The sequence below is a fragment of the Theropithecus gelada genome, chromosome 9 (genome assembly GCF_003255815.1).
Source record: "Theropithecus gelada isolate Dixy chromosome 9, Tgel_1.0, whole genome shotgun sequence".
Classification (NCBI taxonomy): Eukaryota; Metazoa; Chordata; class Mammalia; order Primates; family Cercopithecidae; genus Theropithecus; species Theropithecus gelada.
In genome coordinates, this window is record NC_037677.1 from 85,209,497 (window position 1) to 85,275,827 (window position 66,331).

Below are 66,331 nucleotides of genomic sequence, written 5' to 3' on the forward strand. Positions count from 1 at the left end.
CTTGTAAATTTGTTTGAGTTCTTTGTAGGTTCTGGATATTAGCCCTTTGTCAGATGAGTAGATTGCATTCTCTATAACAACTCCCTAACACCTGGAACACAAGCAGCTGGGTAAATATCCTGGCCATGTGGTATGGGCAGCATGAGTCAGTTAGAGGGCAAGGTTCTTTCTCTTGCTTTGCCCAAATACCTTGGGGGTGTTAGACACCTTGATGGAAGTAGGAGATGAAGTGTTTCATGGAAAAACACCTACCCCTTCTGCATGATAAGGCCGGGAGAGGGAGTGAAAGAGAAGATGGGCCCCACCCTTCTGCAGGGCCCTAAAGCCACTACCAAGACCAGAGAAGGGAAAGCCCCTTTGCCCTTTTATTTTGTGTTCTAGGGTTGGAGAAATAATTTTTTTAGGACCCTAAAATCATAAATACTGCTATACAAGTATACATGTAAACAGAGATGGATTTCTGTTCAACTAATTGAATCATAAATGAAAAGAGAAATGGCTAGGTGTGGTGGCTCACGCATGTAATCCCAGCACTTTGGGAGGCTGAGGTTGGTGGATCACTTGAGGTTAGGAGTTTGAGACCGGCGAAACCTCGTCTCTACCAAACACAGAAAAATAAGCCGGGCGTGGTGGCACACACCTGTAGTCCCACCTACTCAGGAGGCTGAGGCAGGAAAGTCGCTTGAGTCTGGGAGGTGGAGGTTACAGTGAGCCAAGATTGCACCACTGCACTCCAGTGGCTCTGGGCCACAGAGCGAAACTACATTTTTTTTTAAAAAAAAAGGAAAAAGTAAAGAGAAATGACAGATTGACAGAAACAGACTAGCAAACTGAGTGGGAAATGAATACTCAGCACTGTTGATGGAAGTGCAAAGCCTATTTCTGGAATAATCTGGAAATATATAGTAAAACTGATGAACTATATGACCTATGACCAAAAAATTCTCATTCCTAGATGTATGGCATGCACACTATTCCATCGTGGAGCATATAAATGCTGACATTTTTAATGGTGCAGAATTTAAGCAAATGAAATTATTGGTCATTGGGGAATAGGATAGTTTAAAGGAGGAGGTTTCACAGTAAGAAGTAACAAACAATATATGCTTAATGCAACATGTTGGATTCTCACAAGTCAAACCTGCTTTATAGACGTGTGAAATATGCAACTCCAGAGGGTTAGAAGGTGTGGTTAGAAGGCCCTCACACTTAGCCACTTTGCTGTCACCATCTTTAAATTATTATTAATAAGAAGTCCCATATTTACAATTTTGCACTGGGCCCCACAAATTATGCAGCCAATCCAGTTCACAGGCATAGTGTACAGTAAGAAAAGTAGGAAACAATGAGGTTTATAACAAAATAATATATGAAAATCTCATATATGCTATATACTTTACAATAATATGGTCATTCTTTAGGATAAACTGGAGATTGAATGAAAGTGGGATCAGGGACAAAGGTCAAAATAAATTAAATAAAATAAGAGTAAACAAAGCAATAAAGGACCCTTATATGGATGAATAATCCATTCAGTGTAAAAGTGCCCCAAAGTACAATGATTTGGATTTCCTGTGGGTAGGAATGCATTGCAGAGAATGTTTGGCAAAATAGTTCAAGATCAACTATGTAATAGTTGAAAATTCCATCTTTTTTTCTTTTTTTGCCCCCACGAATATCTGTGTTTTCTAGTATGGAAATGTCTGTATTTGCTAGCATAGACTAGATTCCAGCAGTCTGTATATTGCCAAAACATGAACTATCTTTCCAGTTGTTACGTTTTATTTCAGAGACACAAATGGCATGCCAGTAGAATGTACTGCACTGTAAGTGGAATTATACATTAAAAATATAGGAATATCAAACTTTTCTAATAAATCAAGTAAATCTGTAAATAATTTTAATTAAGTGGTTGAAACTATTATAGTAATGGAAGCAAAGCCAACTCCAACTACAATTTCCAATCAAACTGACTCTAATGGAATCTAATTAGCAACTGACAACAATCCAAAGAAACTTGAAGGTATTTAAACTAACCTCATGCCACTAAGTCCTGCCTGACTAAAATTCATGTTCTGATACAAGTGTGTTTGCAATTCTTTCCTATGCTCTGAGTGTACATAGACATGTCTGAACCAATGATGAACTTTCAAGAACTAATTCAGGAATACTCTTACTGTTCAAAGTCATATTTTACATGACTTTGAAGCATGTAAAATATTAGTTTTGAGATCATTTTAGGAATTTGGTTGTTGTAATTTACTCAAACTGAACTTGTAATTACCCTTGTAATTTTCCATAATATAAAGGCCCTCTACTGAAAATAGAACTGTATGCAGTTCTGAAATTCTAGATTATCTGATTTCAAACTTTCATAGAGTGCAGACACAAGACTGCTTACATGGCAAGAAAGAGATTGGTTTGAGAGTAGAAAAAAAAATAAAAGCCTGTTTTGTTTGTGTTTATTTGCCTTTAGCTAGCTAGAGATCTTGAAAGAATTGGATATACTATTTCCTGCCAATTCTAATGCCCAATTTACATACCAAGGTAAAAGAAATTTAGAAAAGCCAAAGCAATCATTGGGAATGTGGTAGCATTAGAAGTGTTGCAGCTGGATGAGGCAAGAGGATGTGGCATTTTATAGAGATGCTCATATGACTGGGGTCACTTCATCCACCCTTGGTGGAAATTATTTTCTAAGTAGAGAGTCTAAGTAGAGAGTCTATTATTTTCTAAGTAGAGAGTCTCAGATTCGGCTGAGAATCTTCCAATTCATCTGACCCTTGAGGCATAGAACACGAGGATTGGCTTGGCAGGAGTAAGAATTTTAGTCTCAATCACACTCTTTTTCATCACTGGCTAAGAACTCACCTGACAAGGTTAACTTAGTAGCATCTGCCATATTTGAAACCATGATTAATCTGCTTCCAGTTGAGAAATTTCTAGTTGCGACATCTTCTGAGCTGTTTAGAACACAGCATGTTCCACTGACAGTTGCCTCTGGAAGAATCTGGAATGCACCTGAAGCTCCCAGGACTTGAAGACAGACCTCCAAAGACTTGGATCAGGTAATGGCTTTTCATCTATTTGCAGAGCCTGGATCATAGTATATTAGTGAGACACGGGAAACCTTCAGAGGGACAGAACTTTACATGTTGATGATGAATATTGGATTTTGATTCTATCAGGTTAAGCAAGACACAGCAAGAGTATAATGTGACAACTTCAGATGGAAAGTCTTCTAGGCATGTTATGACAAGTTTTCCCTTTCAGAAAGCTATAGCATTTAGAAAGCAGGCATCACCATATTTGAATCTCAGTGAGAGGAGGTATCACAAGCCTACACCTGGAAAAGTCTAGCAATAGATACTTTTCATGAACCTCTCTTTTGAGTCTTGCATCTAGGGGGTTGGGAAATAATGTTTGGATAATGTTTTCAAAACCATTTATTATTTTTCAGAAAGCTCTTAATGTTCTCATTCCAATGGCCTTGAGTATGAATATTCTTTTTTATGATCACAGTCATCTGCAGGGGAATATGAAGCAAAGTGACTGTCAAGAGTGACACTACTGCTTATGAACTTAATCATTTGTGGAAGACACACCATTCTGTTTTTCTGCTGCTTTGTAATAAATAGCTTTACTGGGTTAGGAGTGAAAATGTGGTTCACATTAATATAGATGATATTTAAGAGTAACATGCTCCTGTCACCCTCTTAATTGCAGACCTGATTGGAAGCTAGAAAGATGAAGAGGAGTCAATTGGATGGACTAATATCCCCTCTAGACATAGAGAGATTAAATCATTATTCTTTAATTCTATGTGTCAAAGCCAAACTGTTATTAGTTTTTGTTTGTTATCCTTTTTCTAGAAATAAGTTACCCTTTTTCTAGAAATAAGAAAGCAGGTTTTACCAGGCTTTCTTCATGTCTGAAAACAGAAACCAACTCAAAAATATAGCACCTTGGCACACTTAGCACTTCAGACTGTAAATATGAGAGTATGGAGCTGAATTTTGGAATAACAATGTGAAGTTAAAGTGCCATTTTACTCTAATATGACTTGATTTCATATTCCTTTGTTGGCCTATCCTGTCTCTCCTTTATTTTGTAAGGACATTGAGGGAAAAATTATTTCCTTCACTGCTCTTCCTTTGTGGTTTATTTTATTTAATTGCTACCTTCAATTTGAAGCAACAATCGTTCAGAGCCTATTGTGCCAGGCAGGACAAGTGCTTTGTCCTTCATATTACAGAAGACATGTGAAATACAATGTTCTTTAAATATGTTTGTTATTCATTTTTTTTCTGCCTTGGCATTTTATTTCCCATTCTTCCTAAGACTCTTGTTCTTTTCTGCTTGCCTCTAGGCTTAGAGCACGGAGCTACTGGCATCTTAACCTATTTGAAAATTCCATCAAAGTTGCCTAGTCCTTTTTCCTGATTCAAATGTGCTAGGTGTTTAATTCTCAAATCTACAATTTTTAGGACTGGATATCCTGTTGTGTAAAGATTTCCTTTCATTCACTTGTTAATAGTCTCCTCACTCTTCCTGATTCATTGTCTTTCACCCTGTGGGTGGGGGAAAACAGGGAAGCAATTTAAATCTAGTTTCTGACAAACCTGACCACTAATAGTTGTGAGTTACTGTGTTTTGGTAAGAGGTTAAAAGTATTAGAGCTTTATGAAGGACGCTGAGGTAGGAGCAAGACAGATCCTAAATCTTTGTGAACACCCATTGGGTTTTTAGATTTAAAATGTTAGATAAAACGGAAAAATGTGGCCGATGACAAAACATTCTAATTGATAAACAACAGTTTTCTGGCAAACCCGGTCATTTGTATGGCTGCCAAGAATCTTTTAATAAACAAAAACTATGGGATACTGCTGAAATGATTATTACAAGATGTAAGTACTAAAACTTCTGAACTTTGCCCCTAAGAATACATCTAGGACATTTACTTAGAGGTCATTGAGTTTAAATTTATACCTAATTATTTATAAATGTCATAACCTTTGCTATTATTATAAGGATAATTCAAGCTAATAAATTCATCAAGGAAAATATATAACCTATAAGCAAATTAGTGGAAGAAGGAAAATGTTTATTCCCATTGATCAAATGTAAATATTTTCATTTTGGGGTAATTTTTCTAGTCTTTTGAAGACCCTTTTTTTTTTAAATTTGTTTCAGAAGTTTAAAAGCAATACAAATTTAAAAATATGTAACAGTTCCTTAAATATTATTTTTGCTTCTATAGCCCCAAAGTTTGCAAAACTCTGTAAGTGACTGCACATTTTTTGGTTGGCATATAAAATTTCTGTCATATTTTTAAATTGTTGCTAAGGATGCACTTTATAGCACATTGTAAATATTAATAGTTTAAAATTAAATTGTTACACAATTTTCAAAACACATCCAATAGAATAATGATTTGATGCCTAATATCAACCGTTTAAAAATTCCCTTATTTAATGAATTTGAAGTTTTACTTCTTTTGTTTTTCTCCTTCTATTCATATTCTCATTCCAGTCATTTCTACAGATGTTTTACATATTCTTACAAATATATTTTAATATAACATATTTGTGTTATTATTTCTTTTATTGATCAGTAGATTATTCTCTGCAACTAAAAGGCCCATATACATTAAAACTTAAATTGTTTTCATTTCCTGTGATCATAAGGTTGCATTTTTTAAAAAGTTTTTAATGATGTGTTGTTTTAATTTTTATTTGTATATAATTGTCCAAAGGATCATAACACATTAAAAGTTTAATGAAAAATGATTAAGCATCGGGAGTAAAACTGGATTGGCAATGCTTTTCTTAATGACATAAATATATCTTTTCCTTTCAATTTCTGCATCCATTGATGATTATTATTTATTGACAGAATGAAACAAAATTCATCAATTTTTTCATTTTTTGAATAGATGTGAGTAGTGCTGAGAAACCATGTTTACATAATGCCACAATTTTTTGAGCTCTTTATGAAGCTCTGTGTCACAAATCACATAGTGATGCATCAACAAAAATTATTTTTTTTTTATTGTACTTTAAGTTCTGGGACACATATGCAGAACGTGCAGGTTTGTTACATAGGTATACATGTGCCATGGTGGTTTGCTGCACCCATCAACCCGTAATCTACGTTAGATATTTCTCCTAATGCTATCCCTCTCCTTGTCCCCCAGCCCCCGACAGGCCCCGGTGTGTGATGTTCCCCTCCCTGTGTTCTCATTGTTCAACTCTCACCTATGACTGAGAACATGCAGTGTTTGGATTTTGGTTCCTGTGTTAGTCTGCTGAGAATTATGGTTTCCAGCCAAGACACAAAAATTATTTTTTATGATCTATCTACTAACCACTCAAGTGCATCCTTTTTCTACCTTTTTTTTCAAAGCAAGATATTGGAAACTGACTTGCAGAGGTTAAATGCCCTTGGAAAGGGATTGCTATTTTATTAAAGTCGTTCCTTTCCCAATACTAATGTCAATATTGTCAATTATTCCCTTGTTATGGAGTCTCAGTCTGGAACATTTCACATTGTAAGATTCAGGAAAGGAGAGGGTTGGGCTTTTCCTTTGCAAAGTTAGAAAAGGAGAATCTGCTTCAAACCAGAAATTCTCAGGCCAAATTAGTATTACAAAAGAGTATAGGTGAGAGTCAAAGGTCTAGAATTTCATTCTTTTAAAACTACATATGTGCCTGTGTATTTCTTGAAAATTATTGTATACTTTATAGACTATTGGTATATACAATTCTTTTGCCCAACAACTTTTTCCTCAATTTAAAATCATGTTATGAGTATGTTTTCATGTTATTATATAGTCTTTAAAAATAATTTAATGGATTTATCTACAAGATTAAATTAATACATCATAGTTTATTTTAAAATCCTCTTGTAACTGAAAACATGTTTTTAATTTGTATTACAAATAACAAGAATTAAAGCAACCTTATACAGAAAGATCCCTCTCCTGAAGAAAAAGATCCTTCAGTTTCAAAAAACTGAATTTGGCTCTTTCAGTTTTTTGTTTAGCCTGCTTAAGATCATAATATTGATTCATTGTAAACATGGACCTTTTATTCTTTTGTCCAAATAATGATCTATTATATAATCATTTTCTTCCTCCCATACATTCTCCATTCCCACATTTCTTTTCCATATCTTTCTAAGCTCATTAATCAAGAAAAGATGAAATAAAAAATGTATGCCATAACTGATGACAGGCAAGATATGGTTTCATGTCTTTCACTAATATTATTCTTGGTTTCCTTCTATACATATACATACATATTATTTAGAAAATTATATATATATAGATGTATATATATGTGTATATATAGAGGGAAGCCAAATATAATATAGGATGAAAATTTTATATATATATACACTTTAGAAAATTCTATATGTATGTAAATTTTAATCCCATTTGTCACATCTTCCTTGGGCTGTGAGGATGTCACACATTTTGCTTGCATTTTATTGTGCATGTTGACATCAGCTTTGTTTTGTGTCTTTTATTTGTTTACCAGGTAACCTACATATACAAGATATTTTCTATTTTCACTTTTCTGGGCCCTATCCTATTTTTTACTTTGTCACTCAAATTTGTTAAGACAAAATTGTTCCTCTCTTGTAATCTTCCAATGAGTTACACTGTTCCCAAACCTTCTAACCTCTATTAATACTTTGAAAATATTTTCATAAGGGGAGTAAGACTCAGTGAAAAGAAATTGAATAAAACAGATATTGTTCAAATTCTAAACTGACATTTACATTTGCTAGCGGTGGAAAAATAATGATTAAGCATATAGATGCTCAGTCCATGGTATATAAATTATAGATTAAATAGGCAAAGTACTCTATACAGTCAAGAATGAAAATTATTAGTAGAATTAACAAGTAAACAGAAATTCTTGACTGCTCTTATTCTATTTGAGAAGTGTTGGTACAAAATATGTTGTTATTTTTCATAAGTCAATTGAAATAATTGTGCCATATTCAGTATAAACAAAACTACAGACACAAAAGATTTAAAAAGTTATAAATATGAAGCATTTGTATTTATAACATAAAGTATAATATGTGGTTCTTGCCCATAAGAAGCTTATGAACTAGTTGGAGAACCAACACATACAACTGAAATAATCACAGAAATAGAAGACATGTGATAACAATAGCTACCATTTACTAAGAGTCAAGCATTGTTAGATGTTTTATAGACATTATTTATCATCTTATTTATCACATCTTTATCATCTTAAGTCAACCCTACATGTAGGTGTTGTTATACATGTAGGTGTTGTTATATCACTATACAGATAAGAAAATTAAGTTTCGGAGACGTTTAATTGCCTAGCAATCACACAACTAATAATAAAACAGTGATAGCCAATAGTTAGGAAATGTCTACAATGTGTGGCTTCATTGGGAAGCTAGTGATGGAGTTGAGACACAGGAGCTGTGGCTCATAGCCAGTTTTGCTACCCACAGTTGAAGCTCTGATAGCTGCAATCTCATGGTGCCATATCTTCTGAAGGACAGAGTTAGAATTTTAACTCAGAATTCTCCACAAAGCTTTCAGGGATTCATCATTAGCTTTATTTTACCATTGATCAAACTGAAATTCATCTGTAGAAACTGACCTCTCTGCATTTTCTAAACTTAAGAGTTTTCCAAACTTAGAGCTTAGAGTTTTCTGTGGGGTCTTTGTACCTGAACACTCTGGCCAATTCTCACCTCCATTTACGAATATAGTGAAGAATTAGGGTGGGGACTGGTTAAGAATGGTCTCCAACCATTGCCATAAGTTGTTGTTAAGTGTTTGCTTGATGAGCCTGATAGTTCCTATTACGGGGCAATAAGAAAAATGGAATTAAGGTCTCTATTACTTCTGATATTCTTTTGTTGAGAAATTGCTATACTTGATTTCACCATCAAGGTATTTGTCAGTGCAAAATGCATTACTTATGAGAACTGCCTACATATAATCAACATGCATTTGATGTACAATATATGAACCCAATATAAAATCAAACATGCGTCAAGGCAACATTCTTTTGAAAGTCTCATATTTCCTACTGACTGCAGTAGCTAGAGGGATTGGGGGCAGGGAGCGGACAAAAAGCAACTATTGGAGAAGCAAGATTTTTGAGCATGGGAAGAGGGTCTTGCAAGTAATGTACCTTTTCCCAACCAAATTCCAACCAAATTTGAGTAAAACTAGCAGCTGTCTACACAGTCATGTAGAGCATCTGCCTGAAGAAACTTTTGAAGGAGAAATTTCCAATTTTTGCCCACTTATTTTAGCCTTTCCTTCATTATATAAATTTTTTTGGTATAGTAAAGAAAGAAAGAAATATTAAATCAGCATTTAATAACTCATGAACACAAAGAGAGGAACAACAGACCTTGGGGCCTACTTGAGAGTGGAGGGTGGGAGGAGGAAGAGGATCAGAAAAAATAACTATTTGGTACTAGGCTTTGTACCTGGGTGATGAAATAATCTGTGCAAAAACCTCCATGACACAAGTTTATGTATATAACAAACCTTCACATCTATCCCTGAATCCAAAATAAAAGTTTAAGAAAAGACTGCAGAAAAGTAGGTTAAATAAAGTTAAATAGAGTCTTGATTGCAGGACTATAGCAAACCTTAATTATAAACTAAGGCTCTCCGAATAAGTGATGTTTATAGCATTTATATAAGTCTATCTGCATACATGTGCCTGTATGTGTGTGTGTAGTCTGAATATCCAAGCAAGTTTTATGCACACACACACACACACACACATACAGAGTCTATGAGTCTCCAAGGAAGTCATATATATAATATGTACACACACATATATAGTTTAACATATATTTACCCATGGCCTCTTTATACAAATAGCATTTTATGGGAGTCATGTTTTGTAAGACAGCAATGTGAAAAGTGGATTTAGAGTGATAAATCAATATAATCTATTATGGATTACATTTATAATAAAATATACAATAAATATAATCTATTGTGATTTAATCTGAGTACTTGCAACCAAGGGTCTCATCTTTACAAACTGAGAATCCCCTGGAATTTATCATGTCTGCTTTTTTCTTACTCTAAAATCCTTATATGCATTAGCATATCCTTAGTCTAATATCCTTATATTTCTTAGTCTAATATCTTTATATTTCTTAGTCTAATATCTTTATATTTCTTAGTCTAGTATGCTAATGCATATAAGGATATGTGAACCAGGATATAAGGATATATGATATTATATAGAATATAAGGATATATGAACCAGCAGAATGTCGATGTGGGACACATAAGAAGGCAATACTCATCAGGGAGCTGTCACAGAAACAGGTCAAATAAATTAAAAAACTCAGAGTATTATTAAGAGAGGTTCCTGAATCAAGCACCCTTACCCAACAATTATAGTTACTACTATAAGGCTTGGATAGGCAAAGCAGGTCAGAACACCCCTCATAAGAGGTGCTGGAAGACAGGCTGTTTAGATTCGACTTGACACTCCATCCTAAATGGAACACGTAGAGACTCCTCTTGCTGGGGTGTGTCATCCTTCTATATCCAGATCCATATAACACAGGGGAGCGAAACAAAGGCAGCTGATGGGCTGTATGTCATGGTTACAAAAGGCAATCTGTCATGGCTAGTATATCCTTGTGCCATCCCTTGGGGCTGGATCCCAGCTCTTTCTATAAGGAGCACATTGTGCTAGCTCACAGCCCTCTTCCCCTGCAACATGAGAACACCCACAGGTTTAGCCATTTTGGAAGAGAGCTGGATCTGCTCCAGCACAAGGGCCCCAGGTTTTTTTTTAACCAGTGATTGTGATTCAGAGGCCTCAAAATGCCAACCACTCAGCAGAAATGAGAGCATGTAAACTGTCAAAGCCTTGAGAGAGAAGACCAAATTTTACACATTTCGCTACTACTTTGCCATAAAATATAATCCCAAGGTAAGGACCTGATCAACATTCAAAGCTTACTCTCGGTGAGGAATGATGAAGTGGAATAAAATCAAACCAGTGAAGCAATATGTAATATAAAATAGTGAGTCAATTTGGCGTAGTCATTAAAATTAAATAACATGGCCAGGTGCGGTGGCCCACTCCTGTAATCCCAGCACTTTGGGAAGCCGAGGCGAGTGGAACACCAGGAGTAAGGAGTGCGAGACCAGCCTGACCACAATGGTGAAACCCCGTCTCTACTAAAAATACAAAAAATTAGGTGTGGCGGCTTGCGCCTGTAACCCCAGCTATTCCAGAGACTGGGGCAGGAGAATCCCTTGAACCCAGGAGGTGGATGTTGCAATGAGTCAAGGTCGCGCCATTATACTCCAGTCTGGGCAACAAGAGTGAAACTCAGTCTCAGGGGAAAAAAAAAAAAATTAAATAACGTATTCATTTACTCCTTCATCCATCCATTTTATTGGCATTTATAAAAACCTCCATGCCAGGTCTCAGAGAAACAGAAATAAAAATGAGAAAGTTTCTCTTTTGAAAGAATCCAACCAGTCTGGCTGTTTTTTAAACTTTAGAATGTGTATGAACCACTCATAATGATGGTTTAAAATGCAGATTCCCGGGCCACGCACTCCACAATAGATTCTTCTTCAGCTGGGCAGTGGTGAGGTCTAAGAGTTTTCAGTGTGAGGTCTAAGAGTCTTCAGTGTTTTTCATGGTGATTATGACGCCTGTGGTCTATGGGCCATACTTAGAAAAACACTAATTAGACACATAGAAGCCAGAGGACCCCCATAAAACCAGCCTGAATGGACTGAGTGGTTAAGAGCATAGTCTTCGTATGCATTTCTGAGAGTCAGGCACCCTGAGTTCAGATTCTGCCTCCATGACCATCTGTTTGATATTGGGTAAATTACTTGACTTCTGTAAGACCCAGTTTTATTTTAAATAAAATGGGGACAATATTTCCCATCCTTTTCTTTCTTTTCTTTTCTTTTCTTTCTTTCTTTCTTTTCTTTCTTTCTTTCTTTCTCTTTCTCTCTCTCTCTCTTCTCTTTCTCAATCTCTCTCTTCTTTCTTTTCTTCTTTTCTTTTCTTTTCTTTCTCTCTTTCTCTTTCTGTCTTCCTTTCTTTCTGACAGGGTTTCACTCTGTCGCCCAGGCTGGCATGCAGTGGTGGTGCTATCACAGCTCACTGGAGCCTCAACCTCCTGGGCCCAGGTGATCCTCTTACCTCAGCCCCATGAGTAGCGGGGACTACAGGTGCATGTCACCATGCCTGGCTAATTTTTTGTATTTTTTTAGAAACAGGTTTTCCATATTTCCCAGGCTGGTCTCATACTCCTGGACTGAAGTGATCAGCCCGCCTCAGCCTTCCAAAGTGCTGGGATTACAGGCATGAGCCACCATGCCCAGTCCAACATTTCCTATCTTTTAGAATTATTTTGAGAATAAAATGAAATAATGATGTCTGGCACATTATCTGGTACAGAATAGATGCTCAATACATAGTTGCAATAGCAATAATTATTGCTTCTGAAGGTGATATTATTATTGCTGCCATAGAGTTGCACCAGAATTAAGCTATATTAATCTATATTAATTTAGATGTCAATATATTATATTACTATACAGTAACAAAACAGATTAGCAGGGAGGGTGTATTTTCTAAAATAATTTGAAGATCTGTATTTTATAAGTCACTGTAAAAGGAAGCCCTCCTGAATAATGTTCCCCTTGGTTGTTTTTGCAAAGTTGTTTTTTGCTTTAAACTTAAGTAGTTTCAAAGACAAATAAGAAATACTCATAATCTTTTTCTCTCTACAATGTTCACAATTTTTTAAAAAGTTTAAATGATCATATCTGTCTTATGATAAGGTAATACTGGATATAGAAAATTTAGAAAGTGTGAAAAACACTTTAAAAATGAGAAAATAATCATCTAACTATAATTAAAATTTGATGTTTAGGCTTTTTTTTCTATTATGGTTCGTGTCATCATTGAACTCAAAATATATGCACAATTTGAATTCTGTTTTTCCGTATGTATTATGTAGCAGGAATTTTCACATATCACACATAAGCATAATATTAATGACTGAATAATTCCATTTTTCTCACCCATAATTTAGGTCACCAGTCTCTTACTTTGGGAAATTTTACTGTCTTAATATATACAATAAGAAATAATTTTATACCGAGTGTTTATATATACATCATTTTTCTTTTAGATAGATTCCTGAAAACAAAATTACTGAGTGAAGGTTATGAATACTTTTAAATTTATAAGACATGTTAACAAATTTTTTTCATAAAGGTTTTGCCAATGACAAACTCCACCATCAGAAAAAAGTACCAATCTATCTAATAACTAGAGATACTAAATGTGCTTTGATTAATTTATTGGCCATTATATTTCTTTTCTACAAATTATCTATTCCCTCTTTCGTCCAGTTATCTACTGGAAACTTGATTGATTGTTTTCTCTGTTCCTTTCCATTCATTCCCTCCTTTCTTCTTTCCTTCTATCTTTTCTTTTCTTACTAAAAAGTCATTTTAGATTTTTCATGGAATGAATGTTGTATAATTCAGTATTCTACCAGTTAAAGCACAGCCTAGAAGTATGTTTCTGCTCTCTCTCACAGCAGTGTTATAAAAAGATTACACCAAATTTCACTTCATAGAATTTATCTTTGATGACAAATATATTAAATTTCCTTTCCCAGGCAGATCCCAAATGTGGCAGCTTTTACTGGCAGCATGCTGGATGCTTCCTCTTGGATCTATGTATGGTTATGATAAGAAAGGAAACAACGCAAACCCTGAAGCTAATATGAATATTGTAAGTCATTTGTTAAGAAAAAATGCTAAAATGAGGAATTATTCATATTTCAGCATTTGAAATACAACTGGGGTGCCTTCTCAGTTTTCAGCAATTCCTCCAGTGACTAAATCTATGCTTCCTCTCCTGTTTCTTTATATGGCTAACTAATCTAAGAATTCAAATATCTGACCCAAGTTGGGGCAGTAATATTCCATCTCCTAGTTTGAACTACTATCCAGTGGTGGCTTCCTAAAGAGAAGGTTCATGACTCAATACAGTGATCTCTATAGAGTATCTTTGAGTTTTCCCTGCGGTTTTTCATAGAGAAGTTTCTTTGATTTTGTGAACTATCCCAATGCACTTTTTTGGTTTAATAAGCCAGTGTTGGTTTCTTTTGTTTATTACCAAAGTGTTTAACATTCAGGAATTCATATCAGAAGTAGAATGGAATAGTGTTAGGCAAAGAAAAAAAGGCCAAATGACAAATATCTACTACAGAATTCATTCTGATAATATACTCCATTTTCCTATATAAACGGTGCACAATTGATTTCCTGTACCATACGCAAGTTGTATTAGAACCATAAAAATAATGAAACTGCCAAAGTTTTTTTTCATTAGTATCTCTTCTTGTTTCTCTCTCTAAAGTATCAAGCAAGTACCCTTGATCTCGTACCACACTGCTGAACTCACATAATTTTTCTCTCTCTAGTATAAGTGATTTTTAGCTTTTAATCCTTCTATAATGATAATAAGAACAATCATCTATAAAGCACTTATGTTAGGCATTGTTCTACACATATTACATATAATCCTCACAATGTCACAGTCTGTCTCCAGAGCCTGGGCTCTTCGCCGCTGCTCTATGTAGCCCATAATTTATACATGCATCTCTGTGTCTGACTTGGGAAAATGCATAATCCTTTGATAAAGGCATAAGCTTTGGAGTTAAACTTACTTTAGCATTAATCTGATTTTTATCTCTTCCTAGTATATAATCTTGGACAAATTGTTAATCTACCTGAATGTCAGTTTTCTCAACTGTAAATGGTATAATTCTATCTCAAAGGCCTCTTATAAGGTTAATGAGACAAGGAATGTAAACCTCTACGCAGAGGATAACCAATAATCACTAGTTCTCCTCTTCTTTGTACATCTGTGGGTGGGGTATCTTCTCTGACCCCTCTAGGCTCACTCTTTGCTCTTTAACACCTTTCTGTCTGCCAAGAGGCTGAACTGTAAGGACAGGTCAACAAGCAACCTTGCCTTTTGGTTTTCAGTTCAATTCAGTCAATGGACATTGTGAGCAGAAGATGGAAAGAAATAGGCCAGTAACGTTTGATTTTTTATTGTCCTGGCTTCCTCCCTGTGAAGTCAACTTAGACAAGCTGTCTTCCTCAATTTGGTTATCTCAGCTTGACTTTCTCCTTTCGGCCTCCGGTAACTGCTTCCTCCCCTCTTCTTTTAAGTCTGTTTGGTAATAGTTCACTTGTTATTAGCCACAGGGTACTCCACAATTCCCTGTGGTTTCCCTCATTAGATAACCATATAATTTTTCATCAAAACAAACTAGGGTGCTTTAATAATACCAGGCCAACAGGCAAAACCAGAAAGTGTCCTGAGCAAACAAGAATGTAGGGTCACCCCACCCAGACTTACCTATGCCTCTTTATGTATCTCCTAGAAATCCCTTTTAAATTATGCTCATAGGAATATTACATGCCGTCACAGCACATAGAGTGATAAGCAGTAGGTGCAATTTAAAGTACTACATTGTGGCCAGGCATGGAGGCTCACACCTACAATCCTAGCACTTTGGGAGGCCAAGGCAGGGGAATGAATGCCTTGAATTTAGGAGTTCAAGACCAGCCTGGGCAACATGGTGAAACCCCGTCTCTATAAAAACATACAAAAAATTTAGCTGGGCATTGGGGCAGGTGCCTGTACTTCCAGGTACTTGGAAGACTGAGGTGGGAGGATCACTTGAGCCCAGGAGGTGAAGGCTGCAGTAAGCCGAGATCACACCACTGCACTCCAGCCTGGGGAACAGAGTGAGACCCATCTCAAACAAATAAACAAACAAAGTACTATATTGTAATGCATGTGTAAAAATTAAGAGATTATAAAATGAAGGTATATATTTCCTTTCCTCTTTTTAGAGCCAGATTATTTCTTACTGGGGATATCCTTATGAAGAGTATGATGTTACAACAAAAGATGGTTATATCCTTGGAATTTATAGGATTCCACATGGAAGAGGATGCCCAGGGAGGACAGGTATTATTTATTTTGTTATAAAAGGAAAAATACTTAAAGCAGAGGTACTTAAATGTCCTGGGAGAAGTCAAGCAGTTTCTGTTCTGAAATCCTTAGCTGTCCTTTCCATTAGAGGAGGAAAATCATCACCCTCCACCTCTCTGTTTAATTAGTATAACTTTGAAGTTTTAAGTCACTTTTACATACACTGTTTATTTGGTCACTCCTTTTCTTCATGACTTCATCTTCCTACCAAGCAAACACCAAAACACATCGTGTTCTTACCCTAGTGATACCACTGTCCCGTTTTGAAAATCAGAAAACTAGGGGTTATTCTTGATACCACCTTCTCCCTCACCTTCTACATGCAACCTAACATTGCCATCTATCAATTTTGCCTTCTAAATTTCTCTCTAGTCTGAAAACTTTTAGCTTCAATAATCATTCAAACCCAGGTTTGGACATAATGTCTTCAACTACTACGATGCCTTCTCACTGGTATTAAACTATTTGTAGTCAGTTCTGGACCCAAGTCTGTGTGATTTCATGGTTTAAAGTAAATATTACCCTATTAGCTCCCACCTAGCAACAGCTTCCCAGCTTGTCAAATCACCATCTAGTTGAGCCTACCTTCCTTCACTCCAGCCTCCACCATGTCCATCAGGGTGACCTAGAAGTCTGCCTTCAGCAGCTGTTGGTACAGGAGTATACCCAGTGCTTGTATCAGTTCCTCGAGCTTCTTTCAGGTGGGCAGCAGCTTTCTGGGTGGCCTGGGCACCAGTATGGGTCTGGGTGAGGTCTATGCTGGGGCTGGTGGTATGGGAGGCATCACAGTTATCACTGTGACTCGGAGTCTGCTGAGTTCCCTAAAACTGGTGGTGGATCCCAACATCCATGCTGTGAACATCCAGGAGAAGAAGCAGATCAAGACCCTGAACAACTTTGCCTCCTTCATTGACAAAGTGTGGTTCCTGGAGCAGCAGATCAAGATGCTGGAGACCATGTGGAGCCTGCAGCAGCAGAAGACAGCTGGGATCAACGTGGACAACATGGAGAGCTGCATCAACCACCTTCTGCGGCAGCTGGACACATGGGACCAGAAGCTGAAGCTGGACGTGGAGCTTGGCAACATGCAGAGGCTGGTGGAGGACTTCAAAAGTACCAGGATGAGATCAACAAGCATACAGAGATGGAGAATGAATTTTCCTCATCAAGAAGGATGTGGATAAAGCTTACATGAACAACGCAGAACAAGTAGTCTCGCCTAGAAGGGCTGCCCCAGGAGAATAGAAGATCCGTGAACTGCAGTCCCAGATCTCGGTCACATCTGTGGGCCTGTCCATGGACAATAGCCGAGTCCTGGACATGGACGGCATCATCTCGAAGTATCCGCCCAGTACCAGGAGATCGCCAGCCGCAGCTGGGCCAAGTCTGACAGCATGCACCACCAGATCGAGTATGAGGAACTGCAGGCCCTGGCTGGGAAGGCTGAGAATGAGCTGTATCGCAAGAAGAGGATCTTCCAGATGAACCGAAACATCAGCCGATTCCAGGATGAGACTGAAGGCCTCAAAGGCCAGAGAATGCGGAGCAGCGTGGGGAGTTTGCCCTTAAGGACTCAACGCTGAGCCTGCAGAGCTGGAGGCCGCTCTGCAGCGGATCAAACAGGACGGGGCGCCGTAGCTTCACCAGAACTTGGAGCTGATGAATGTCAAGCTGGCCTTGAGCATCGAGAGCGCCACCTACAGGAAGCTGCTGGAGGGCAAGGAGAGCCCGCTGGAGTCTGGGACGCAGAGCAGGTGTATCCATAGGAGTACCAGCAGTGGCTAACCCGGTGGACTGGGCTCGGCCTCACAAGCTCTGGCCTCAGCTATGGCCTGGACTCCTTTCAGTCCAGCTTTGGCTTTGGCGGGGGCTCCGGCTCTTTCAGCCGCACCAGCTCCTGCAGGGCCATAGTTGTGAAGAAGACTGAGACCTGTATTGGGAAGCTGGTATCTGAGTCCTCTGATGTCCTGCCCAAGTGAATGTCCACGGCAGCACTTCTCAGCTTACCCTTCCTGTGGCTGCCCCACATCCTGCTGGGGAGGCAGCTGTGCAGGGGAGCATGGGCAACTGGAGACCCACCTGACGCTCAGCCCTAGCTCTCAGCCTAGAGGGATAGTTTACTGCCTAGAGTACACCACTTGCCCTTGCCTCCAATTAAAAAACCAATTCTATTTTTTTGTTGTTTTTTTCTAAAATAGAGCCTCAGGTATCCTTAGGAATCTCTGCAAAAAAGACCCTATTCATTCCTATCAGTTCTGTGCTTAAACTTCATTAAAGCGTCAATTCTAGCTCCCTACAATGCAGGTGGCTATCCATAGGTGGAAAAAAGTGAGCATTTCATTCTCTAGAAACGATTTGCTTTTGTTTTCTTCTCTCTCTTCTTAGTTCATTTTATACTTTGGCAGGTCGAATAACAAAACTTCTCAATATCAGAAAGACTACTTATTTAAAGAAAAACTAGATTTTTAAAGAGTGGAAGATATAATGGTGTTGCTGGCTTTACAGAGCCAATCATTTCCCAAAATAACTCCATAATTACAAATAACTTTGTAAATACTCGAGAGAACTTTTAAGTCTCTCCAAGCTTTTCTCTTGTCATTTCTATCACAGTTCCCAAAATGCATGAGACAAAAAGCTGTACAATGAGAAACTCTCTCTCTAATCTGAGATCCCTGGATCTGTCTCAGACTCAGATCACAGAGGCCTGATGATACTTAACTATTTAATGGTACTTAACTTTGGCAAAGTCAGTAACACCTCTTCTTTCCCTCTATTCCAAAAGGTGGAAAAATGGACATAGACTCTTAGTTCCTTGGTCCCGGTGGCTGAAGGCTCTCTGAGAGTACAACTTACTCTCAGGAAGCCACTCTAGCTCCAAAAGTGACCTGAGGTAGGGTCCTGAGATACCAACACAGCATCACAAACCATTTATAAAGCAGAGGAAAAGCCTAATCACTTCTTCCCTCTCTTCTCTCTTTTTCAACACTTTCTCACTTCCTTCTTTTTCCTTTCTCTTTCTTAGTTAAAATGTCCCTATTTGACATTGGGAATAGGATTTTTGTATCATATTAACAATTTTAAACTATAAAGTTCTACTTATATCCTTGTTTTTTGCAATTCAAATGAAATGAAGCAGTGCCTATAAAAATTAGCATAGTGCTTGACATTCAGTGAGCATTCAACAAATGACATTTTTATTATTTTTTGTTATTTTGAAAAAAATTTAAATTTTTAATCAGATGAGTCTTGAAAAATATAATGCTATTAATATAAATAACAGTAATAGAGCTAATATTTACTGTGCCAGATGGCCTTTTATATGTTTAAGTTCTCAATGAATTCTTATAAATACACGAGGAGATAGCATTTGTTATTATTTCCCATTATACAGATAGGTTAACTGAGGCACAAAGGAGTTCCTGCATATCAGAAGGGATTCTGAACTAGGGCAATCTAACTTCCACATGTAAATAATACAATACATTATATATAACCCTTTACAAATGAGAAAATAAGACCGAGAGAACTTAAATAACTTACCCAAGTAAGTAGCTCAGAAGGGACTAGGTCCCAGATTTGCCTGGCATCAAATTTTACCTCTTAACCTCTCTTCTATACTACAGAAATTCAGGAATGAGATTTTTCTTGTAGGCACTGAGGAAGTTCAGACATGAAATTCTTGTTGCCTGTGTTTTGCAGCTCCAAAGCCTGCTGTGTATTTGCAGCATGGCTTAATTGCATCTGCCAGTAACTGGATTTGCAACCTGCCCAACAACAGCCTGGCTTTCCTTCTGGCAGATAGTGGCTATGACGTGTGGTTGGGGAACAGCCGAGGAAACACTTGGTCCAGAAAACACCTTAAATTGTCGCCCGAATCACCAGAATACTGGGCCTTCAGGTAAGGAGAAACCTATTAACGAATACAGTGTGTACTCTGCTCATGTGTATGTATGAACACCTAGTGATTTTTGCCCTTTTTGGGTCCAAATGCACGCAGTGGAATCCACAAGAAGGAAACAAATCTTTCTTTCTACCCAGACTTTCTTCACAGGCTCTAAAGAACTGTCATTATTATTGCATGACTGTTTTAGAATTCCTGCCTCCTTCCTGGTATCTGTGTGTGGGTGAATGTGTGTATGTATGTTCTAAGGGAAGTAAGAAGAAAGCCTGATTACAGAATGGCTAAGCAACAGCGTTGCCAGCAGCAGCGCCAGGGGTTGCTGTCTGCTTCAGAAGCTACGCCTACCTGGTTACAGGAGCAAACCCATGCACTGGCATAGGAGCTAAGAACCATGCCTTGGAGGTCATGAAAACCCTGTGTTCCTTGGCTTCATTGCCAGACTTCTTTCTGGAAAGCACTGGCATTTCCTAATTCTATAACCATAATCCATTGCACCCTTGCAAATGACTAGAAAATTCCCTAGGTAAGTATTTATTAAACTATATACAGTATCAGAAGTAACTGAGGTCATTGTTAAATATGCGGATTACTGGATCTCTTCCCAGGAAATTGTGATTCAGTCAGTTGGCTGAGGTCTGCAAATCTGTTTGCTTTATTATTCTTTTAGATAAGCATTCCAGGTAATTGCTCTTTTCAGAGGAGCTTGGTAAACCTGTTATAGAATTAAGTGAATATGACTAGCCTTGCAAGAAAAGCATCAGTAGGCCTTGACAAATCAAATTTTTCTGATTTCAGTTTCTTAAAAATGTTGACTTGCAATCAAGGTGTTGTGCCCTTTAAAGTTGCATAGATGCCTAATATCATATATTGACACTAGTCTATATTTAACAAAATCAAAGTATTTATGTTTTCACTGAATGTGTTTAAATGTTCTAGGCCTAACAATGAGATGACTTTTCTAATTTGTTATTCTTTCTTTTTGATAGTTTGGATGAGATGGCTAAATATGACCTTCCAGCCACAATCAGTTTTATCATAGAGAAAACAGGACAGAAGCGACTCTACTACGTGGGTCACTCACAAGGCACCACCATAGGTGTGTTTGGGGCAGATGAGATCAGAGAATGTCAGGGGCTCTTCTTGCATATTCATGGAAGGGGGTCAGTATTTCTTCTGTCTGTGCAATCTCTAGCTTGGGGGCTTGACTTAGGAAACCATTTCCTCTGGCTAATTTCTGAAGAGTAAATAAAATAAGAATGACAATAGGGAATTTTCCCTCAACACTAAATTTGGAGGTTGATAGATAAGCCTGAAAGAGGGAGAATTATTCATATATTCATTTGTGCGACCAACAAACATTTGTCAGACACTGTTATATGCTGAGGAAGCAGAGATAAATATGGTATTCATTCTTTCCTTGAAGATCTCACAGTCTAGTGAGGGACACTAGAAAGAAAGCAGAGATTACAAAACTCAGCAATTATATGCTACAATCAGTATGACTTTTAGTTGCCAGGGAGGCATTGGAGTAGGCCAGATGTGGGTAGGGCTATGTTGGCAGTGTTTTGAGGCCTATTTGTCCCCTTACTGTTCTCACTTTGGCTAGAGGCCTTAACACTACCAACAGGATTTCCATCAGTCCGTTTTCTATATCTTAATTATAATCAGGATTCTGGTGTAAAGCAGGTCTGTACATACTTGTACTGTATCACACATCTCACATACATTCTCTTATTGGAAACTGCAAACATCTGAAACCACTATCATCCATGCTCCACAAATGGTTGAATTGAGGAATCTGTTCTAATGGTGATATTCCCAAGTAACATCTTACATTTCATATCTTTAATAAAGATTACAGACACAAAGGTTATAAAGGTCAAATGCACATAACTTACATACATTTGACTTTTATAAAAATCATCCTATAAGGATTTTACCATTCACGCTTACAGACTGAGAAAACCGAGACTCACACAGGGAAGTAAATAGGAAGTAGGAAATAGGAAGTAAATAGGAAGCCAAATTTACAGCCCAGTTTTGTCTGATACAAGGACTATCGTCAAGCTGGAATGGGCTTTGGAGTTTACCTAGACATGCCCCACAGTAGATATTTGAACCCTCTCTCCCTGCACTCCCCAGGGACAGGAAACACTTTATTCTGAATTAGCCAATTCCACCCTTGAGAAATTGAGAAATTCTTCTCTACAAATGGTAATAATTCTATGTTGTTTTTTGTTTTGTTTTTAATATGGCTACATTTACTACAACTTACAATGAACAAATAATTATGTGAAAACTATGAACTAGTGTCTTCTTCCATTTCAGCTTTTATAGCATTTTCTACAAACCCAGAACTGGCTAAAAGGATTAAGATATTTTTTGCACTGGCTCCAGTTGTCACACTGAAATACACCCGAAGTCCTATGAAAAAACTAACAACTCTTTCCAGGCAAGTAGTCAAGGTATGTGACTTCCCAAGTTTTAATCTGAAATAACTAAAAGTAGCTTTATTTCCACTGATTTCAACAGAAAACCAATGACATTTTACAAACTTCTGAGAAAATAATAGGTATTCAAGATAATCCATATAAGTTCACTGATGATGTACGCAATCTTATTAGCAGAGTTCAGGGAACTCCCCCTGTTGTTAATCTACCCTACTTTCTTCAACTATGTCTAGAAACATGTCTCCTGTATCATTCCTCAACCACAGATAGAGAGAGCTTATTTGATTGATTGGTTTGTTGAATTTAGCGGATTAAATTTTTCTGGTGATCCCTAATTTTTTAGGGGCAGTAGTGGTTGAGTTCACAGCATGGAATCAGATGGTGTGGGTTTGAATCTCATTTGTATGATTTGCGAGCTGGGTAAATCTGGTCAAGACCTTAAGTGCTCTTCATCTGTAACGTGGGGATAATAATACTTCTCACTCATAGGGCTACCATGAGGACGACGTGAATTAATACAGTATATCCTTTAAAACAATGTCTTGCATACTGTAAACCTTTAATAAATGTTAACAATTGTTTTGGCTATCATTAGTTTTATAGGACGTACCCTCCTCCATCACTAAATGCCCAACCTTGTTTCATTTCCTGACACTTTACAGGCTGTCATTTTGACAATTCCGAAAACCCAGGCAAAACTCTGGGCCCCCTGATCTCCTCTAGTTGACGGCTAACTAATCTGATCGTTTATCTAGTCCAGGTGAATTGCATTGCATGGGTTGGTGTGTTTTCTTCTTGTATTTTAACATGGGCTTCTCCCACGGTAATAACTCCCATGGTGGTGATTGTACAGTTCAGTGATTTCAATGAAAGCAGATGAAAGTGAAACAATTCTGATAGAAGCCCAAAGATTTACAGAAGATTCCTGTTGAGAGCTAAACAAATTAGTCTATGGTGATTGAAGTTCCTATCTATACATCCCAGAAAGATGGGTAGCAGAAAAACCACCTGAAAATAACAAAACATGCTTACATTGCCTGTTGGTACCTGGGCCTCTTATACCATTGAGACTTCACTCTGGCCTGCTCCTGCTATTAAGTAAACAATGTCAGACTGTTCGCTAAATTATTTCAGTATTCCCACACAATTAAGAGATATTTTAGGACAGTGGGATCTTTCCATTCCTCTTCATTTGCACAGCTGTCTTTAAACTTCCTGCATTCCCTGACGTGTGTAGGATATGGTGTACAAGCTAATTCAGCCAAAAGATATCTAGGAGCTACTATTTCAAGGCCTTGGCATTAGGAAACAGCTATGTCTACAAGGAACCTTTTCAGCTCATTGGTATGAGTAAAAACTAGGGTGTATGTGAGAGTAGAATGGGATTCAACTAAGGAGGTATTAGGAGACAATGGAAGAAAGCAGTGTCATGTCTAGGAGTTTAGACTTTGTTCTGTTAATGATGGGAGGCCATTGAAGAATATTAAATAGAAAAGTGGCTTGATCAAATTTGTAATTTTAGAAAGATTGCCCTTTCAAAATTATTGTTTTATTTATTTATTTTGTATTATACTTTAAGTTCTAGGGTACATATGCACAAAGTGCAGGTTTGTTACATATGTATACATGTGCCATGTTGGTGTGCTGCACCCATTAACTCATCATTTACATTAGTTATGTCTCCTAATGCTATCCCTCCCCGCTCCCCAAACCCTACAACAGGCCCTGGTGTGTGATGTTCCCCTTCCTCTGTCCAATTGTTTTCATTGTTCAATTCCCACCTATGAGTGAGAACATGTGGTGTTTGGTTTTCTGTAGGGACATGGATGCAGCTGGAAAACGTCATTCTCAGCCCTTTCTAAATTATAACTCCAATAGAGTAACTATAGTACCAACAGAAGAACTGCCACATATGACCTACTAATTCCTAGTAGAAATTCCAGTATTATAATGATAGAGCAAAAACTTTGCTAGGTAAACTCAGAGAAAAGCAAAAATACTTCTAGCTGTTGGAATCACAACAGACTTTTTGGATAAGATGGCATTTTAGTTTGCACTTAAGGATAACATTTCAATATAGAGTGTGGTATAGAAAGGCTTTCCAAAGCAAGAGGGAAGCATGAGCAACATTGAAGTGGTGAAGCTCAGGTCATGGAAAACCACACATAACTCACTTTACTGGAGTTTTATATTAGTATTAGTAAAGGAGAGTATGAGAAATCATGTTGGAAATGTAGAGGCAGATTATAAAGGGATTTGAGTGCAAAATTAATGAGTTTGGAATGTATTCTATAGGTAATTGGGGAGCATGGAAATATTTGCACAGAGGAATGACATGCATAATGTCCCTTTTTAGAAAGATTTCCCTGGGAACCAAATGTAAGCAGATGGGGGTAAAGGACATCAAGAAGGGTGAAAGATTAGGAGAATAATGATGGAGTTATTGTTAACACATCAGTTGATAGATACTGGGGATTGGAACAAGAGTTGTGCAACAAAAAATAATCTATAAGATATGACAATGAAATGATAGACAACGTTTAGGTATGTTTTTGACTTTTTGAGGAAGGGGCTTTCTTTCTCCTCTCCTCTCCCATCAGCCAGATGCTCGCAGGCATGCTTGGTGAAAGGGTTCCTTTTATATGGGAGCTTCTGGACTGAGACAACCTTTTTTCTCTCTCTGATTAGCACTTCCTTTTTCATTGATGCTGCCAGTATTTTCAATTGCTCCATTTCTATTACATTCAACTCAATTCATGAGAGTTGAATTGAATTGAGTATAGAGGATAAAGATTTAAGTCAGACAAAACTGGGTTCACATTCTGCCTCTGCCTCTTGCCAACTGTAACCTTGGACAAGTTATTTAACCATGCTAAGCCTCAATTTTCACATTGATAGAATGAGTAGAGTTTGTCAAGTTGAGAAATTCATTCATCCATTTCCCCTTCCTCACATCCCATTTTGCCCCTGGACATTTATGCCTTTGTGTTCTTGTCATTCTACTTTCTTTCTGACTTATAGATTGCTTTGATCCTTTGCTTTTGACATGTCTCTACGACATTAAAGATTGTTAGTACTGTCTCCATTTCTTAAAAGAAGAACTTGAGGCTCAGAGAGGCTAAGCAGCCTGTCCCAAGTCACCCAGCTAATGGATGGCAGAACCAGAATTTGAACCCAGATGTGACCAGGCAACCCAACCAATGGTCTTTTTTATATGTGGTGGTTTTTCTATTTTTTCAGTGCCAACCTGAAGAAGCTAGTGAACAAGGGTGACCAGCTCAGTGGGCTGTTGAGGGCTGAATCCAGTCCATGTTCTGTTTAGCAAGCCATGTGCCCTGGCATGGGGCCATGTTGTCATAAAGAGAGGTGCCTTTTCTAATTCTCACACATACCAAAAGAGCTACTAGAAGGAGACTAGCTCCCTGCTGTTATGTGACAAACATGCCTCCTCCAGAGCCAACTTGGAATTACATCTACAAGTTGGCATGTTTGCTACTCTGTACATGGGTGCTCTCCTACTGGTTGGCCTCATTAATATCCTCTCATTTAGGTTAGGGTAAAGGAGAAATTATTCACCTTTGGGTAAATGCATAGTCATTTTACTGAGTCACGGGATATTGAGGTACAGTGGAGTCAGAGAATGTCCTGCTAATTTACTCCGTATTTGGGAAAGCCAACTCCAGGTTTCAGAACAGAGGACCAAGAATCCATGACGGTAGATGTCACCTGTTTCTTAACACTGCATTTTCACTGTTGATTACTTTTATGAACTGGCTATTTTCTTTCACATGGATTTGTTTTGCCAAGCATGGATGACTAAGTTATTGATAAATAAAAATAAATTTGTTTACTAGTTAAAGTCAGATCCTGCCTTTTACTTTATTTATTCATTTGACAATATATTTAAATTGTCACACTTGAAAACATGAAGTAAATGTCAACATTATTTTAAAAGATACGCTCCTTTTATGAGTGTATGATGCTACTATTATTAAATTATTATGGGGACATTTACACAGGAAGAATTACAATTTGGCAAGTTAAATTAATTATCCAGGGTATTATCTAAGTGTCCTAGTGATTGTGATAAAATGAAGAAGAAGATCAATTAGATAATATGTATAAGGCTTATTATTACTTTTCAGACCTAAAGAATTGAGAAGTGTGGTTTGAAGTAGTTTAACATATTGTTGTCCTTCCTTTCCCTTCCCTTTTTCTTCTTCCTCCTCTTCTTCTTCCTCCTCCATCTTCTCTCCCTCTCCCTCCTTCCCTTCCTCTTTCCCTGCCTCTATCCGTCTCTTCCTCTCCTGCGCATGAAGCGGAGTATGAAATCTTGGTACTTCGTATATTCCATTAATATTCCATGGAATATCAAATATTCCATTAAATAAAGATTATATCTGCCTATATAAGACAATCATTTTTAAACTCAGAATTTAATAAGCTATGATCAGTAGGAATTTATTTGATCTAGTTTTCTAGATATAGTATAAGATCTTAAAGTGAATTAGATTTTAAGTGAATAAATGCTAGTTATTACTGTTCTTTAGTTGTAATATCTGGTTAATAAAGAATTCCAGAAGAAATGTGTGTTTATTTTTACTGTAAATGGGTGTTTCCAAAGTTTTAAGAACTAAAAAAACCTTTTTAACTTTATATCTAGTTTATTATGCTAAGACTATAAAACTGGTAGCTGTGAAGCAAAGGAACTCGCTGGCAATACTGCCTGAAATTCCACTAGTAAAGATTCATTTATGTGGGTTAAGCTTTTGTCTATAGAAAGAATTCATTAAAGGATTCCAGAAGAAATGGCTCAAGTCTGTATGAGTCACTAATTATGACAGTAATAATAATTACATTAATTTATATTTTAATTAAATAATATTTTCATGTGTACTAGATGCTAGGAACTGCACTAATTGTCTTTTAAACATGACCTACTAACTTTACAAGAGCCCTGCCTATAAGAACATTTTTCCACTTTATAGATGAGAAAATTTATAATAATAGAAATTTAAAACTCTCCTAAGGTATAGAATGTGTTTGAATCCAGAATGAAACACATGTATGCCTCACTCCAAAGCCTTACAAATTTCCTGTGGGAACTAGTTTCTCAAGGGGCATTCTAAAAAACACCCCAATTAAGGGTTTTTGGGAAAAGCCATTAAGAGGTGCATTGGAAGGATTACAAACCTAATAACAAGCCTCATGATTTCACTAAGGACCAACACTGAGCAGATATCACCTAATACTGTGCAGTCCTTCTTTGAACTACCTATTTCTCCACTTTTGATATCCACGTCTATAAGATTTGATGGTGTTTTAAATTATCTTGTAGGTGTTGTTTGGTGACAAAATGTTCCACCCTCATACATTGTTTGACAAATTCATTGCCACCAAAGTGTGCAGTCGGAAGCTATTCCGTCGTATTTGCAGCAACTTCCTATTTACTCTGAGTGGATTTGATCCGCAAAACTTAAATATGGTAAGTGTAAGTAATTGGGTCTGGGAAAACATTTGTTTTGTTGCACAGAGGTGATAAAAGTTCATTCTGGAGTATATGGCAACTGCAATTCGAGGTTTCCTTTTTGCTTTTGGAATGTCATCAGTACATTCATGGCTTCCAGTGAGGGTTGAGAGTCCACTTGCTTTCACAGGAGGATTTGAGAAGAAAGCTTTACTGCCAACAATTCTCATCTCTTCTTACCTGAAACGTCCTTCACTTAGATAAAGGCTATGGGTTTGACATTTATCTTGCTGTGCTTGAGCCTTATGTCATATTCACTGAAGCAGAATATCAGGGGATGAGTCCAGACATTTGTATTTTTATTTTTACCAATTTTCCACTTTCACAGTTGATTTGGAAAGTTATTTTATGAACCACTTACTTCCTTAACCCAAAGGGATAAAAGGAGGGATGGTTCTTCAACAACAGCTACAAATTTATTGTTCAAGGGGTACTGAGAGGGATCAGTGTCAGGGTTCTTATCAAGTAATGTATAACTTAACTGAGATATTTTCCATGATGACCCAAGGAGTTGGGGGAGGGAGGAGGGAAAGAGAGGAGATGTGTTTGAAACCAGAGGTAGGATCAGGCTGAAGTTGGTCTCCACCTCTCTCACAGACTTCTGCCCAGAGCCTAATCTTCCAGTCAGTGGAAAGCACTGCTTAAAATTTTTCTTTCTTTCAGGAAAGATTTATAAAAGACGTTTTATGCAAAACATGTCTTAGCCACTGCCTTTCTACATTCCTCTCTCACTTTCTCAGTGTACAGTGGAAACTATGCTTGCCTATCACTTAGATGCAAGGATATATATAGGTGAAAGCATATCATGTAGATAGAGCTGAGTAAAAAGACCTTGAAACAAACACAAAAGAGTGTATTTTAAAAGCACCCTCTCAGCATATCCTAAGAGTTTGGTAAAGAAAGACATCACAAAATAACACCCTTGACTATTCATTGGCCCTTGCTGTCCATATGGACACCTTTTTAAAGATCACCTTTTGTCTTTCTGCCAAAAAGCAAGGCTTACAGAATATTACAGCACCTTCACGGACATTTGTTTCAAAGAACCATAACCAGGGGTGCATAAGTAATATTGGTGGAACTTTGGAAAAATACACATGTCCAGAACTCAACCTTTGAGATTTTGATTTGTATTCAGTACATTTGGATAGCTTAATAAGTAGGTTAAAATATTTTTAAAGCCCTAAGATGTTTCTGATGCCTACCTTTGGTTGAAAATAACTCTTTTTATTTTAAAAACAATGCAGTTGAAAATATGAGAGAATCAAGAGTTTGTGTGTGTGTTTTGTTTTTGTTCTTGTGTGTGTGTGTGGTTGTTTATCCATAAGATATCTAAATAAACCGACTGAATTAATTCTGCCACACAAACTTTCAGAGTCCTGTAGAATATTTACCACATTTTAAAATTCAGAAAACAAAAGGTAACATTCAGATCTATTATTAGCGCCTTAGGGTCAACAGCTCTCTTTGAATGTCCTTTGGGACTTAACATGGGGTGAAGGAGAAGATCACTGGGGTTTTTATCCTTTAATCTCCTATACCCTTGAACTTCTGGGAGTTGAGTCTGGAAAAAGATTTCCTTTTGTCTTTGCCCAGTGGGATTCCCCCTGTAGGTTTGAGGACAGGACAGAGTCAGTGGAGGAAAAAGTTCTTCTAAGACGGGCTTCTTTGGTTAATATGTCTTCAGATTATATGGTACATGTTTTTTCCTTAAAGAAAGGGAAAAGAGGCTGGGCGTGGTGGCTCACGCCTGTAATCCCAGCACTTTGGGGAGGCCAAAAGGAGATCAAGACTATCCTGGCTGACATGGTGAAACCCCGTCTCCACTAAAAATACAAAAACAAAATTAGCTGGGCGTGGTGGTGCACGCCTGTAGTCCCAGCTACTCAGGAGGTTGAGGCAGGAGAATGGAACCCAGGAGGTGGAGCCTGCAGTGAGCCAAGATCGCACCACTGCACTCCAGCCTGGGCAACAGAGCGAGACCCCAACTCAAAAATAAAAATAAAAAAAGAAATAAAGAAAGGGAAAAGAGGAAAAGAAGAAACTTTTTAAATTTCTCTCAAATGTTTACTTGTGGTATGATGATATGATTAGCCTTTAAATGAGAAGTAATCTCTTTGCAGAGTCGCTTGGATGTTTACTTGTCACACAACCCTGCGGGAACATCTGTTCAGAATATGCTGCACTGGGCCCAGGTACGTGCTTCTTATTCCTGCTTGATGCACACATACCTCTGTCTTATTCCTGTGTGATGCACACATACCTCTGCAAGACCCTCAAGGAGTGCTCTCAGAGAGCTCACTGCAGGGTTCTGCAGGCACCTGCCACTGTCACATTGATGTTTTTGGAATCAGCATCAACTCTTCATTTTTATTTACTTCATTCCCACTTCTTCTCCTTGTCCTTAGTGTCTGGGTTTTGAGCATGGTTCTCAGATATTCTGACTGAGTTCTGATCCTTAGATTATTCCAAACTGCATTTCAAGGGAAGGCTTTTATTTCCTCTTTCAGAAAGTCATCAGCTCTAATAGAACTTTATATAAAATGATGCATCTTATTCCAGAAAGAGCTGTTCATCCTCCAATCAATATATGGGGCATTTGAGAATGTGGAAACGATGCTTTATTCAGAGCAAACTGAAAGCTAGGGAAGAACTAAAATGGATTTATGGCTTATGTTTTTACCCTCAGTTAAAGTTTTATTTGTTTTATTTTGTTACTCAATATACAGAAAGCTCAGAGATAAGTCTAATTCAATTGGTTTGACTTTCTGAGCCTTGTGTGTGTGTGTCTTTGTGTATGCATGCACACACATGTGCACACACATTCATTTGTTTACTATGTAATATTTGCCTATATTCTTGGCTGATGGCAGTCACAACGCCTTTTGAAAAGTGAACAAAATATAAATAATTCTATGACTGGGAGAGGGTTGGTGTCTTCTTAAAGGTTTAATATATCTGAGCCCCCCCCCCAGGAATTTGTATTTTAATATATACCCTAACAAATTTGCTCCCTGTTTTAGACAATCAGTACTATAGATAGCCTGAAATACTAGGTGAGAATTTCTGAAATACTTGGAAGAGTTTGACCTCCAGGATATAAGGCTTCAAGTTCCTTTAAGAAGAAAGATGTTCAGAATATAGGGCTTCCTACTGATGAGGAGACAGATAAGTCCTCTTATGAGCATGACCTTCCAGGTAGTACACGTTTAATTTCACAGTTATTGAGCACTTAATATATGCTCTTCTTGCTGCTCATACATGTGATTTTATTCATTCTCACTGAATTATTATGACAACTTTTTAGTAAAGGCATTGATATCCCCCCACTCTACAAATGTCATAGCATGTTATTTATTTATTTTTTGAGACAGGGTCTCAAAAAAAGCATGCAGTGGTACTATCATTGTACCCAGGCTGGAGTACAGTGGTACAATCATGGCTCACTGTAGCCTGGACATGCTGGGTTTAAGCAATCCTCCCATCTCAGCTTCCTGAGTAGCTGGCACCATAGGCATGCACCACCATGCCCGGATAACTTTTGATTCTTTGTACAAAGATGAGGTCTTGTTTTGTTGCTTAGGCTGGTCTTGGACTGCTGGACTCAAATAGTCCTCCCACCTCAGCCTCCCAGAGTGCTGGGATTATAGGCGTGAGCACTGCGTATGGCTGCCTATTCCTTATACATTTTACAATTGACTTCACTTAAGAAAAACTTTTCCCCTTTGACAGAAAATCCTCTTCAGGATAGAAATAAGTGGGGATGGTGGGGGCATGGTAAATATTTGGTTATAAGTTACATAGGCAGCTAAGGCAAAAGTGATGATCATGATGATGGTAGTAATCCCAGTGAAAAAAAGCTGTTTGTTGGGTATTACTAGGTGCTACATGCTTTATAGATGTTACCATAATCTTCACAATCCTAAGAAATAGTGTTACTATCATTCTCATTTCACAAATATCTTGCTTTGAATCACAGATTCAGTAGTCTATTAAGCCTGGATACAAACAAGGTGTATTAGTGTCTTTCACACTACTATAAAGAACTACCTGAGACTGGGTAATTTATGAAGACAAGAGGTTTGATAGACTCACAGCTCCACAGGTTGTACAGGAAGCATGGCTAGGAGGCCTCAGGAAACTTACTATCACGGCGGAAAGTGAAGGGGAAGCAAGCACGTCTTACCATGGCGGCGCAGGAGACAGACAGCACAAAGCGGGAGGTGCCACACACTTTCAAACAACCAGATCTTGTGAGAACTCACTCACTATCACGAGAACAACAAAGGGGAATCCCGCCCCCGTGATTTAGTCACCTCCCACTAGGCCCCTCCCCTGACACGTGGGGGTTACAATTAGAGATGAGATTTGGGTGGGGACACCCCCAGTAGGCCCCTCCCCTGACACGTGGGGGTTACAATTAGAGATGAGATTTGGGTGGGGACACAGAGCCAAACCAAATCACCAGATTTGATCCTAGAGCCCAAGTTCCTAAGTACTACATCCTATTGCCTCCCATTTCTAAAAGCTCACAGAATTTCAACAGCAGCAGACTGCTGCCTCTCTGAATATAAATCATGATGGGAATAATTTTAAACTAAAAATCAGGACTAAATTAGCAAGTGGGAAAAATATCTGAGATTCAAGCTAAGAAAGGAAAACACAGAAGAGTCTGAGAATAATTTAATGAAGTGCTTGACATAAATGTCAAAGTTATCTGCCTCATCGATCCTTCGTGGGTGGCAAATAACAGAAAAATGAAATGCTGTGTATATGAATGTCCTTATATTCTAATACTTGAAGTTTCAATACCAAAATGCAAAAGTAGTCATGCACAGTGTCTCAGTCAGCCCATGGCTACATTATGCACATCACAGCAGGTGGCTTGCCCTGGCATATGGGAGGCAGACAGCAGCCATGTACCTCACACACAACTGGGAAAGCTCAGTAGGTGAATATTTCTTTTAATAGTGAAAACAATGTTTAAGGATAGGGAATATAATCATAACAGCTTAGACCACATCATGAGGATAAGGTACAAAGTTGTATAATAACAATAGCAGTAATTTTTAAATGTAAGAAATTTATAGTTAATGCCTTTAAAAAATTTATTAAAATTCCTGAAGCAAAGATATTCAAGAATCATTCAATTTTGCATCTTTAAAAAATATTTCTGTGTGCAGCATGATAACATTTAAAGGCATTGGATTTAAATGAAAAAATCTGATGATTTTCATTGGAAAGATACAGGAATGAGTAAAAGATTGTACCAATTCTGTGAATTACGGTAAGAGTTATCACTTTTTATTACTTATTTTCTTAATCTTCATTGAAATTTAGCTTACATTTCTGAAGAGTGGGGCATAATGTTAATCTTCTTTGTATATTTCTTCTGTACTGTCTTTAAATGTACACTATTTTCTTATATTATTTTAATGTGTTTATTTTATTTTAGGCTGTTAATTCTGGTCGGCTTCAAGCTTTTGATTGGGGAAACTCTGATCAGAACATGATGCACTTTCACCAGGTACAAAAATAATCCTCATAATCAGTTCCATGCTGCAAATGAACTAACAAAAATAGTATCCACTCATTAAGCACCTGCCACTTCCATTTACCACACTGGATATTGCTTATTGCTGTTCTCACAAGCTGCTTATTGGGTTCTTGCCATGTGCCACATCATTATTTCTAATTCTTACAAGGACATTGCAAAGTAAATATTATTATCCCTATTTTTTCAGAGGTTCAGAGAGGGTAGGTAAATTACCAGAGTTATTCAGCTAGTAAACAACCAGAGAGAGGGGCTCAAGATGGGCAACTAGACACAGCCAGGAAGAGCTTCTCCCATTAAGAGACAAGACTATCAAGAAGATTGGAACACTCTGAGCAGATCTTCAGAAGAAAGGCATTGAGAGTGAATGGAGGTAGGATGCTGAGCCTGGGCTAGAGGGAGGATTCTGGGAAGCCTGCACGGGGTTGCTGAGCACCAGGACTCATTCCAGGCCCTGAGTAGCTCCTGGGGAAGAGGTGAGTTAAATAGCAGTGCAATGGCCCACTCTTACTATGGACATAGCTGCAGGACACCCCACAACCCCCATAGACATTTGAGCTAGTAGGCAGAGCTGCTTGGAGAGTTGGCAGGGACAGGACTCTTGCCTGTGCAAAGCCAAGAGGGTTTGGTGCAGGAAGAGTTGCAGTGAAATACGGCCAGTGACATCCATTCCCCAAGGCTCGCCAAGCTCCTCTAGGTGGCATTGGCCTTTGTTGACTGTTGAACCTAAACAGAACAGGGCTATCTTACCCATGGGATGGGGCCAGTGTGATCTCAGCACATCCCTGTCTGCTGGCCTCTCTCAGGTTTCCTGCCTGGCTGCATCCGCTTGCAGCACAGCCTCACATGCCCAACCAGGGTGCTTCCCCAGTGGTCACTGCCATACCTCCTTCACTGGCAGATTCTGCCTAGCCATAGGAGAGCTTTTGCAGATGGGACCCTACCAATGTGAACATATTTGCAGTCTCCCATGACTGCTTTGCAAGCATGCATGTGTGCAAACCTTACCACCACCACTGCTACGATGAAGTGCTTTTGCCCCGCCTCCCGTCAGAGTGTTGTTGCCAGTATATGAGGAACATCTCAGCCTCTCCAGTACAGTAGTGGCCAGAGAACAAAGCTTTGCACGTGGTCCCACCTACCAAGGTTATAGCACACAGCCCAGGAGTGCTGAGCTGAGCCCTGGCACCCTGAAGTCATTCAGAAATGAAGCCAGTCAACTAAACACAACTTATATCAAGGGCTTCAAAGAACATAAGAGCAAAAAGCCTCATTCAAAGGACAGCAACTTCAAAGATTAAAGGAATATTGGCCAAAACAGTTGCGAAGGAATCAGTGCAAGAACTCTGGAAATTTGAAAAGGCAAATGACCTCTAAATGACCACACTACTTTTCTAGCAATGGTTCTTATCCAAATGGAAGTGACTGAAATGACAGATACACAGTTCAGAATCTGGATAGCAACAGAGATCACTGAAATTCAGGAGAAAGTTGAAACTCAGTCCAAGGAATCTAAGGAATCCAGTAAAATAATTTAACAGCTGAAAGATGAAATAGCCATTTTAAGAAATAACCAAATTGATATGATAGAGCTGGGAAACTCACTATAGGAATTTCATAATATAATCAGAAGTATTAATGGCAGAATAGTATGGCAGAATTTCAGGAAAAATTCTCAGAGATTGAAGACTGGTTATTTCAGTGAACCCAGTCAGACAAAAATAAAGAAAAAGAATTTTAAAAATGAACAAAATCTGGAGAAAATATGGGATTATGTAAAGACACCAAACCTACAGCTCTCTGGCATTCCTGAAAGAGAGGGAGAGAGAGCAAGTAACTTGGAAAACATATTTGATGATATTGTCCATGAAAATTTCCCTAACCTCACTGGAGAGGTCAACATTTAAATTTGGGAAATTCAGAGAACCCCTGCAAGATAGTATATAAGACAACCATCCCCAAGACATACAGTCATCAGATTCTCCAAGGTCTATGTGAAAGAAAAAATATTAAAGGCAGCTAGAGAGAAAGGGCAGTTACAAAGGGAACCTCATCAGGCTAACTGTGGACCTTTCAGCAGAAACCCTACAAGCCAGAGGAGATTAGGGGCTTGTATTCAGCAGCCTTAAAGAAAAGAAATTCCAACCAAGAATTTCACATACAGACAAACTAAGCTTTATAAGTGAAGAAGATATAAAATATTTTTCAGGCAAAATTGCTAAGAGAATTTATTACCACCAGACCTGCCTTCCAAGAGGTCCTTAATGGAATGCTAAACATGGAAATGAAAGACTGTTACCAGATACTACAAAAGCACACTTAAATACATAGACCACTGACACTAGAAAGCAGCTATACAATCAAGCCTACATAACAACCAGGTAACAACACAATGACAGGATCAAATCTACATATATCGATATTAACCTTGAACGCAAACAGGCTAAATGCCTCACTTAAAATGCAAAGAATTGCAAATTGCATAAAGAAGCAAGACCTAACTGTATGCTACCTACACGAGACCCATCTTGCATGCAATGAAACTCGTAGGCTCAAAGAAAAGGGAGGGAGAAATATCTATCAAACAAATGAAAAGAAAAAAGACCAGGGGTTGCTAATCTTGCTTTAGACAAAACAGAATTTAAATAAGCAATTATCAAAAGGAGCAGAGAAGGGCATTAAATAATGATAAAGGGTTGAATTTAACAAGAAGACAATTATCCTAAATATACATGCACCCAAGACAGGAGCACCTAGATTCATAAAACAAGCCCTTAGAGACCTACAAAGAGACTTAGATAATCACACGACAATAGTGAGAGACTTCAACACCCCACTAACAGTACTAGACAGATCTTTGATGCAGAAAACTAACAAAGATATTTGGAACCTAAACTTGACACCTAACCAAATAGACTGAGCAGACATCTGGAGAACACTCTACCCAACAACAGCAGAATACATACTCTTCTCACGTGCACATGGCATACACTCTAAAATCGACCACACATGCAACCATAAAGCAATTCTCAACAAATTAAACAAAAACTGAAATTATACCATGTACACTCATGAATCACAGTACAATAAAAGTAGAAACCAATACCAAGACAATCCATCAAAACCATGCAATTATAAGGAAAGTAGACAACCTTCTCCTGAATGACTTTTGGGTAAATAATGAAATACAGGCAGAAATCAAGAAATTCTTTGAAACTAATGAAAACAAAGATACAATATACCAGAATCTCTGGGACACAGCTAAAGGAGGGTTAAGAGGAAAGCTTATAGTGTTAAACACCCACGTCAAAAAGTTAGAAATATCTCAAATTAACAACCTAACATCACACCTAGAGAAACTAGAAAAACAAGAGCAAACCAACTCCAGAGCTAGCAGAAGAAAAAATAGCCAAAATCATGGCTTAACTGAATGAAACTGAGATGCAAAGAAACACACAAAAGATCAACAAAATCACAAGTTGGTTCCTTGACAGAATAAATAAAATTGATAGACTGCTAGCTAGACTAATAAAGAGAGAAGATTCAAATAAATACAGTCAGAAATGACAATGGGGACATTACCACCACCCCACAGATACACAATAATTCCTCAGAGACGATCATTATCACCTCTACACACACAAACTGGAAAATCTAGAAGAAATGCATAAATTTCAGGAAGCATAACACCTCCAAAGATTATATCAGGAAGCAATTGAAACCGTACACAGATCAATAACAAGTTCCAAAATTGAATCGGTACTAAAACGCTACCAACCAGAAAAAGCCCTGGACCAGAATGAATTACAGTCGAATTTTACTATACATGTAAGAAGAGCTGGTGCCAATCTTACTGAAATAATTCCAAAAAATCGAGGAGGAGGGGCTCTTCCATAACTCATTTTTTGAAGCCAGCATCCATCAGTCTGATGCCAAAATCTAGCAGAAACACAACAAATAAAGAAAACTTCAGGCCAATATCCCTGATAAACATATATGCAAAAATTCTCAATGAAATACTAGTGAACCTAATACAGCAACACATCAAAAAGCTAGTTCACAACAATCAAGTAGGCTTTATTCCTGGGTTGCAAAGTTGGTCCAAAATATGCAAATCAATACGTTTGAGGCATCACATAAACAGAAATAAAAATAAAACCCACAAGATTATCTCAATAGACACAGCAAAGACTCTTAAGAAAATTCAACATCCCTTCACATTAAAAACCCTCAACAAACTAAGCATCAAAGAAACTTACCTCAAAATAATAAGAGCCATCCCAACAAACATATGAAAAAAAGCTCAACATCACTGATCATCAGAGAAATGCAAATCAAAACCACAATGAGATACCATCTCATGCCAGTCAGAATGGCGATTATTAAAAAGTCAGGAAACAATAGATGCTGGCAAGGCTGTGAAGAAATAGGAACACTTTTACACTGTTGGTGGGAATGTGAATTAATTCAACCATTGTGGAAGATAGCGTGGCTATTCCTCAAGGATCTAGAATCAAAAATACCATTTGACCCCACAATCTCATTACTGGGTATATACCCAAAGGAATCTAAATCATTCTACTATAAAGATACATGCACATGTATGTTTACTGCAGCACTGTTTACAATAACAAAGACATGGAACCAACCCAAATGCCAATCAATAATAGACTGGATAAAGAAAATGTGGTACACATACACCATGGAATACTATGCAGTCATAGCACTATGCAGCCAATGAGATAATGTCCTTTGCAGGGACACGGATGCAGCTGGAAGCCATCATCCTCAGCAAACTAACACAGGAACAGAATATCAAATACCACATGTTCTTACTCATAAGTGGGAGTTGAACAATGAGAACACATGGACACAGAGAGGGACACAACACACACCAGGGCCTGTTGAGGGTTGGATGGTGAGGAAAGGGAACTTAGAGGATGAGTCAATAGGAGCATCAAACCACCATGGCACATGTACACCTATATAACAAACCTGCACATTCTGCATCTGTATCCCATCTGAGGCGGGTGGACCACTTGAGGTCAGAAGTTTGAGACTAGCCTGGCCAACATGGTGAAACCCCATCTCTATTAAAAACACAAAAATTAGCTGGGTGTAGTGGCAGGCACCTGTAATTCCAGCTACTTGGGAGGCTGAGGCACCAGAATAGCTTAAACCCAGGAGGCAGAGGTTGCAGTGAGCTGAAATTGCGCCGTTGCACTCCAGCCTAAGCAACAGAGCAAGACTCTGTCTCAAAAAAAAAAAAAAAAAGAAAATAATAATATTTAGTGCCATTTATAACAAACCCACAGCCAACATAATACTGAATAGGCAAAAGCTTGAAGCATTCCCCTTGAGAACTGAAACAAGACAAGAATGTCCACTGTCACCACTTCTGTTGAACATAGTACTGGAAGTCCTAGCCAGAGCAATCACACAAGAGAAAGAAATAAGTGGCATCTAAATAGGAAGAGAGGAAGTCAAACTATCTCTTTTCATGGATGATGTGATTCTATATCTAAAAAACCCCATACTCTCATTCTAGAAGCTCCTTACACTGATAAATAACTTCAGTAACGTTTTAGGATACAAAATCAACATACCAAAATCAGTAACAATGTCCAAGCTGGGAGCCAAGTCAAGAACATAATCCCAATCACAATAGCCACAAAAAGAATAAAATGTGAATACAGCTAATCAGGGAAATGAAAGATCTCTACAATGAGAACTTTAAAGCACTGCTCAAAGAAATCAGAGATGATACAAATGGAAAAACATTCCATGTTCATGGATAGGAAGAATCAATATCATTAAAATGGCCATACTGTCCAAATCAATTTACAGATTCAATGCTATTCCTATCAAACTACAAATGACAACTGACATAGAATTAGAAAAACTATTTTAAAATTCATATGAAACCCAAAAGAAGCCTGAATAGCCAAGGCAATCCTAAACAAAAAGAGCAAAGTTGGAGGCATTACTTGACTTCAAACTATACTACAAGTTTACAGTAACCAAAATAGCATGGTATTGGTACAAAAACAGATACGTAGACCAGTGGAACAGGTTAGAGAACCCAGAAATAAAGTTGAACACCTACAATCATTTGATTTTCAACAAAATTGACAATAACAAGCAATGGGAAAAGGACTGTCTATTCAATAATTGGTGCTGAGATAACTGGCTAGCCATATGCAGAAGATTGAAACTGGACTCCTTCTTTCTACCATATACAAAAATTAACTCAAGATGGATTAAAGACTTAAATGTATAACCTATAACTGTAAAAACCCTAAAAGAAAACCCAGGAAATACCATTCTAGACATAGGACCTGGCAAAACTTTCATGATAAAGATGCCAAAAGTAATTGCAACAACAACAAAAAGTTGACAAGTGGAATCTAATTAAATTAAAGAGCTTTTGAATAGCAAAAGAAACTACTAGAGTAAGCACACAACCTAAGAATAAGAGAAAATATTTTCAAATTATGCATTTGACAAAGATCTAATATCCAAAATCTATAAGAAACTTAAGCAAACAAGCAAAAACCAAACAACGCCATTAAAAAGTGAGCAAAGTACATGAACAAACACTTCTCAAAAGAAGGCATACATGCATCCAAAAAGCATATGAAAAATGGTCAATATCAATAATCATTAGAGAAATGAAAATCAAAACCATGATGAGATACCATCTTACACCAGTCAGAATGGCTATTATTTAAAAGTCAAAAAATAACAGATGTTAGTGAGGTTGTAGAGAAAGAGAATGCACATACACTGCTGGTGGGAATGTAAATTAATTCAGCCATTGTGGAAAGCAATGTGACAATTTCTCAAACAACTTAAAACAGAACTGTGATTTGACTTACAAATCCCATTATTAGGTATATACTCAAAGAAATATAAATCGTTCTATCAAAAAGACACATGTACACGTATTTCATTGTGGCACCATTCACAATAGCAAAGACATGGAATCTAGATGCCCATAAGAGGTGAACCGAATAAAGAAAATGTGGTACATATACACCATGGAATACTATGCAGCCATGGAAAAGAATGAAATAATGTGCTTTGCAGCAATGCGAATGCAGGTGAAGGCCATTATCCTAAGTAAATGAATACAGGAACAGAAAACCAAATATCACATGCTCTCACTTATAAGTGGGGGCTAAACATTGAGTTTACAGGAACACAAAGAGGGGAACAATAGATACTGGGGCGTACTTGAGGTTGGAGGCTGGGAGGAGAGTGAGGATTGAAAAACTACCTATTGGGTATTGTGCTCATTACCTGGATGACAAAATCATTTGTAAGCCAAATCTCCATGATATACAATTTACTTATGTAACAAGCCTGCACATGTACCCCCTGAATCTAAAATAAAAGTTGGAAGGGGAATAAAATCAACCAGAATATGACCCAGGATTCCTGGATTTAAAGTCTAGTTTTCTCCACTACGCTTATTCCTTCTCAGAAAAACAAAAACAAACAAACAAACAAAAAACATGTTTGTTTTTAAAGTATATTCTCTGACTTCTTATCTATGTTTAATAACTAGGACTGCCTAATAGTTCTTTAGGATGCCATTTACTAGCCACATTAAAATATACCATTATTTGGATCATTAAATATATAAGTAAGAAGTATCATTTTTAGGAAGTAGTAGTATCTGCCAGGGCACACCATTCCCTAGCAAATAGTACTACTTTTGATCTGGTGTGTCACCAGATCTATGAAAACTTAGAGAAAGTTTTATATTAAAGGGAAATGTGTATTGTTGTTATTGTTATTTTATTCCCAAGTGTGTGAGGAAATCCAATAATGATTTTGGCTTCTTGCCGATAGACTGAGCTTAAACTGAAAAAGTAGTCTTCAATGATACTTGGGTTTTTCAAATCTAGGATGTAGAAATTTGGGGGAAAAAATTCTTTTTTTTCTTTCTTTTTTCTTTTACCTTTAAAAATAAAGTCAGGGTCTCACTATGTTGTGAAGGCTGATCTTGAACTCCTGGGCTCAAGCGATTCTCTTGCTTCAACTTCTCAAAGTGCTGGGATTACTCGCTTGAGCCACCATGCCCAGCCAAAATTTTTTAATGTGGGAATTTTTAATGTCACCATAACAACTACTATAACAACTATAATAATGAAAATGTATAACTCAATTCTAACTCTTGTGAAATATCTGACTTTTCTCCACAGCTGCTATAGTTAGATGTACGTGGCAGGAGTGGGGTGGGGATATGCCACACACACACTATTTCAGAATACGGTTGTCTCTTGTGAGGGAACAGTGGTGACTAGATGTACTTAGTTCATATAGTTTTTCCAACGGCCCCCTCACCCCAACCTCCACCAAAAGATACTATATTCTCAATGGCTATGGCAAAGCATTCTAGAGTGGCCTCTGGCCCAGTTTTAGTCACATGCCTATCTCTCATACAATCACTGTAGCCTGAAGAATGGAGGACGAACTGGCCAGACCTGGTTACCTGGACCAGAGATTGTGTTGAATCAATACAAGAAAGAAGCAGTAAGGGAAAATTTGTTGAGAGTTTATAGAGTACTATAGTCACTAGTTATTTGTAACAGACTGACTCCTTTTTAACATCATACTTCAAATGTCTTTCATGCATTGGTCTCAATGCTCCCTGAAGAGTCTGCTGATTCCCAAATATTGATAATGCCACTGAGCCCAGATTTGTGCCTAGGAGAAAGGATATGTATCCTATCCGACATTTTGCTTGAAAAGGTCACATTCTGAGATCAAATGCTGACTAGAAAGATGATCCCCCATGGAAAAAAGAACACTCTTCCTCTAGAATCTTTTCTTATTTTCCCAAACGTGCAAGTCAGAAATACAATCATTGTTTTTTCGATTCACAATTCATATTAGTGCACAAAAGTGGTTTCAAGTATTTTTAACATTTTAATATTTCTATACCATTAAGTGTAAACTAATTGTACACTTGTAGCATTTAAAGAACTTGCTCAACAGCTGATAGTTAATGTTACTTCTATAATGTAATTTTCTATAAAAACTTTTTTCTCTCTCTTTTATTGCATTTAGCTTACACCTCCTTTATACAACATTACTAAGATGGAAGTTCCAACAGCAATATGGAATGGTGGACAGGACATTGTGGCTGATCCCAAGGATGTCAAAAATTTACTTCCTCAAATTGCCAACCTTATTTATTACAAGCTGATTCCACACTACAATCATGTGGATTTTTACCTTGGAGAGGATGCACCTCAGGAAATTTATCAAGACCTAATTAGATTGATGGAGGCATATTTAAAAAATTAAATGTACTTTCCTTTCTCTAAGCAAGTGGATTTTCATAATAATAATGAGATGAACAGACACTAGAATGATCCCCAGTGATTTCCATCTTCTAGTATCTATGCCTTTGTATAATCTCCTCCCCTTCAACGTGGGTGGGATATGAGGCTTTGTTCAAGTCAACAGAACTGGCAAAGGTATAAGATGTCACACCCTTGATTAGGTTATGTCATATGGCAAAGGTGATAAGATGTCAATCCTGATTACACTATATAAGAAGTCGGCCCAGCTTGGTGGCTCACACCTGTAATCCCAGGACTTTGGGAGGCTGAGGCTGGAGGAGCACTTGAGGTCAGGAGTTCCAGGCCAGCCTGGCCAACATGGTGAAACCCTGTCTCTACTAATAATACAAAAATTAGCTGGATATGGTGGCACACACCTGTAATCCCAGCTTCTTGTATGGCTGAGGCAGGGGAATCACTTAAACCCGGGAGGCAGAGGTTGCAGTGAGCAAAGATCATGCCACTGCACGTCATCTTAGCGGATTAGAGCAAATGATTCTCCCTGTTAGCTTGATGGAATAAACAGATATGTTGAGAAAACTGCCTTACCAGGAACTGAGCATAGTTTTTAGAACCTGAGGGTGGCCTCCAGCTGATAAAACAGCAAAACACCAAGCCCTTCAGTCACATAACCACAAGAAAATGAACTCTGCCCAAACCTGAATAAACTTGGAAGCCCATTCTTCCCTAGTAACCCTCCATTGCGCGAGCATCCTGGTCAACACCTTGATGGTAACCTGGGGAGATCCTGAGGAGAGGACCCAGTTATACCATGTCTGGACTACTGACCCACAGAAACGTGAGATAATAAATGTATATTGTTTTAAACTGCTAAGTTTGTGGTAATTTGTTATCAGCAATAGTAAACTACTACTACTATTTGTTATTATTGTATAACAATTACATTAATTATATATTTGATTATATTAATTATATAACATGATATATAATTTATAATTATAGTATATACAATATATTAAAATATAATTATGATGTATTAAAGATTAGATAATAATGTATAATAAATATGTAATATACTGCATATATGTTATCTGTTATAATAAAATTATATATAATATTAATATAAGATGGTAATTATTATTCTGTCTCTTTGGTTAAAAGTTTGATAGATCTAAATTCTTGAGTAAATATATTTTTAAAAATATTTTCACATATTTTCAGTCACCTCTGTCATTGGAGAATTTGTTCTATAGATTGATTTTTCTCCTGGTTATGGGTCCTGCCTTATTGCATGCTTAATAATTTTATATTGAATGCCAGACATTGAGTTTTGCATTGCTGATTGCTGAATTTGTTTTTATTTCTTTATATAGGGTTGGAAAACAATCACCCAGGCACAGAGTCAATGATCAATGAATATATGTTTGGTGACTGGGAGTGTCAAGTGTTATGAAGCACTTGATTGGGCCCTGCAGAAATTGGGGTATTTTACAACATGTAATTAATATAAACTTGGCTAAAACTCATTTATGAAGAATTTCCTGGCATAAATAAGGGGGCTGTAGACATAATGGGGAGGGTACTAAAGGATATCTGAGTCTTGGCAGGGGAAGGCTGGCTGGCAGGGCACCAAAGGCTTCACAGGGAGACACCTCTTTGGTGACTATGGCATATCAGACTGGCATATCCTGACACTGATCTTGTCACTGCCCCAGAAATGACTGCACTTACACATGCTGATTCATGCAACTGAAATGTACAAGGAAATGCAGAACATAAAACAAAACACATGTTTATAATTTTTATCAAAAACTGTAATTTGGCCAGACTAGTGTTTTCTTTTCCTGTAATAAAACACATGGGAAATTCTAGTATGAAACTGTTGCTTGGTGTACATGGAAAAAAAGAAGTATACGGCTTGACAAAAATCATCCCCTCCACAATCATTCAAGTTCGCTGAGCCTTTTCCATAAGGAAATAATAGTGTAAGCATTTTACATGAATTGTATCATTTAATCTTCATGATAGCCTTATAACATGGTATCATTCTTATCTCTTCTTTACAGATTAGGAAACTAAAGTTTAGAGATACTGGGCAACTTGCTCTAAAATATTAGTTATCTGAACTCTGAAACCTTGACTTTAGGTAACCAAGCTCTTAACCTTTATGCTTTAATCTTATAAGTATGTATTATAAACTAGCCATTCAGAACAAGAAGAATGATAAGGAAAACGCTGTTCCTGCCCAAGTGGCGCTCAGAGTAATAAAAATATCAGATACTATACAGATATAGTTTGAGTATCCTATATCCAATTTGTTTTTGACCAGACATATTTTGGATTTTGGAGTATTTGCATATCATAATAAGATATGTTAGGGATGGAATCCAAGTCTAAACATAAAATTCACTTATGTTTCATATACACTTTATACAAATAGGCTGAAAGTAAGTTTGTATGGCATTTTAAATAAATTTGTGCATGAAACAAAAGTTTTGACTGTGTTTTGAGTGTAACCTATCATATGAGGTCAGATGTAGAATTTTTCACTTGTGGCATTTCAGTGCTCAAAAAGTTTTAGATTTTGGAGCATTTCAGATTTGGGATTTTTGGATTAGGAATGTTCAACCTATACTAATTTACATACTTAAACCTTTAATTTTAATTTAATAATTGTGATGAATCCATCAAAAAGTACACCTCACCAGGGTGGACAGGGAAGTCTTCTCTGAAGACATGAAATTTTGGCTGATATCCATGACATGTGCCAGATAATACAGGTAGGGGACTACCTCAGGTGGTGAGGAGCTAGGCTAAATTAAGAAAATTAAAGAAGCCCAAGGAGTCAAATGGAGAACGGGGTGAGATGAGCTCAAAGGGATAAGCAGAATCTGGTTTTAGGCTCTCCTAGCCACTCGCAGGATTTTGAAAACAAAATCATTGAAGTCTTATTCTCAAGAATACTTAAAAGATAAGATCACATATGTAATTTTAAATGATGATAATAGCTATGATGTGAAGAAAAAAGAACTTCCTGAGACTGGGTAATTTATAAAGGAAAGGTGTTAGTTGACTCACATTTCTGCAAGGCTGGGGAGGCCTAAGGAAACTTACACTCATGGTGGAAGGGGAAACAAACACATCTTACATGGTGACAGACAAGAGAGAAGTGCAAGCAGGGGAAACGACAGACGCTTATGAAACCATCAGATCTCATGAGAACGCACTCAATATCATGAGATCGGCATGACAGACACCACCCCCATGATCCAATAACCTCATACCAGGTCTCTCCCTTGAGATGAGATTTGGGTGGAGACACAGCCAAATCGTATCAGAAAATATTTCACTAATAATGATATTGACTATATGTGGAAATAATATTTTGAACATATTGGTTTAAATAAAATGTATTTTTAAATTGTATTTCACCTTTTATACTTTTTAAAAATGTGGGCATTAGAAAATTTAAATTAAATACCTAATTCGCATTATATTTCTATTGGACCATGCTGAGATAGTGAAAAGAGTAAGTTAACTATCCCCTAAAAATTCTGGTTATTTCTAGGAAAATGCAATAATCCTGCATTTACAAGATTTTTTTTAATGTATGGAAAAATGCAAGAATGCAGACTGTGTAAAAGATATCAGATTGTGCTATGGTGGTTACTAGGTTTAAGAATAATTTGGAGGCTGAAGAAGAGAAAAACTGGTATCAGGTAGCAATTTTTAAATTGTATTCGTGTGCTTTGCAATCTGTAAATAGCAATGTATCTCTTCCAATGTAGTTAAAAAACAGGACAAGATTGAATTTTTCCTGTGAATTTCCTGTCTTCTATTAAATTTAGCAGGTAATGTTAAGAAAAATTTCCTTTGTAACAGCAAAGAAAGCCAGTGCAATTTATAGCCAAGTTGGTAGCATATCAAAGCAAAATACCTGATACATACTAAGTACTTAATAAATAATAAATAATTCACTTTTATTATTTATGATAACATTATTAGTATTCCTCAGTAACTAAGCTGCATTCTCTGGACTTCCAGAATCATCTATTCAATCACTCATTTACTCACTTAGCAAAAATTTTTGATGGTGATGGTGATTAGAGGAGGAATGAAATCAAGAAACTCTAACCCTAAAAACCATTTATCTATTTTCAGGGTTGCTGGTGAGATTTGAAGGTGATTTAATAGTAACTCAAAATAGAATATTAACTCAGGAAGAAACCAGGAGCATATATCAAAACAACAATGTTACCTCTTTGCACATTCCAGTCACCATTTATTTACTCTTGCAAGTTGAATGAGACAACTTAAAACTAGATCCAACTTGAATGTCTAGCTAAGTGTCCTTTTTTTTTTTAAAGAATCTACATTTGAATATACCTCCTACAGAAATGCAAATACAAAATGAGCTCTAGAGAATACCATACATACATGCTGTACATTAAGCAGGAAGTAAGGATGGTAAATCTGCCTGGGGCAGGAAAATGATATAATTTTCTTCATATTCAATGGTATGGCCCTTCCTCTTCATTCTCACAAAGATTTGACCTTTGTCACAAATGTGGATGGTCCTGATCCTGCCACTCCAGAACATGGATGTTATCAAGGACAGCTGCCAGCACTCTTGGTAATAATTTCTCTTTAAATGTAAGTGATCTTTCCTTTGAACACTTTGAGTTGGGATGGATGTGTGTTCAGTCAACTATTATGGCCTCTTCAAAAACCTTTAATATTTTAGTTAACTATGATTGATAGGCCTTTTTGTCACTTCTCTCTTCTCTCCATCATAGCCATTAGTGTTTTTAAAGATGAATGTAGTATAGATGGCACTGAAACAGAGATTCATTTTCACTGACGCTAAAAGAAAGCACGTTCTAGTCTAACATGTAATTTCAAAAACAACAGTTTCTTGTGGAAATTATGAACATTGCCAACATTGCTTTATGAGTAAAAAGATGAAACTTTAAAATATAACATATTTTCTCTTAAGCAAAAGTGTGCAAATTAATAATTTTACACACACACATATATACTTACGGACACTTATGGTTCTATTGAGCAATGTTCGAATTTTAGGATGCAAAATAAATTAGATAAATTATCTAGTGAGCAAGAGACAAAATCCAGGTTTTGTTCATGCACAGTTTTTACTGTAGGGTGAAATTTGTCTCAAAAGTGTGAGGTTCAAATTATTTATTTTTTCCAAATTCTCACTAGTTTCTATTTTGCTGGTTATGGCCTAACCTTTTTAACTTTGAGTTATTTTCAAGAGAAAATTTGAAAAAGCAGCCTTTGAGGAGAAAGAAGCAATCCAACAAGCAAAAAGATAACCACACTGTAATAGCAAATGTGTTTTGAATAGGACATTGGAAGAAAAATAGTAATCATTTTTACAGATAGATTCCGAAGTCAAGGATCTATGTTCAACCATGTATGTTCCACCATCTTCATAACTGAATGAGCAGCCATCATTAAGTAGTTAGCTTAGGCCATAATATGATACTTGGACCAAGATTTCAAAAATACCACATGCCTTCTGAGAGGTTACCCCTTTCTAGCTCCACTATCATCTAATTTTATTTAAAAAAAAAAAACAAACGGAAAAATTTGAGCTTTTACAGAGTAGGGGCTACCATTTTGTATCTCACAGGGCCAAGGAACAAGTTTTAATTTATTCATTTAAATTAATTTCAGTATGAGTATTGAAATATATAATAGAAATATTATAACATTATATATTTTCTATATACTTTTATCATATAGAAAATATGTAATATAGAATATATTATTGAATATTGTAGAACAATATATAATATAGAAAAAATATAATATTCAGTAATAAATACTTATTAAAATAGCAAGCTTATATAGGAAGAATGATGGAGCATTGGGAGAAAGTTCAGCTTTATTTCTTTGACATTACTTTGTTTCTGTACAAACAAAAGAATTACAAGAATTTCCCTGATTATTCAAATAACTCAAAGTTGAGGAAGGAATATGCGTCAATGATGTAGAAACTCTTTTAAGATTTGAGCTAGACTACAATCTGTAAAGATCTGTGAAATTGAACTATATTTGTGCTACTTCCATATTAAGTCAAGGTAACAAATCAATATTAATAATAATAACATAGTGCTTCCTAGAACTTCCTAAAGAGTTCATTAAAGTTTTATTAGAAAGGATTGTTTATGAAGTTAAAAACCATGAGAAATTCCAGGAAAATCCACATACCTATGTCATCATACTATCAATCAGGGCAAAACATGCTTGAGTCTTTCATCAAAACTAAATGATTAAGGAGTGAGTGTTACACAACTTTTCCCTGTTCCGACCAGCTGAACACTTCCTTTTACTCCACATTTGTTTAATTGGCATGAAATTTCCCACTTCACTAAAACAGGTATTACAATTTGGACAATACAAAATATCATTTTTTTGAAAAGATTTAAGGATTTGAGGATAAATCCAAGCTAATAGAACTGAAACTCCTATGTGATGCTGGGTAGCAACCTAGTTTTCCCTACCCTTCTTCATGCTGGGAGATGAAAGAGATTCAGTTACTGCTTAAGCTCCATAGGCATACTAAGTGAAGTAGAAAACTGAGGCACATGTACCTCCATTATCTGGTATCTCATGTGGGGCTTAGAGCTAAATTGTCATTATTCAGCCTCCATTTCTGCCTTTAACCACTGGTGTAAACAAAGGTTACTGTGCCAAAGTTGGCAGCAAGCCAAATCCCTTTGGCATGTGAATTAGTTTCCTCTGCCATATTGCTAGTTCCAAATTCCTTCTGGTTTCAGGATCCTGTAGTCAGGGTTCCCTCATCTTCTCAAACGAGTTACAGTCACACACATCCCTACACACTGCATGGTTGGCACTAGTTCCTTAATACATGTTACTCCGTTTGATCCTCATGAAGGATCAAGTGGGGAAGGGAGATACTATTATCTCTGATAATAGCCCATTAAGATCTTGAGTATGTTCTACTTCCCTGTTTGACACACTGGTTTGAAAATATTGCTAAGTCCTCCCAACAATGACAGACACTCAGTGGAAACATGAAGGATTCTGTCAAACTGGTTATTTGGCATCATGTAGACCACTATTTCCCAACCTACAAGTGCATCACGGCATTTGGTGTGTCAGGGACACGCCTTGGGTGTGTGTCTCAGTCTAAAGCTTCCTCCTTTTCACAAGCTTCCTGTTTCTCATCTCTCTAGCTTCTAACTGTCACTGTAATCATCTCTTACTCTTCAGCCTGATGTCAAAAGCAAAAGTTCAGAAGTTCCTCATCAATAAGGAGTCCTTGGGAGCAGGTGAAGCTCATCTAACTAGGTAAGATGAAGATCTATCACAACCAGGAGGCAGGTTGGAAGGTGCCAGTTGCACCGACAGTCAGGTGCAAGAGCTCTGCAGTGAGTCTGCCTGAGTGTCCATCCTAGATCTGTCACCTGTTGGCTCTGTGACCTTGAGCAGGTCTTAAATCTCTCTAAGCCTTTGTTTTTTTATTGATAAAATGAGGATAATAGTACCAAAATTATGGAGATTTTGAGAGCTTAAATAACATGTGAACTATTTAGAACAAGTCCTACCATAAGGACACTCAGTAGCTATTGGTTATTATTAGTTTCATACAATTTGAAAAGTTTCAAAACATTTGCAGATACAAGATGATCTTCAACCACATAGCTAATGTATGCAAAGCTATTTAGCTTCAGAAGTAAACTCTGCATTTCTAGAAGTTAAATCTTAATTTGTTATAGTAAATTATCTCTAATATTTATCTCTCGCTCACTTTTATAAGAAAAATAGTGAAAGCATTTATTAAGAACTTATACTGCACTGTTATATAACTTAATCCTCACTATAACCCTATGAGATAGGTTACATTATTGTCCCAATTTTACTAACAAGGAAATCAAGAGACAAAGCTACTAAAACACTTGCCTGAGGTTAGACATGTTCTTTTGTGGTGAGGCTGGACTTCAAATTTAGACCATTTGACTGCAGCACTTATATGATGAGCATGCTGTTTAGTGTTACAGTGTTGGTCTATCTTTGAACAGACATACTTTTAAACCATGACAATGAAGTGAGACTGCACATTGAAATATGCAAAATTTGCCTTTGGGTGCCACATGAGAAATAGTCACATCACTAGAAACTAATCATAAGCTTTTTTGTTTGGTTAAAGTTTTATTTATCCATTTTTCTTGTTTACTTTGTGGGATACGGGGCTTAGCTAGGGGATAACTCCACTTTTCACTTGGCCATGGTATGAAAACCTGTCCTCTGAATCTTTAGATATTTTGGCAAATTGTAGGCAAACAAAGACTTAAAGCAATTCAGTCTTGATTACAGACCAAAAATGCCTCCATACTTGATTAAATTTATTTCATTTTAGGAACTGGATTATAATAAATACAACTTCTATATGAAAAAATAGATTAATAGTGCTCAAAGTTAGTTCACTGTATTTATTCCCTTTAACACATTATCCGCTTTCAGTGCTATTCAAGTTTTCATTAATTATTAATTATTTCATTAATCATTTTATTTCATTAATCAACATTAATAGATATAATTAATCTGTGAATATTAAATGTTTTATGCCAGGCATTTCTATGATGTGGCTGCTTTTAACAACAACTTGTTTGATCTGTGGAACTTTAAATGTTGGTGGATTCCTTGATTTGGAAAATGAAGTGAATCCTGAGGTGTGGATGAATACTGTAAGTCATGGAAAACTGTGAAGAACATCAAATAAAGCAGGACTAATGGATTATGAGGTTACAAAAGGTTCTGTTATAACATAAAATCTCTGATAAAACAGATAAAATATAGATGGTTTTTGACCTCTGCAAGAGTCAAGTTAGTTAGATCTTTGGCTGAAAAACGAATACTGTCCAGTAATGGAAACCAAAATTGTGCTATTGTGCTATCTACCTATCTATCTATCTATCTATCTATCTATCTATCTATCTATCTCTCTCTCTCTATAGATAGAACTCCTCTTTTGAATTTATGTTTTAAGAATATCAAGCTATTTGCTGATATACGTGATTGTCTTCTATTGATCTATAGTTCTATTACTTTTTAACCAAGAGGGGCCTCAAAAGACAATTGACTTGAGAATACAGCTTTGTCAGAAAGAATGGGTCAATGCTAAATTTTCCCCTACACTCCAAAATATTTGCCAAAGGTAGATATTTTTGAACATTCTACTTATTTTGTATTAAGACTTTATTAATTTTACAGTTACCTGGTGTTATAAATTTCAGATAATTCACCCTAATAAGCACACAATAGAGAGTTTGTTTTAATTCCTTTTTATATCCTTTGGAGAAGTTCCACTAATGACTGTATTTTTACTGGGCAGAGTGAAATCATCAACTACAATGGCTATCCCAGTGAAGAGTATGAAGTCACCACTGAAGATGGGTACATACTCCTTGTCAACAGAATTCCCTATGGGCGAAGACACATTAGGAGCACAGGTACAAGATATGTCTCTCCTGAAAAGGGGACTGCACTGACATCCTCCTTCTCAGGAGGAATTTAGTGCTAGATATGCATCAACAGAGTTTATCAAAATTGGTTTGAATTATTGGATTAGACTTTAAATAGTTAACAGGGAGGCTTACTCTTTGCCTGATAATTATCTGAAGACAGACAAGAACCTAAAAATATAGACAGCAAGACTGATCTTGCTAACTGCAACCAGAGGTACTTGTTAGGGTGTAAACAGGAAGGCAGAGCCTACATTTTGTCACCTCATTACTTATTTATCATGTGAAAAATTGCTTTGTCCCAGGAAAATGGATCTCCTCATTGTCAGAAGGAGATTTGCTGGGTTGTGTGAAATTGACTGTGGGGCACCCAAGAAGAGCCTCTCCTGCCCCCACTAAAATCAAGGGGCCTCCCTCTGCAGGATAAAAAACAATCTAGTTAAATGACAACAGCATTTCTGAAAAGTTTTCCAGGACTGAAAACATTAACATCCACATACATTTGATCTAAGAGATAGATGATTCATGGAGTGAAAGAGTATGGTGTCAATAAGGTTTGAATTCTAGAATGAGGGCCCAGCCATGCCACAGCAGGGGAATGATACTCCTTTAAAGGGAAAATTTAACTGCAAAGCCTCTGAAGAAGAAATAAGAATAAGCAAAATATATGCAATGGTTCAAAAGCAAATAATTTATTGGCAGCTGCTTACCATGTTCATTTTGCATCTTCTCTCCCACCACACATATTAAGTACCAGTTGAGGTCATGTTTGACATTCTCTCCCTCTTATATCTCCAGTTTCAGAATGAAAAATGAGAGTGAGATATGAGTAGTTTTACTAGTTAAAATATGAAACACCCAGTTAAATTTGAAGATCAGATAAACAACAAATAATTTTTTATAAGTCTCATTTTAAGATACACTCTTTATTCATTATTCACTATTATCACTATTTATAAAAATTTCGTAGAGCATCCTGGATCTTTTTGCTTCCTTTTGTTTTTATTTTTTACTAAATCTGGCAATCCCAGGTACAGATGTGAAGGAGTTGTGAAATATAAAAGGAGAAAACTTTTATGGGAAAGGTTTTGCTTAAGTAGAGATAATTTTGGAAAGATGTAGAATTAAAAGTCATTCATTAGATGTAATGTTCTAAATAATTTAAATCAGTTAAACCTCTCGTCAACAATATGAGATGGGTACCACTAATAGTCACCATTTCACAAATGATGAAATTAAGGCACAACCGGTTATGTTAAGAAGTCTAAAGTCACACAAATAGCAAGCTGACAGACCAGAATTTAAGCCCAGGCATCCTGGCTCCAGAGCCTGTGCTCTTAGTCATGAAATTATAGTGCCTTACTTGACCTTCCACCCTGGTTCTTTGCATCTCCCTGAATGCTCTCTCTCCCTCAGGAATCTGGAAGTTGGCAGAGGGACATTGAGCTGAGTATATTATTGTAGTTTTTAAATGCTGTCCACTGGGCAGAGGATGGGGATTTGAATAGAAATTTGGTGAGGAACTAATCAGTGTCCACTTACACTCACCTCTTCTTCCTCTCTGGAAGAGCCATAGGACTTGAGTAAGCATGATAAATTTCACACCCAGGAAATTTGTATATACGAATACATAGAGCAGAGTAGTTACCAGTACAGGCTTTGACATAAAAAGAACTGGGTTTGTGTCCCTGCTCTGGCCTTCTTATCTGGGTGGCCCTCTGGGAAAGTTACTTAACTACATAAAGTTTGGTTTCCACATCTACAAAATGAGGGTTCTCAAAACAGCAGCTAGTTTATAGAGTTGTTGTAAGAATTTAGTAAGCTAATACATATAAATAGGTCAACATAGCACTAGGTACACAATATGTGCTCAAGAAACTGAAGTTACCTGATTACAATGCTCTATACTATTGACAAGGGAAAAGTGAAAACAGTTTTTGTTTTACCATGTGTGCATGTGTGTGTATTTCTGTAATGTTTCTGACATGCTTTATTTACCATAAATTTCTCTCTCTCTCTCTCTCTCTCTCTCTCTCTCTCTTTCTCTTCTTCCCTCTCTCATCTTACCCTTTCTCCCCCCAGGTCCCCGGCCAGTTGTGTATATGCAGCATGCCCTGTTTGCAGACAATGCCTACTGGCTTGAGAATTATGCCAATGGAAGCCTTGGATTCCTTCTAGCAGATGCAGGTTATGATGTATGGATGGGAAACAGTCGGGGAAACACTTGGTCAAGAAGACACAAAACACTCTCAGAGACAGATGAGAAATTCTGGGCCTTTAGGTAAATATTAGCTAAGAAAACTCAACAGGGAAATTGGAGGCAATTTTTAAAAAATAACGTGGGTGCTATTAATGATAATCTTTGACACTTGAAGTCATATAGCTTCTTGTACTTTCTGTTAACATCTCAAAGGAGGGAAACAGCAAGAAGCTTTGATTTTTCACTGATTCTCCCACAGGCAAAGTATGGCATTTCAACAAGATCATTTTTACATTCAATTTTTACATCAATTTTATGCATTAAAAGTATGTCCAAAGAGACAGCTGAGGAAATTATCATGACTAGTGTGCACATTCATTCAGCCAATGTTTACTGAGTGGCTACTGTATGTGCTGTTCTAGGCCCCGAACACTCAAACAGGGAACAGACCAACTCTCGGACCTCACAAAGCTTATGTTCATTTTAGTGATAATTTTACAAGTCATTTCTTCTGGATGACCAATCAACTGTGTAAAGATGATTTTGACCAGGACTGTACTGATTTAGAGAAACTGTGATTGAGATCGCACATAGTACCATTTTCACGAAAACTCCAATATTAAGTTTTTAAAACCTTGTTAATGGGCAATGAAGAAGAATCTTTTTGATATCTTAATTGTTTCTTTTAATGGAAGAGTTTTCCACTGTCACTAGAGGACAGGCTGATGCCTGCAATAGACTTTCTTTCTTCAGGCCTAAGATCCCTGTTGGTTTGTAAACCGGCTGTTAGAACAGAGTGTGTATTCCTATTACATTAATAGAACATTCAGTACCCACTGAAAGTTTGAGAAGAGTGGAGGAATAGAATACAATGTTATGGTCAGAGTTCTTGGGCAGGGGCAAGCATCAGGAAGTATTGTATCACTAGTCTTTAGGAGGTGTCACAACAATTCTCCTATTCTTGGAAGTCCCAATCCATAGATTTCCTCACGTCCTTTTAATAAACAGGCTTCTGGGTTACGGAATACCTGATTTGACTAAATGTTATATAGGCCCTTTTGCTCCTCCTGTCTGAAGAACAAAATACTGGTACTATGGAATATTGGAATATATGGTATATATTAAATATATATATACACACATATATATATGTATCTTTGTGGGCAGGAATACTACTAACAACATCTTAATGAATGCCTACTAGCAGCCAGAGTCATTTCTTTCATACCATTAAACCCCTTTAGCAGCCCTGTAAATCAGGCACTACCCTATTTATTTCTCAAATTAGAAAACATAGGCTCAGAGCATTTCAGTAACTTCTCAAGAGTTGCAAAGCTCATAAATGGTAGAATCATGATTTACAAAAACCCTGTTTCCAAAGATGGGTATTAAATGGCCCTAAGAATTGTGAAGCCTCGTGGGGGACTCAGAAGTAGAAGCACACAAGACAGATAGAGAAAGGGAGGGCAAAGAAAAGCAAGAGAAGGGAAGGAAGAGGAGGAATCATAAGATTGAACTTCAAACATCATACACAAGTCTTGAAAGTGTTCCTCTTATGAGGAAGTCTTATGACGAAGTAAAATGTATATATGCAGAAAAACAAAAAGCTACAATAGCCTACATATAATTGGATAAATAATGAAATACACACTGAATCTAAGTAAACAGCATAGAATCTGTGTGTAAAAAAGAAGTGAGCAAGTGCTGTGAGTTTTAAACTTAAACTTGCAAGTATTTATAAAAGCCCCTTTTTTATTTTGCAGTTTTGATGAAATGGCCAAATATGATCTCCCAGGAGTCATAGACTTCATTGTAAATAAAACTGGTCAGGAGAAATTGTATTTCATTGGACATTCACTTGGCACTACAATAGGTATGTTTTTGAGGGTCAGTGTTCTCAGAGTCTTACAGGAGTTCACCTTTATGTTGGAATAAAATAACTGCTATTTATAGTGCCTTCAATTCTCTGTCCTCTGCTGGGAATAACCCTAGTACTCTGAGTAGCTATGAGCTTGCAGTGCACAGACTATATGTAAGGCAAACCTTTCCTGGGTCTCTGGTCACAGCAGCATATTGACTATGGTGATGCAATTTCCCAGGAATAATGTGTGTTCCAAATTCAAAGAAATGATTCTGCAGAGTAAGTTTCTAGATTCTCTCTGAGCTGAAAAAGTAAAATTTAATGCCATGGATTATGGCTGAAACATAATGAATGTGCATCAATCATCTCTTTCTCACAACCCAAATGGGATTTTTAAAAAATAAAAGGGAGGGGCTTATACTTATATTTAAACAAATTGAAAAGACATGGTTATATTTGTTTGTTGGAACACAAAAGTTTACTATAATAAATCAGTTGAGTTGATCTATTTAGTGTGTGATTTAGTATTTATGAAATAACAAGTAAATGTAAGCAGTATGTAGAAATTTTTTAAGTTTTTTAAGTTGACAATTTACTTCTTAATTTACTTACTTTACTTAATTTACTTTACAATTTACTTCCCAGATAGTTTGGAAAGAAATCAATAATCTAGTTCCAAGTAAAAGTTGAAAGGAACTCACACTAATAAAAGTTTTGAATTTGTCATTTCCACTAAAGTTTCCAATTTTAAGAGAATAAATCATGTGAAAATGCAATATTTTAGTTAAGGGAAATATCTTCATTATCACCACAATCATCAGTAACATATATTAATTAGTACTTTAGATTGATAGGCACTTTCCAAGCTCAGAACAAGCAGTTAGCTAGCATCAGAGAGCATATACTAAAAAAGTGTCAAAGAACTCATAGGAGATCAAAAATGCCACTAATAGGCAAATAATTATAGTATCTAACACATATTGAGCATTTGTGATGTGTACGGTCTTGCGTTCAGGACCTTTCCCACAGTATCTCCCTCTGATCTTCAAAACAACCCGACTGTTATTATCTATCTCCATTTCATAGAAGAAGAAACACAAGTTCAGAACACAGATTCAAACCAGGTGTATCTGATTTCACCAATGGGGTGTGTAAGGATTCTGGAGAAATGGTGTAGAGAAGGAATGACTTTAGTTGGTTTTGGAAAGTGGGTAGGACTTAGATCTGGTCTTATACTTGATCTGAAAAAAAAGAAAAAAAAAACATGGAGAATTTGATTATTTGTGCTCTGTGTTACATTTAGGGCATAAAATTTTTTAGTGAATGTTGTTTGCGTTTTGGACAGAGCAATTTCTATTATGTAAGGAGCACCCACTCTTTGTAGGACATTTAGGTCCCAGCCCATTAAACACGGCTCTGCAGTCAGGGTGACCCCCAAAGATCTCACCTCTGCACATTTCCAAACACCCTCTGGGGAAGTACTATTCCTGATTCAGAGTCTTTTTATCAATTGTTCAGTCAATTATTTCAGTTCTTCTTTATCTGGCCAAGACAGTTTCAATGTTTCAACAAATGTTTCAGTACACACAGACACACACACACCAGCGGAGGCCCAGGAAGGGACCTCTGGAAACCAAATTATATGGATATTCCTCCTAGCCTACCCGGTGTCGTGCTGATCTCCATCCTCACAGAGATACAAAGGGGTGCAATGCTACTGCTGAAAGAGCAAAGCAAAGGGAGACGCCTGGTCCTTACTGGGCCATCATGGACACTAGGGAAACCCCTTTCTTTTTGGAAACAGGGAAGGGTCTAGAGGGTTGATAAACACCCAGCAAGCCACTGGGAGCAGTGAAATTTCATTCCACAGTGAGAAAGAAAACCTGTTGGAATAACTGGGTGATGCTGTAGAAAGAAATCAGCTCACCTCCTGTGACTGGTTATTTGCTTCCGGAAGCTCTGTGATTCGTTCTGGCATCTCAGAGTTAGGGACGAAATGAGAATGTTGCCAGCATTTACCCCATGCTTGGGAAGTGAGGTCACCTTCAGTTCACACAGTAGTAGCTACTCCGACAGCTTAACCATCACCTTTCCCCTGCCAGCTACTCCATTTCCCCTAGCCAAGTCAAATTGTCCATAAGCAGAATAAAATAAAATTGGAGACTTGAGAGCAGAGAAGACTGAAGGCAGATTATCTTTATAGAATAACTCAGAAGACTTCCAATTCATCCCCAATATGATCACGATAGAAGGAAAAATGACTAAACAGAGCCCCATTTTTGTTAGAAACTTTGCATAAGTACTTATTTTTACAAGATTGTCTTGTCTCCTATTCTCTCAGGGTTTGTAGCCTTTTCCACCATGCCTGAACTGGCACAAAGAATCAAAATGAATTTTGCCTTGGGTCCTGTGATCTCATTCAAATATCCCACGGGCATTTTTACCAGTTTTTTTCTACTTCCAAATTCCATAATCAAGGTAGGCTCCTTTCACCAAAATGTACCTGAGGATCTCATTTTGGATCATAAATCCTTATTATTTTCAAATCTACTGTAAAGTAAAGGTAGGAAATTTAGATAAAATCTATAGAACTTAGACTCTGTGGGCATGTGCTTGTGTATATGTGTCTCCATGTGTGCGTATATCTGTGTCATAGTATCTGTAAGTTCTATAATACAATTTACTCTACAAGGTCATTAGCAGAGTTGAGTATCTGTCAGAATCTCTAGCTGAGCTGAGTGCTGTATAACAACAAAGATTTTTCTTGTTTTCCCAAGGTTTTTTTGTTCCATTTAGTCAGGTAGGTCAATGAATTCACATTGCCCAAATGAAAGACACTTCAAGTTACCCATAATCACTGATGTGTCCAATTTTGACATTAAAAAAACCTAATTAATATATTGCTTCCAATATGGAAACTTGCCCTAATTTACTAAAGCTAAGATTCCAAAGCCTAAATGTATTACAACTCAAGTATTAAGTCAAATATTTATCGGTTATTTTTCAAGAGTTGAAAAAATCATTTGGTTGCCAATTGTAGATTTGGAATTTTATCTATTAAAGAGGTTTTTTTTTTTTTCTCTTTGCTTTTGTTTCTTTACAAAGGTCATTGCCACAATGAACATAGCATTTAATCAAATTCAAAATTGGCCTTTGAATTTGGGATGATGGATAAAATGGATTTGGGCCAAATCTGAAGTCAAGGAGACCAGTTATAATATCAAAATAATTCATATATAAGAAAATGAGATCTTGGTTTGGGGTGGAGTGGTAGGAATGGAAAAAAATTATTTGTGAGCTAACACAAGGAAGAATTTCCATAGGGCCTAATGATTGGTCTGATAATAGTTTCATTGTATTGTTTACTGAGAGCATAAATGATGTAACTTCCTTATTCAAGAGCTTTTCTAGTTTATTTCAAAATGTGTTGACATCAGTTAGTTTTTAATGTTTTCTATATTTGGGCAGCATGAGCAAACTAATTTATTAAATTAAATTCAGAGAGAGACACATCTATCTGTAAATACATATATGTGTTGTATGTGTTGCTCTTCCTACATAGGTCAGCTATAAGGCAAATAATGTTCCTGGGTTATCTCAGTTTCACATTTCCCACTGTCAATATTCCTGCTACTTTTAAGTCCCATTTCCTGCTCTTTTCTTCCATCAGTTTCCCCCAGAAGCTCTAAGACCCCACCAGGAATCCCCATCCAAGTTTACTTTCCCAAGTCCTGGAAGTTTCAATTGTGCTGCCTTTGTGACATTATCATATCTTTTCTGTTCAATGGTTCCTTCTCTTTGGTTCGTCATTCTCTACTTTTCAGCCTGAGAGCTGGCTAATCTGGGACAGTACTTGAATGCAATGTGCACATGGGTAACATGGAAAACCCCGATTTTCCCTCATATTCAAGGTATTATTTGACCTTAAGAAAAACTGTTTTACATTTCGTACCAATTAATGAGAAAAAATATTGGCAAGCACTGACTGGGCAGAATACAGGGAAGCTTCACTATGGAGAAGTGAATTTGGGATTGACAGCCTTTATTGCAATCTCCTTGTAAGTAATGTTTGATAATCTTCCTCATTTGGAGATACATTTCTAAGTCACCTTTCCTGAATAATTTGGTCTCCTTGACTGAATCAGTAGTACAAATAGATCCCCAAGCATGGCTCTTTCCTAGAAGGAAGGAAATGTCAAGAAGTCTGAAGATGATTCTTGAATTCTGGTTTTTTGCTCTTGCTATTTGGGCTTCTTGTCATTGTTGTTGTTGCTATTGAGTTGAGCTCCCTAAATATTCTGGTTACTAATCCCTTGTAATATGCATAGTTTGCAAATATTTTATCTCATTCAAAGGTAATTATTATTTACTTTCATAGGCTGTTTTTGGTACCAAAGGTTTCTTTTTAGAAGATAAGAAAAAGAAGATACCTTCTACCAAAATCTGCAACAATAAGATACTCTGGTTGATATGCAGTGAATTTATGTCCTTATGGGCTGGATCCAACAAGAAAAATATGAATCAGGTATATGTGATAATTATAGGGCCATTTGATACCTTAAGAAATTCCAGCTTTCCTTTGACTCATTTTGATGTATCTATTTACTGTATAAATTCATATGGTATTCCAAACACTTAAAGACAGATTTTATTTTTGCTTTTAAAAATGTTTATGGGTACATAATAGTTGTATATATTTATGAGGTACATGTGGTATTTTGATATAAGCACACAATGTGTAATGAACAAGTCGGGGTAATTGGGATATCCATCACCTCAAGCATCTATCATTTCTTTTTGTTAGAGACATTCTAATTTGACTCTTCTAGTTATTTTAAAATATATAATGAATTATTGTTAACTATAGTCATCCTATTGTGCATGCTGGACTTTATTCCTTCTAATGGTATTTTTGTACCCATTAACCAATGCCTCTTTGTCCTTCCCCCATCCCTACTACCCTTTCCAGTCTCTGGTAACCATCATTCTACTCACTATCTCTATAAGATCAGTTTTTTTTTAACTCCCCTATATGAGTGAGAACATGCAGTATTTGTCTTTTTATACCTGACTTATTTCACTTAATGTAATGTTCTCCAGTTTCATCCACATTATTTCAAATGACATAATTTCATTATTTTTGTGGCTGAATAGTATTCCACTGTCAAAATGAACCACATTTTATTTATCCACTCATCTGTTGATGGACACTTACGGTGATTTCATATCTTGGTTATTGTGAATAGTGCTGTAGTAAACATGGGGGTGCAAATGTCTCTTCCATGGATTGATTTTTTTAAAAAATATAGAACTAGCATTGGAATTGCTGGATCATATGGTAGTTCTACTTTTAGTTTTTGAGGATCCTTCCTACTCTTCCCATAGTGCCTGTACTAATTTGCATTCCTATTAAGTCTGTGCAAGTGTTCTCTTTTCTCCACATTCTTGCCAGCATCCATTATTCCCTATCTTTTTGATAAAAGCTGTTTTAACTGGAATAAGATAGTATTTCATTGTAGTTTTGGTTTGCATTTTTCTAATGATTAGTAATGTTGAACATTGTTTTTAATGTACCTCTTGGCAGTTTGTATGTCTTTTTTTGAGAAATGTCTATTCAGATCTTTTGCCCATGTTTAAATCAGATTTTTTTTTTTTTTTTTGCAATTGAGTTATATGACCTCTATATATTCTGGTTACTAATCCCTTGTCAGATAGGTAGTTTACAGATATTTTCCCTCATTCAACACGTTGTTACTTCACTTTGTTGATAGTTTCCTTTGCTTTGCAGAAGCTTTTTAGCTTGATGTAATCTAACTTGTTCATCTTTGCTTTGGTTGCCTGTGCATTTGAGGGCTTACCTCAAATTGGCCCAGACCAATGTCCTGGAGTGTTTCTGCAATTTTTGTTTGTTAGTAGTTTCATAGTTTCAGGTCTTAAATTTGTCTTTAATCCATTTTTATTTTGTTTTTGTATATAGCAGAGATAGAGATCTAATTTCATTCTCCTGCATATGGACATCTAGTTTTCCCAGCATCATTTCTTGTGGAAATTGTCCTTTCCCCAATGTATGTTCTTGATCCCTTTGTGGAAAATTAGTTGACTATGAATGTATGGATTTATTTCTGGGTTCTTTATTCTGTTCTATCAGTCTATGTGTCTGTTTTTATGCCAGTATCATACTGTTTTGGTTATTACAGCTTTGTAATATAATTTGAAGCCAGGTCATGTGATGCCTCCAGCTTTGTGCTTTTTGCTCAGAATCTTATATTTAGAAAAACCTAAAGACTCCAACAAAAAACCTGCTAGAACTGATGAACTAATTCATTAAATTTGCAGGATACAAAACCAACATACAAAATTCAGCAGCATTTCAATATGCCAACAGCAAATAATCTTTAAAAAAAAAAGAAAGAAAAAATCAAGAAAGTAATCCATTTATAACAGCTACAAATAAAATAAAACACCTAGGAATAAACCATACCAAAGAAGTGAAAGATTTCTACAATGAAAACTATAAAACACTGATGAAAGAAATTGAAAATGACATTAAAAAATGGAAAGGTATTCCATGTTTATGGATTGCAAGAATCAATATTGTTAAAATGTCCATACTATCCAAAACAATCTATAGATTCAATGCAATCCCTATCAAAATACCAAGGACATTCTTCATTGAAATAAAAAAAAAAAAGCCTAAAATTTATATGGAACCATGAAGGTAGATATCTGCTATACATAGAAGATCAGGTACTCAACAGACCTTTAATATGAAGACTGGGGAAGTGAATAGGCAGCTTCATTCTTCTATTCCCTGGCAAAATTTAGCAAAATGAATGTTTTATAATGGGTAGTAGCTTCTTACATGTTCTCAGTCAGCCACAACTTACTACAGTCAATTTGAATTTATTGCATTTGAATATATTGCATTAAAAATAAAATCCTAAAAAAGGAGAGAAGCACAGATAAACCTTGATCTTATTTCACATGTTCCTTCCTTTGTGGGTGACTTTTGTTTTGAAATGAAACTCACCACTTAACCTACAAAATAACAGGACAGGGTGGAAGGGAGATGGGATCCCCTCTTTATGAAGCAGCAGCAGTGCTGTTTTTTCACCTCTTCATTTTCTGTTATTGAGAATTCAAGAAGGAGGAGGAAGAGTTCACATCCGCAGACTGGTGTGGTTGAATAGTTGTCTCTAGCATTCCAAATAGCAGCCAATGAGGCTGTTACAGTGAAGTCAGTCGCAAGATAATTGTTCTGTACCCCTATTCTCTAAGAAGCTAAATTGTGTTAGACTGAAACCCATAAGGAACCATTGTTCAAAGTTGGCTTGTTCAAAAGTAAAGATTTTTAATAGTTTCTCTTAGATTCATTATTTTCTAAGACATAGAATTACGATTACTATTTTATCTCTATAATTTTCATCTCTATAATGTTTACAAATATTGAAATAACCTTTGGAAAAAATTAGCTTTTAGCTTTACTTTTGCAATATTTTATTTTATCCCCATAAAAGCCTAGTAAATTGGTAGTATGACTTTTAGTATGTTCATTTAATAGATGAAAAAACAGAGACTCAAAGATGTTAAATATGGTGGCCAAGTTCACGGAGCTGATCATTAACAACAACAGGGCCTGAACTCCTGGTTTTCTGATCTAATCTGTGACAGTGCACCTGGGTGCGCATGCATGCATCACCCCCACACTTGCGCATAGAACCTTTCCTAATTGGTTTTGCTCCATGATGACCACTACTGTTCCTTCTACTTGAAAATAAGCAAATTATCCTACAGATTCAGAGCTGGTACAGGTTTGCTGTCAAGCAGTCCATTCCATTAGTCAGCCTGTGGTTCCCTCACATTCAAGTATTGACATAAATGGTAATTTATCTAGATAATTCTACCTCATTATTTTCGAAGCCCCATTCTTATTTGCTTCTTCTGTGCATCATTTTTCTCTGATTCTGAAAGGCAAAATTTTGTTGGGCAATTGCTGTAATATGAGTTTTATCTCCTTTAGAGTCGAATGGATGTGTATATGTCACATGCTCCTACTGGTTCATCAATACAGAACATTCTGCATATAAAACAGGTAGAGTCTTAGTCATGGAAAACCATTCCAATCCTTATTTTCAATATATTTAAAAAGACAGAATTGACCCTGTTAATAGGCCTACCATAAGAATCTTAAGAGCTTGTTTCCAGTTTGTCCTTGCTGCCTTCTGTATGCCTTGATTTCCCTGGAATTTAAGAGAAAGGATTTTATGGTACAGACCAAGTAGATGACATAAATGAACACCATCTTAAATCAGAGTTTTTAAAATAGGCCCTGAACTGAAGCAAGAGGTAAACTAGGGAAGCCTCAGGAGAACTGAGACTTCTTCAGAGAGAAGTATCTGGGATTTAACTTCTTTCTAATGAGGCTTGGTTTTCCATGAACTTTTCCTTTAAACCAAAGGGGGGTTATTGCTTGTTTTTCTGTTGAGCTCCACTTGTCATAATTGTAAAATGGGTATTTACATCCTTCTGGTGATCTAGGAGCCCTATTTTCTTCCTAGCATACAGTATTTTTCTAAAATTTGCTGTTAGCTCTCATGATTCTTACCCTCACTATTCTTTTTCTAAAAAACATTTGTTTCAGCTTTACCAATCTGACGAATTCAGAGCTTATGACTGGGGAAATGAAGCCGATAATATGAAACATTACAATCAGGTGAGCTACTTACAGTAACCCCAGAATGCTGATTTTGACAAATTATACTAAAAAATTATTTGAGGGTGGAAAGACTCCTACCTGTCATTTGGTGGCATTTATACTGATAGAACTTTTTTTAAAGAAAGTTTAATTTTAATTTAAATTTATTTCAGAAAATTTATAAATTAAAGAAGCATATACAAAGGAAATTAGATCATGTGTAATCCTTCCATCCAGAGATAACTAGATGTACTAACATTTTGGTGTATTTATTCCAATTTTCTCAGTATTATATCGCTTTTATACAACTCTTAATCCTCCTATTTTACTTAAGCTCTAGTAAGAGATGACTAACATTACTGAGGGATTTTTAAATATATTTTTAATGGCTACATAGTAATAGAAATTGTTTCATAAAAATCTTTACAGCATAAATGAATATACACTTTTTAATGCCAACAGAAAAATTAGAATTCCACATGAAAGTTGAATAAGTATTACGCAACATTGAAGACTTGGGTCATCAGGCATATTTTTCCATATAGCTTTAAGACATAAAAATCTGTAGACTCGTTTAGCACTGTACTTTTAATTAATCCTGTCACCACTTTTCTGTTCTCATAACCAGGGGCTTGGCTTGTAAGCATGAACTAAACAAATTAAATTGTTTTAAGTATTTTCCCAGGCTATCATATTTTAAGCTATTTACTAGTGCAACTATAGATCAATTATTAATAAGTTGTTTCTGAGGATCAGAACAATCAGACTAATCAATTTCTCAGTAATGAATTGGCCTGTTAGAGGAATAATTCTACTAATCCTTAAAACCACTACAAGAGATAGACCATGTATATTTTATTTTTAAAAATCAGTTGAAGACATGATTTACATATAATAACATTACCAATCTTATGTGTCCCATTAAATGTGTTTTGACAAATATATCTATTTGTGTAACCACACCACAATCTAAATATAGGACATTTCTATCACCCCTAAAAGTTTTTTCCCTGCTGCTGACACTATTTTTAGACACAAATGCATGTATTTGCAAATGCTTAGAAAAGGTCTAGAAAAAAAAATAAATGTTAAAGTGGTTATCTTCAGAAAGAGGAATAAAGAAGAAAAGAGGTGGATGGACATGAAACAGTAAGGGACTCTCATTTTGGACTTTACATATGTCTGTTTTCTTCCATTATTTTTAA

The 66,331-nt window shown here is 36.7% G+C and overlaps 2 protein-coding genes across 2 annotated transcripts in view; both read left to right on the top strand.

The window, feature by feature from the left end:
* Positions 1–13,718: 13,718 nt before the first annotated feature.
* LIPK (lipase family member K) lies at positions 13,719–42,856 on the top strand. Its single transcript, XM_025395895.1, has 9 exons — positions 13,719–13,823; positions 15,965–16,082; positions 19,806–20,004; positions 20,994–21,103; positions 22,336–22,472; positions 27,796–27,942; positions 30,108–30,179; positions 33,440–33,511; positions 42,617–42,856. Exons 1-9 carry the CDS (start codon positions 13,719–13,721, stop codon positions 42,854–42,856), a joined length of 1,200 nt encoding a protein of 399 aa, XP_025251680.1.
* Positions 42,857–51,485: 8,629 nt separating this feature from the next.
* LIPN (lipase family member N) overlaps positions 51,486–66,331 on the top strand; it is a 16,172-nt gene continuing 1,326 nt past the window's right edge. Inside the window, exons 1-8 of the mRNA XM_025397613.1 lie at positions 51,486–51,593; positions 52,241–52,358; positions 54,453–54,651; positions 56,334–56,443; positions 58,773–58,909; positions 60,810–60,956; positions 64,452–64,523; positions 65,073–65,144. Of these exons, the coding sequence (XP_025253398.1) occupies positions 51,486–51,593; positions 52,241–52,358; positions 54,453–54,651; positions 56,334–56,443; positions 58,773–58,909; positions 60,810–60,956; positions 64,452–64,523; positions 65,073–65,144 (963 nt within the window). The remainder of the gene's footprint in view (positions 51,594–52,240; positions 52,359–54,452; positions 54,652–56,333; positions 56,444–58,772; positions 58,910–60,809; positions 60,957–64,451; positions 64,524–65,072; positions 65,145–66,331) is intronic.

Excerpts from the sequence above, each read along its gene's own strand:
- LIPK (XM_025395895.1), top strand. The coding sequence starts at position 13,719 with ATGTGGCAGCTTTTACTGGCAGCATGCTGGATGCTTCCTCTTGGATCT. Across the intron at positions 13,824-15,964 it reads CTGAAGCTAATATGAATATT|AGCCAGATTATTTCTTACTG; the intron begins GTAAGTCATTTG and ends TCCTCTTTTTAG. Across the intron at positions 21,104-22,335 it reads CTCACAAGGCACCACCATAG|CTTTTATAGCATTTTCTACA; the intron begins GTGTGTTTGGGG and ends CTTCCATTTCAG.